Below are 72,089 nucleotides of genomic sequence, written 5' to 3'. Positions count from 1 at the left end.
AGAAGGAAAGAAAAGAAGCCCAGACTTAAGAATATGGACTTTTCACCAAGGAGGCGGTAATGATGAAAATGCCAAAAAAAACCAAACAAAAAACCCAGAAAAGTAATGATTCCAGTTGACTAGGAAAAACTTAGAAATGTTTGGCTAAACTCTTTAGGTGCCAAAGTTTAATTCATGAATTAAGTTCTTCATTTATACCAAGATCAGTTTCAATTCATGGATCAAATTACTAAAGCCACATGCCCACCTAAAAGACAGAAAGAGAGGAAGATATGTGTCCATGGGTGTGTGCATGCATAGATAGTTCAGTTCCCACTCTTGACAAGCTCTGCCTGGCCTCACCCATACCTATCGGCCGGGGGTGGACAGAAAAGCCCCTGCTTCTATCATGGGGCAGAAGACTGCTTCTGTCATTGGCTAACTTGTTGAGAGGTTTGCCAGCTTCACTCCAGAACATGGGCCATTTGTTTTTGTTTGCAAAGAAATTTTGAAAAACAACAACAACAAACAAACAAGCTATGATTCTTTGGTCTTGTTAAAAAATATTGTGTGTGTGGTGGTAGTTAAGCTTGGGAGTCAGGGAGGTTTGAGAATGTTATGTATGTATGGGACAGACACTTGCTGTCAGGTACGCAGTGTTTGCTGAATAGGATTCAATATGTGACAGACACAAGATAATGCTGATAATCTTCAGAAGCTTGTAAAAAGTAGAATAAGTTAGTTTTTGACCCCGGGATACTATTGAGAGTCATGAATACTTGCAGATCCCAAGACACTAGTGTGTTTTAGCCATAAGTAGATCAGCTTCCTAAAAAGCTATGAAGGGACAGTAAAACCAACATATGCATATATATGTGTATATATATCTATATATGTTCTGTATATAAATACATATGTGTCATATATATCTATATGTACGTATATAGACACCTATATACATTCTATGAATTAAGTATTTAAAATACATACTAATTAAAAATGGCAAAATCAAATGCGTAGCTATTGTCTCATTTGTTTTAGATTCCCATTAGCTAACATAGTAAAATTTCCAGCAAGTGCCCTTTTAGAGAGAGAGTTTTATTTATTAAAAATAATTTCACATATCATTTTGTAACTACTCTGCACAGGGAATTTATGTTAAAATGTTTAATATGTCATCTCTGTTTTGAGCTATTCAGAACATTAAAAATACATACAGTAGAGGCCTTTATGCATCAGTTTGTTTTTCTTACATAATTCATCTTAGCATTTAAGTCCTACTAAAATAACTCAAGACTATTTAATTTGCTTGGGAAAACTGAGACACATAACAGATTTTTTGGTCTTAATACCTTAGCACAAAGTATCCATAGTTATTATTACTGCAGAATCAAGCATACTTTCAGAAATATGACAATGTACAATTAGGGAAATTCCAAAATTATCTACTTAGACACTGTTTCAGAGAATATAAATAAATCTTTCCCTCTAACACCAACTATCTATAGTGTTCTTACACTCTAAATAAATAACCAAATTAATCATCCTTGGTCTTAAATTTGTAGAGTTCTCATTTTTTTGCAAGAATAGCTGGCTTTCATTAGCATCTTTCAATTAACTTGCCCATGCTGAGCATAAATATTTGAATCTAATAAACAGTTGGTTAAAATGCATTCCCTTGCACTGGGATAGGATTTGTGTGTGTGTGTGTGTGTGTGGTTATTTAGTTTCATTTTTTAATCAGCAGCTTCATCCTGGGCTGGTTAGGATCAGAGCTCTGACCTACTGCTTTGACCTTAAGACTGCACAATCCTATAATTATGATGCCCTTATATATATGCAGAGGCAAGGAGCTCATTATTGTATTTATTTTTAGAATATATATAATAATCAGGTTTATGAAGGTTGCAATGAATCATTGGCTACCAATAGTTTCATTTATTAGTAAATAATAATTTATCATGATTAAATGGGATTAGGATGTTTTTGTTTCCATAGTTCAAAAAAAAAGTAAAGAAAAAAAATAAAATAAACTGTAATAAATATAATTTACTTAAAACAGCATTTATTTTTTTTTAAAGATTTTATTTATTGGACAGAGAGACACAGCGAGAGAGGGAACACAAGCAGTGGGAGTGGGAGAGGGAGAAGCAGGCTTCCCACTGAGCAGGGAGCCCGATGTGGGGCTGGATCCCAGGGCCCTGGGATCATGACCTGAGCTGAAGGCAGATGCTCAACGACTGAGCCACCCAGGTGCTCCTAAAACAGCATTTAAAATACAATTTTATGTGGAGTTTAAAATTACAAAATCCTTCAATTATTTATACTTTTGGGGGGAATTTTTCCCAAAATAGCAAAATCAATTATTATGGTATCATAGATATTATTGAAAATGTTTTCATATTTGGTAGCATTAAATATACAAATCAAATATTAGCCTTAAATAAAACTAAGCAAAATGACTTTGAGAACAGATGGCTTAGTAAAAACAAAAATAGTTTTTACATTTTTCTCAGAGCTTTTGTTGGTAGCATAATTTCTACCTAAAATGTACTCCACTTCCATATCCCAACCTTTCATGACCATCACAAATGTCAAGTCTTCCTCAAGGCCTTTCCTAATTCTTTCTACTTCATGTAATTTCCTTTTTTGGACCTCTGTTCGTTGTGTACCTAAAAAATACTTCTATTGATTCTTTGTCAGTTACAAAGTTTTTTCAATTTTAAGCAACATAGATTCTGACAGTGGCTTAAAAAGATAAGGTTTTATTTTTTTCACATGACACAAAATTTGGGAGGAGGTGGCTGATGGATATATGTTAGCAGCTTAGAGATATCCGTGCTAGCATCATTGTGATTCTCTTGTTCTTTCCCATTTGATTTCAAGATGGCTGCTCTATCTGATCTTGTTAAGTTTCATCCTTGGTGTTTCCCTCCTTTCGCAAGCCAGGAAAAGAGAAGCAATCATAAGAGGGGATGAAGCATCCATGTCTTTTTTTTTCCTGAATGAGTGTATGTGTAACAAAATTAAAATATTTTAATTCAGCAAAGTGCATTTTAATCAATAATGAGCAACATAAGAAAACATGTATTTCATTTGTAAATAAAAATTACAAATGGCCTGTATTTTGGAATAATTTGTATTTGGGGGAACGTACTAATTCTGATGTATGAGGGGGAAAAGAGAAAGAGGTTGATTTTTATTTTTTGCAATCATGCAACTTTATTTTTTACAACTGTTATGAAATGAAGATCTACATTTAGCTTTTTCAAATTTCCAACAAAAGTCCCTTCCAACTTTTCCTTTTCCAACCAAAGTCTTCATGTTATATGCTTTAAATATAAGGTTTAGTTTTAAGTTTCAAAATGATCATTGTTTTATATTAAATACAGACCCTGGGAAACAATACTAATATACTTCTATGTAAAGGGCCTTGTTAAACACAACCATTTCTTAAAACTATTATTGGCTTCTGCCTTCTTTGTTTTTTTTTCTTGGCATTTTTTTCTTTCTGGCAGGGAAGATAGGTAGGTTTGCACCAGTTGTGAAACTGGACCTCAGTGTACTATCATAACAAATGGCCCTCACAAGGAGGCCTAGAGATGCAGAAGGTACCAGTAGCCAAACCTGGCCTGGATTTAAGCTGCAAAATGGAAGGGGTCTTTGAGGTGCCCTGTTGGTAGCCGCTCTGCCTTCTCAGGTACTAGACTAAGAACTTACTGAGGACTCAAGGATCATTCCTTTCACAGAATGTGGATGTTTCCTGGTGATTCTGGGCTACTTAAATCCCAGAGTTGACTTATGTCTCCAGTGCTGGTGATGGGCCAGAGGTTGTGTCTGGATAATGGCCAAAGATATCTTCAGATTTATCTGAATCTGGCTACAGTGAACAGAGTTAAAGTCATACTGACCTTAAACTTAAGAGTGAGTCTAAGGGCCTACTATATTATTCCTTTTTACCTAGTAGCCCTTTCAATGTAAATATTTCATTAATTCTGAAAAAGTTAAAAGACCAAAGAAAGGCTTTAAAAACTGTTATTACAGTAATAATGCAGAATTATAATAATACAGAAGCCAGCTGGCACTGGGTAAAAATAATCATTACAAATGAAAGCTATAGATATGTTTTTAGTCCTTAAAATGTGTTAAGGTTTTAGAAAAGTATTAGGAGTAATTTGCCATAATTGGAAGTGCTTTCAAGTATTTGGATGAAAGGCACTTTGGGAAATATAAAGGATGAGCTCTTTAGTTAATAATAATAGTAATTATTTGGCACTTTTATATAGGGAGTTCACTGCACATTAGATACATTAAATATCCCAACAGGCAGCCTCTTTCCTAGATGACCAAATAGACAGGAACTGACTCATAAAAGTTCACAGGACAAGTTACCAACATAATTTGAGTTTTAATCTGTGACTTATTCCCAGTCCAGGTAGCTACCTATGGTTTTAAACCTATAAGCTGCACACTTATTAATTAACATTTGTCCAGTAGTGACTATGTACCAAGCACTGTAATATGTGCCAGGTCTAAAGATGAATAATACCTAGTTCTGCCTACAAGAAACTCATAGCCATTCTGTGTTCACCTAATCATGCTGTAGCTGCCCACATGGTTATTCTGGAAGGGGCAGTAGCCTCGTGGGCTTTACCCTGTCTCCAGCCTGGGAATCTGTCATAAAATAAATAATGAGGAATATGTTTTAGAAGTAGAGTTGCTTAGACTCTTTGTGTATCATACACTAAAAATACAAATGTACATGGATATGCGGGGTGGGACCTGTCTTTTTTGATGTGAATGTGTAGAAATATCCTTTTGGGAAGTTTTCAAATATTAAATTATTAACCAATCAAATATACTATCCTTGTTCTTTTAAAATTATTTTCTTCTTTTCATTGAAATAGCAAATGGTGCTTCAATGGGTGTTTCAATTCTGCTCTTGGGTCAGTTGGTTCTAAGCCAGTTGGTTCTTGCCACCTGGTATGCTCCCCAGGTTGTCTTCCTCTCATAAATTTATTTTATGTTTATTTCTGACTTTGAAGATCAAAGGTTCTTAGAAAACTCTTTTCTCCTTTTCTGTGGGATAGATAATCCAGGGATCATCTGTTAACTTCCTTGTCTTCCAGACACAGGTTCTTAAATGTTAGATAAGAAAAACTTATAAATGGATACTTTTCAACTTTCATATTCCCTCAGGCCCTCATTTATTCCTGGAGATGCATGATGACTCTTCAATTTCCATTAACGCTGGGCATAAACTTCTTGAAAGAATGAAATGGCTGTCAACAACAACCCCAAGGTAGTAATTCCTATTGTTTATCAACTTTTCATATTATATGTTGATACAATAGTATATTCATAGCCCATTTAAATGGTTTTTTAAAAATATATTTGGAACAGACTGGTGGTTGCCAGAGGTGAGGGGTGGGCAGTGGGCAAAATGGGTGAAGGAAGTCAAAATGTACAAACTTCCAGTTATAAAATAAGTCAGTCATGGGGAGGTACTGTATAGCATGGTGACTGTAGTTAATAATACTGTATTGCATATTTGAAAGTTGCTAAGAAAGTAGATGTTAAGGGCGGAGCAAGATGGCGGAGGAGTAGGAGACCTAGATTTTGTCTGGTCTCAGGAATTCAGCTGAATAGGGATCAAACAATTCTGAACACCTACGAACTCAACAGGAGATCGAAGAGGAGAGTAGCAACTCTCTGAACAGAGAAGCGACCACTTACTGGAAGGTAGGACGTGCGGAGAAGTGAATCCAAGGTGATATTCGGGAGGATAGACGGCGGGGGAGGGCCTCCGCCGGCCGCTTCTGGCAAGTGATAGAGCCGCGGAGCACAAAATCGGACCTTTTAGAAGTTGGCTCGGCGGAGGGACGTCGCTGCAGTGGCTAAGCGGGGGGTGGAATCCTCCCGGGACAGTCTGGTCTCAGGACCCTTGGGGTCACAGAAAGACCAGGGGTGCCTGAGTGCAGCAGAGCTCCCAGGTATCAGAGCGGGGAAGCCGGCTGCAGAGACAGAGCCGAGGCGCGGGCTCTCAGCTCGGGGTTGCCATAAACTGTGATCCGCGGCCCAGTCGGGCCACTGCTCCTCCAGCAGGGACCCAACAAGCAGCAGATCCGGGGAGACTCCCCTTCTTTCCCAGGGAGGAGCGGCGCGGGAACGCCCTGCAGGGATCTGCTGGGTTTGGAGACTCCACACGGGGTCGGGTGCCAGAGATAGCAACGCTCGGTCACAGGCCCGGTGAGCACTGAGTGCGGCCGGAGACCCTGGAGACCGGGGACACGGAAGTGACTGCTTTTCTCTGGGGGTGCACTGAGGAGCGGGGCCCCAAGTTCTCAGCTCCTCCGGGTGGAGATTGGGAGGCCACCATTTTTGCCCTGGTCCTCCAAAGCTGTACCAAGAGCTTGCAAGGAACAAAAGCTCCTGAGAGCAAACCGGAGCTGCTTCCTTAGCCCGGACTGACAAGGGCGGCGCAATTCAGCCTCCGGCAAAGACATTTGGAAACCACAGCAACAGGCCCCTCCCCCAGAAGATCAGCACGAACAGCCAGCAAGCCAAGACCAAGTTTACCGATCAAGGAGAACGGGAGAACTCCAGCGCTAGGGGAATACTGCACATAGATTCATGGCTTTTTTTTTTTTTTTACCATGATTCATTAGTTCATCATAGTTAATTTTTGTTGACTGTTTTTTTTTTATTTTTCTTTTTCCCTTTTTCAACCAACATCTTATCAATCCCTTTTAAAAAAAAACAACATTTTTTATTTTTCATTTTTAGAGTCATATTTTATCCCTTCATAGTAGTTACCCTTATTTTTGGCATATATATATAAGTTGTTCTCTCTTTAAAATTTTGAGGTACAGTTTCTTCTAACAGATCAAAATATACCCTAAATCACTAGTGTATGGCTTTGTTCTAGTCTCCTGCCTGATCACATTCTCTCCCTTTTTCCTTTTTTTTTCTTAAATCTTCTTTCTTTTTTCAAACAACTTCTTATCTTATCAAGTCCTTTTATAAAATCTTTTATAATTTTCATCTTTACAGTCATCTTCCATCCCTTCATTGTATCAACCCTTATTTTGTACATATATGTCTTTCTTCCTTTAAAATTTTAGGAGGCACTTTTTTCTAACAGACCAAAATACGCCCAAAATCTAGTGTGTGGCATTGATCTATGCACTAGCCTGATCATATTTGATCATATTCTGCTTTTTTTGGATTGTTTTGTTTTTGTTTTTATCTTTTTTATCTTTTTTTTTTTTCTCTTTCTTTTTTCTCTTTTTCCCTTTCTTTTCCCCTGGTTTCAGGTCTTTTCTGATTTGTATACAGTATATTTGCTAGGGACGTTGTAAACCTGTTAGCATTTTGTTCTCTCATTCATCTATTCTCCTCTGGACAAAATGACAAGACGAAAAAAATCACCTCAGCAAAAAGAACAAGAGGTAGTACTGTCAGCCAGGGACCTACTCAATACGGACATTAGTACGATGTCGGACCTAGAGTTCAGAATCATGACTTTAAAGATACTAGCTGGGCTTGAAAAAAGTGTGGAAGTTATTAGAGAAACCCTTTCTGGAGAAATAAAAGAACTAAAATCTAACCAAATCGAAATCAAAAAGGCTATTGATGAGGTGCAATAAAAAATGGGGGCACTAAATGCTAGGATAAATGAGGTAGAAGAGAGAATCAGTGATATAGAAGACCAAATGATGGAAAATAAAGAGGCTGAGAAAAAGAGAGAGAAACAACTACAGGATCACGAGGGCAGAATTCGAGAGATAAGTGATACGATAAGACAAAACAACATTAGAATAATTGGGATCCCAGAAGAAGAAGAGAGAGAGAGAGAGGGGCAGAAGGTATATTGGAGCAAATAATAGCAGAGAACTTCCCTAATGTGAGGAAGGAAACAGGCATCAAAATCCAGGAGGCACAGAGAACCCCTCTCAAAATCAATAATAATAGGTCAACACCCCAACATCTAATAGTAAAACTTACGAGTCTCAGAGACAAAGAGAAAATCCTGAAAGCAGCTCGGGAGAAGAGATATGTAACCTACAATGGTAGAAACATTAGATTGGCAACAGACCTATCCACAGAGACCTGGCAGGTCAGAAAGGACTGGCAAGATATCTTCAGAGCACTAAACGAGAAAAATATGCAGCCAAGAATACTATATCCAGCTAGGCTGTCATTGAAAATAGAAGGAGAGATAAAAAGCTTCCAGAACAAACAAAAACTAAAGGAATTTGCAAACACGAAACCAGCCCTCCAAGAAATATTGAAAGGGGTCCTCTAAGCAAAGAGAGAACCTAAAAGCAGCAAAGATCAGAAAGGAACACAGACAACATACAGTTAACAGTCACCTTACAGGCAATACAATAGCACTAAATTCATACCTTTCAATAGTTACCCTGAATGTAAATGGGCTAAATGCCCCAATCAAAAGACACAGGCTATCAGATTGGATTAAAAAACAAGACCCATCAATATGCTGTCTGCAAGAGACTCATTTTAGACCCAAAGACACCCCCAGATTGAAAGTGAGGGGGTAGAAAACCATTTACCATGCTAATGGACACCAAAAGAAAGCTGGGGTGGCGATCCTTATATCAGACAAACTAGATTTTAAAACAAAGACTGTAATAAGAGATGAGGAAGGACACTATATCCTACTTAAAGGGTCTATCCAACAAGAAGATCTAACAATTGTAAATATCTATGCCCCGAACATGGGAGCAATCAATTATATAAGGCAATTAATAACAAAAGCAAAGAAACACATTGACAACAATACAATAATAGTGGGGGACTTTAACACCCCCCTGACTGAAATGGACAGATCATCTAAGCAAAAGATCAACAGGGAAATAAAGACTTTAAATGACACACTGGACCAAATGGACTTCACAGACATATTCAGAACATTCCATCCCAAAGCAAAGGAATACACATTCTTCTCTAGTGCCCATGGAACATTCTCCAGAATTGATCACATCCTAGGTCACAAATCAGGTCTCAATCGGTACCAAAAGATTGGGATCATTCCCTGCATATTTTCAGACCACAATGCTTTGAAACTAGAACTCAATCACAAGAGGAAAGTTGGAAAGAACTCAAATACATGGAGGCTAAAAAGCATCCTACTAAAGAATGAATGGGTCAACCAGGAAATTAAAGAAGAATTAAAAAAATTCATGGAAACCAATGAAAATGAAAACACAAGTGTTCAAAATCTTTGGGATACAGCAAAGGCAGTCCTGAGAGGAAAGTATATAGCAATACAAGCCTTTCTCAAGAAACAAGAAAGGTCTCAAATACACAACCTAACCCTACACCTAAAGGAGCTGGACAAAGAACAGCAAATAAAGCCTAAACCCAGCAGGAGAAGAGAAATAATAAAGATCAGAGCAGAAATCAATGAACTAGAAACCAAAAGAACAGTAGAACAGATCAACGAAACTAGGAGCTGGTTCTTTGAAAGAATTAACAAGATTGATAAACCCCTGGCCAGACTGATCAAAAAGAAAAGAGAAATGACCCAAATCAACAAAATCATGAATGAAAGAGGAGAGATCACAACCAACACCAAAGAAATACAAACAATTATAAGAACATATTATGAGCAACTCTATGCCAGCAAATTAGATAACCTGGAAGAAATGGGTGCATTCCTAGAGATGTATCAACTACCAAAATTGAACCAGGAAGAAATAGAAAACCTGAACAGACCTATAACCACTAAAGAAATTGAAACAGTCATCAAAAATCTCCCAAGAAACAAAAGCCCAGGGCCAGATGGCTTCCCAGGGGAATTCTATCAGACATTTAAAGAAGAATTAATACCTATTCTCCTGAAACTGTTCCAAAAAATAGAAATGGAAGGGAAACTTCCGAACTCATTTTATGAGGCCAGCGTGACCTTGATCCCAAAACCAGACAAAGACCCCATCAAAAAGGAGAATTACAGACCAATATCCTTGATGAACATGGATGCAAAAATTCTCACCAAAATACTAGCCAATAGGATCCAACAGTACATTAAAAGGATTATTCACCATGACCAAGTGGGATTTATCCCTGGGCTGCAAGGCTGGTTCAACATCCGCAAATCAATCAACGTGATACAATACATTAACAAAAGAAAGAACAAGAATCATATGATCCTCTCAATAGATGCAGAAAAAGCATTTGACAAAGTACAGCATCCTTTCTTGATCAAAACTCTTCAGAGTATAGGGTTAGAGGGTACCTACCTCAATATCATAAAAGCCATCTATGAAAAACCCACAGCGAATATCATTCTCAATGGGGAAAGGCTGAGAGCTTTTCCCCTAAGGTCAGGAACGTGGCAGGGATGTCCACTCTCACCACTGCTATTCAACATAGTATTAGAAGTCCTAGCCACAGCAATCAGAAAACAAAAAGAAATCAAAGGCATCCAAATCGGCAAAGAGGAAGTCAAACTCTCACTCTTTGCAGATGATATGATACTGTATGTGGAAAACCCAAAAGACTCCACCCCAAAACTGCTAGAACTCATACAGGAATTCAGTAAAGTAGCAGGCTATAAAATCAATGCACAGAAATCAGTGGCATTCCTATACACCAACAACAAGACAGAAGAGAGACAAATCAAGGAGTCTATCCCATTTACAATTGCACCCAAAACCATTAGATACCTAGGAATAAATCTAACCAAAGAGGCAAAGGATCTGTACTCAGAAAACTATAAAATACTCATGAAAGAAATTGAAGAAGACACAAAGAAATGGAAAAACGTTCCATGCTCATGGGTTGGGAGAACCAACATTGTGAAGATGTCAATGCTACCTAGAGCAATCTACACATTCATTGCAATCCCCATCAAAATACCATCCACTTTTTTCAAAGAAATGGAACAAATAATCCTAAAATTTGTATGGAACCAGAAGAGACCCCGAATAGCCAAAGGAATGTTGAAAACGAATAGCAAAGCTGGTGGCATCACAATTCTGGACTTCCAGCTCTATTACAAAGCTGTCATCATCAAGACAGTATGGTACTGGCACAAAAACAGACACATAGATCAATGCAACAGAATCGAGAGCCCAGAAATGGACCCTCAACTCTATGGTCAACTTAATTTTGACAAAGCAGGAAAGAATGTCCAATGGAAAAAAGACAGTCTCTTCAACAAATGGTGTTGGGAAAATTGGACAGCCACATGCAGAAGAATGAAACTGGACCATTTCCTTACACCACACACAAAAATAGACTCCAAATGGTTGAAAGACCTAAACGTGAGACAGGAGTCCATCAAAATCCTAAAGGAGAACACAGGTAGCAACGTTTTCGACCTCAGCCGCAGCAACTTCTTCCTAGAAAAATCGCCAAAGGCAAGGGAAGCCAGGGCAAAAATGAACTATTGGGATTTCATCAAGATAAAAAGCTTTTGCACAGCAAAAGAAACAGTCCACAAAACCAAAAGACAATCGACAGAATGGGAGAAAATATTTGCAAATGACATATCAGATAAAGGGCTAGTATCCAAAATCTATAAAGAACTTATCAAACTCAACACCCAAAGAACAAAGAATCCAATCAAGAAATGGGCAGAAGACGTGAACAGACATTTTTCCAAAGAAGACATCCAAATGGCCAACAGGCACATGAAAAAGTGCTCAACATCGCTCGGCATCAGGGAAATCCAAATCAAAACCTCAATGAGATACCACCTCACACCCGTCAGAATGGCTAAAATTAACAAGTCAGGGAACGACAGATGTTGGCGGGGATGTGGAGAAAGGGGAACCCTCCTACACTGTTGGTGGGAATGCAAGCTGGTGCAACCCCTCTGGAAAACAGTATGGAGGTTCCTCAAACAGTTGAAAATAGAGCTACCATACGATCCAGCAATTGCACTACTGGGTATTTACCACAAAGATACAAATGTAGGGACCTGAAGGGGTACGTGTACCCCAATGTTTATAGCAGCAATGTCCACAATAGCCAAACTGTGGAAAGAGCCAAGATGTCCATCGACAGATGAATGGATAAAGAAGAAGTGGTATATATACACAATGGAATATTATGCAGCCATCAAAAGGAATGAGATATTGCCATTTGCAACGACGTGGATGGAACTGGAGGGTGTTATGCTGAGTGAAATAAGTCAATCAGAGAAAGACATGTATCATATGACCTCACTGATATGAGGAATTCTTAATCTCAGGAAACAAACTGAGTGTTACTGGAGTGGTTGGGGGTGGGAGGGATGGGGTGGCTGGGTGATAGACATTGGGGAGGGTATGTGCTACGGTGAGTGCTGTGAATTATGCAAGACTGTTGAATCACAGATCTGTACTTCTGAAACAAATAACGCAACATATTTTAAGAAAAAAGAAAAAGAAGAAGATAGCAGGAGAGGAAGAATGAAGGGGAGTAAGTCAGAGGGGGAGACAAACCAGGAGAGATGATGGACTCTGAAAAACAAACTGAGGTTTCTGGAGGGGAGGAGGGTGGGGGGATGGGTTAGCCTGGTGATGGGTATTGAGGAGGGCACGTTCTGCATGGAGCACTGGGTGTTATGAACAAACAATGAATCATGGAACACTGCATCAAAAACTAATGATGTAATATATGGTGATTAACATAACAATGAAAAAATAAAAAAAAAAAGTAAACCATGCAAACATATTTGGATAACTACAAAGTTTTGACCAAATGTAAGATACTGTTTTTTTAATGACCTGAGGTCCTCTCTTTAAGGATTGATAAGCAAATAAAAATAAAACTAACCATAGTTATTTTCATAAAAAAAAAAAAAAGAAAGTAGATGTTAAAATTTCTCATCACAAGAGGGGCACCTGGCGGCTCAATTGGTTAGGTGTCTGCCTTTGGCTCAGGTCATGATCCTGAGATCCTGGACTCGAGCCCCACATTGGGCTCCCTGCTCAGCAGGGAGTCTGTTTCTCCCTCTACCTCCCCTTCCACTGCTTATGTGCACTCTCTCTCTCTCTCTCACACATTCTCTCTCTCAAATAAATAAATACAATCTTTTTTTTTAAATTTCTCATCACAAAAAAGATAAATTCTGCAACCATGTATGGTGACAGCTGTTAACTAGACTTATTGTGGCAATCATTTCACAATATATACAAATAACAAATCATTATGTTGTATACCTGAAAATATGATACTTATAAATTATACCTCAATAAAAAAATTAAATTTGGAGTGAAGTCATGTCCAAAAAAACCCCACAGATATTGGGGGGTATTTTTACCACTGTTCCCTTTTAGCAGAGATAATTAAGAGATGATTGTAGGTTACACGTGTCTCTGGAATGAGTTTTGCACATATATATATTTTTAAAGCTTTTATTTATTTATTTATTTGAGAGAGAATGAAAGAGAGAGAGCATGAGAGGGGGGAGGGTCAGAGGGAGAAGCAGACTCCCTGCTGAGCAGGGAGCCTGATGTGGGACTCGATCCCGGGACTCCAAGATCATGACCTGAGCTGAAGGCAGTTGTTTAACCAACTGAGCCACCCAGGCGCCCCTGCACATATATTTTAATGTGGGTATGTTGTGCTAGAAATTTACAGTAGTTCTGATTAAAAAAAAAAAAATGAAGCTTTACCATGAAGCTCAGACTCTAAAACACAGAAGCTTTCCATTTTCATGTCCTAGGTTTTGCTTATCTCCTCCTTGCTCTCTACCTCATGTTGGGGATTGACCAGCATCTTCACTTTAAAGAAGCATCAGCTTAAGCAGAGATGATTTCCTCTATTCCCACCCAGATGATTTGCTGTTGGCTTTTCACTTCCATGTTTGTTAGGAAGGTTAATTAAAATTTTTACTCTAAATAGAGGTAATAAAGTCTTTTTCCCTTCAGTTTTTGCTAGGCTATAAGTGGACTACTGAGGAAGAAGTTAAGCAGGAAGATGATATCATGAAGATATTGCACTGCTACCAATAATAGGAACAGTTAACATTTATTCATATTCCTTAACTAGCCAAAAATTTATATTATATTTGAGTATTCTTCATATTTGACAGAGAATTATGCAACTACATTTCTTTCCCTCCATATTGAATTTCTTCCAATGAAATTAGCCAATCAACAAATGGCACACTTAATCCATTTAGAATGCAAATCCACTGGGCAATTTCTCTTGTTTTGACTAAGCAAACTAAATTCTTCCTCTTTACTTCTGCTCCTCAAAGTGTATTTCCTTGAGTTCAGAAAGGAGAACAATCTCCATTGTTTATTTTTTGGGTTCTCAACATCATTCATTTTGAAGATAAGGGTCAGCCAGCCACTCCTGGAATTTATGTTGTGATAATATGGTGCTACTCAGGTGAATGACCTCTTGTAACTTCGGTTGTTTGCTTGTTTATAAAGAATTCTCATGGATATAAGAACCTGGAGTCCTTGCCTACAATAGCTTTTCATCTTATCTTAAGTTCTCTAAGCATTTTCTTTATTTAGGTAATATTCAGATATTGTTCCCTTTAAGAGGATAAGACACTTTTATAGTGTCAAATAACTTCATGTCATACAATAAATGATTAAATAATGAAGCTGAGTTTTGGGCAGTTTTAAAAATTATTGTTAATCATGAATTCATCCTAAAAATACTTATGAAATGTCTTTTATGTGCTCAGACTGTCCCAATTTGAAGATTCTAAGTATTTCAATGATTTCTATTTTTATAGACTACGGATTGTAGTCCATAAGGTAGTCTTGTCTATTTAGGATCCAAAGCAGGGAGGAGATCAGGATATTCCAGTAGCTCTCCAAGTCTTGTATGTTAGGTCCACAAGTCAGTGGGGTGCAACAGGGTCTGAGGGAAAGTGCAGAGCCTCGAACAAAGTGTGTGCCTAGGAAATGTCAGTTCTGTATCCTCCCCTCCATAACTTCTCTTCTCCTGTGGTATAAAGGATTAATATCCCCAACCCTGAGTTTGTCAAAGTGTATGTAAGCCTCACCGGCTAGGGATCTTGTCTGTTCTGTTCACTTATGTATTTCCATTTCTTGCAGAGTGCCTGTTACCTGGTAGGAGCTGCATAAATGAGTGAGGACAGGCAGCCAAGATGCTCCCCCTCCCAGCTCTGCTGAGAACCTGTGGAAGGCAGTGCTCTTCTCCCTGACCCTTCTGTGTAAGTACCACTTCCTCTCCTCCTCTCTTCTCCTGACTTCTCTGGTCATCTCAGGGTTGATAAGGGCAGGAGGAAATTGCACTTCATACAGAGATGGTAAACCATACTTCATGTTTTTCCTCAGTTTACCTCTTCTTTCATTGCTCTCTAATTTGATTATGTCTATTTCTTTAACATTGATCATATAACAGAATACTTGCCCAATTCCATAGTCTTAACTCCTAAAAAATCTTATTCTGAACAGAATAACAAAATTTAAGTAAGTTTTGTTGGTCAAAGGTAAGAGGTAAACAATAGGGAATTGTTCCATGCCTATACTTTATTAGTGTTGATTTCAGTTCATCTAAAGATCTGGAGAATTATTAAAGAAAAGCAGGCACCTCAAACTGAAGCTTTACTCATACATTTTTAGGAATTATAGTGGTTCTGAGGAATGCATGAAGGCTCTTATGACACAGTGGGGTAAGGTTTCGTTACTTGCAGTCTGAATATCTAGTACTTGCAAAAGAAATGCACCCTTACAAAACTGGCCTATGGGATTACAATACTACTTCTAAACCAGCAATGTAATGGTGTCAAGACAAAACTGCCCATAATCTGTATGCCCTAAATGCTCAAGCTATTTCACACTATCTCTACTCTGTGGATGCTAGGTAGATGACTACTGTGGAGAATCCCTCAGCCATGGTTGATCTGAGAAGATAATAGATTTTGTTTGCAGTTCTTTACTTCATTCCCAAGAGGGAGCTGAGCTCTGTACAGAGTTGCTGAGATGGTGCAGGTACTACCTTGTATGGTAACACGATTGATGAAGCTGTCTATTTTAAGGCAAATGTGAGAAGGTTAGAGTCCATTAGGGAATGACTGCTAGTTAAGGTTTTAGTTTCTTACCTCTCAGGTCCAGAAACTCAGTAAAATGCTTCCACAAAGGTCTAAACCTTAATTTCTTTGTCTATAAAAGGGGCATAATAATTAATTAGACTTACTTACTTCACGGGGTTTACTGTGAAAATTAAATGAATTGGTATATATGAAGTGTTTAAAGGAACATCAGGGACATAGCAAATGCTCTGTAGGCATTAGCTATTATTTTTTTATTGTTATAACTAGATCATACTTGCTAAACTCAAGGGATCTGGTTTATACTGCTATTTTAATTTGCAGAGAGCCATATTCCTTTCCAGGGAAAAGAATATTTCTTAATACTCTCTCTGTCCAGCACCATGTGATGTGCAAAACTAAATGAATAAATACTAGATTACTTGGTGAAAATTAAATAGAAGAAAATAAGTTAGATGACTTTAAAGGATTTTTCAAGTAAGTGTGGCAAAGCCAAATGATATATTTACTATGATGAGCTTTCTAGGGCTACCTGTCAGGTAGTTCTGTTTTCCTTGGATCGTGCCGATGACTTTCTTTCTGTCTCTGTCTCTGTCTCGTCTCCCTTCCTCCCTTGGTTCCCCTCTCCTCAGAAGGGACCACCTCTTCCATAGGAGGGTTTAATCTTGCTAGAGAGCCTTAACATACCTTAAGACAGCCACAGATATATGATGGCTTTGGGTCTAGATTTTAGACTATTACTACTTTGGGTTCTCTAGCCACCTGCCAAATGGGCACACAGTGTGCTATATTATATCCAAATCTTTAAACTGGAGGACAGAATTGGAAGTGTGAACTTTGCCCTTATTTGCTTTATGAAGATGGGAAGAAAAATTCATAAAATAATTACTCTTCAACCACTTCTATTTTTTTAATTACTGAAATTTATACCTTTTCTTCTTAGATATAATCTTTCATGTTATTTTTGCATATGAAAAGGTTTAGCTCTCCAGTTGTACTGCTGAAATGTATCTTAATTGTTGGATGTTATAACTTTTCCCTTACTTGTGGGCACACTCTCCATCAATGTCACATAGTGCTCTGTTTCTGCCATATGTGACATTCATATTAGGTATACATAACTGATAACCAAAATTTAACCAGTTTCCAAAGAATTTTTATTATAAAGTATTGCCTGTAAAGGGGGTGGTAGGAATGAGATGAGTGGTTTGTTTCTGTAGTCACAACCACTTTCATCCTGTGGTTGATCCTGAAAAAAATCAATGCCTGGGAAAAGTCAAATGTTGTTTCTTTCTGATGAAAGAAACTTAATTATGATTATTAGTTTGCTAGGGCTGCTGTAACAAAGTACCACAAACTGGGTGGCTTAGAACAACAGAAATTTATTGTCCCACAGTTCTGGAGGCTGGACGTCTGAAATACAGTGTGGCCAGCTTGGTTCCTTCTGGAGGCTGCAAAGGAGTCTGCTCCCTGTCTCCGTCCTAGCTTCTGGTGGTTTGTTAGCAATCTTTGGGGTTCCTTAACTTACAGACCTCTACTTTTATCTTCACATGGCATTCTTCTTGAGTGTGTGTTTGTTCCCAAATTTACCCTTCCCAGTCATATTGGAATAAGGGCCTACCTCTCTCTAGTATGAACTCATCTTAATTAATTGCACCTACAAGAGTCCTATTGCATAAAGGTCACTTTCTGTGGTACAGGGGGTTAGGGGTCAACATGTGAGTTGTGGAGGGACATAATTCAGCCCATTCATAATTATAGTCCTCAAATCCCATTTTTAAATGCTCATGAGCAATGGGACCTGTTCCTTGGGCTTGTGTCTCACTTAAAAAATATAAAGAAAAAATTACCAAACAAAAATAAACAAATGAACCCGCTAGTCAGCAACCCACTGCCAGTCAGGGTTCTTGTTGCTCAGTTGACAAGTTGACCGAGGTAGGCTTTGTTTCATAAGCACCAATTCAGAAATGATACTCTCTTACATCCTGACAATATTTAACACCCAAATAAATTATAATGTGGAAAATAAGTTCTAAAAAAAAAAGAGTAAGCAGACAAAGGAGAAAAAAATCAAATTTGGAAATCTTCAGATTTTATATAATCTTAGTAGGAAACCGTAAGGTGCCGCCCATCCTGCATTCTGTGGAATTGTTCCAATCTTACCAAGAAAATCTTAGACCTTATAAACTTCACTTCATATCTAAATAAATGCTTATTATTTACTAGAGTGATAAAACAAGTTATCAGTGATGACTTATCACATTACCACCTCTTTTTTGCCTGGCATATACTATAAAAAGTATGGAAAACCTATTCATGAATAACTGAAGATATTTTTAGCAGTTACCTTTTAGAGGATACAATATTTAAAAGTAAATGACTTTTAATTTTATGTATTAAATTTAGTTTAATGTATTGGCTATTTTTTATTTTTATTTTATTTTTTTAAAAGATTTTATCTATTTATTTGACAGAGAGATAGAGAGAGTGAGCACAAGTAGGCAGAGAGGCAGGCAGAAGGAGAGGGAGAAGCAGGCTCTCCGCGGAGCAGGGAGCCAGATGGGGGGCTCAATCCCAGGACCCTGGGATCATGACCTGAGCTGAAGGCAGACGCTTAACCGACTGAGCCACCCTAGGACAAGGGTGCCCCTTGGCTATGTTGTTTTTAAAGGTAGAGAGGAGTTGAGTGTTTTGGTTTGATAGCCAGGTTTACTCTGATATGTCTGTCTCTTATAAAATATAAGATACATTTGGAGGCTCAGTTATAATGAGAAATGGACAAATTATATTTTTATCCTTTTACCCAAATTATAATCTTTAATAATCATTTGAAAATTACTGGAAACAGATGTTTTTTTTTTTTTTTGTGGGGACATCTTACTCTGAGATATCTTAGTATGATGTGGACAGTTTTTAGTATTGTTGATGTTTGATGCCTATCACCTAAAAAAGTATATCTGAAAACTATGCAACGTTATTCTTACTATCCTAACAGTCTGGAGAATCTTTCAAAGCAGTAATACCCCATTAAGTCATAGCTACTACAGGGACTACTACTTCCTGAAACCCTGTACTTCCTCATTTAAACTGAAAACAGTTTTTGAGGCCAAGCTAGTGTTTTCATAAACAAATAGTTTAAATTAAATTTCAAAAGGTTAGGTTTCCACTTTTTTCAAAGCTTCTATGATATATAAACTAGATATAGTATCTACAACTTCTGTGATACTCAAAAGCAGTTTGAATTTTTCACTTTTTGATCCATGATTTTGTTCTTGTGGACCAAGTAGTAGGGCAAACATGAACTCTAAATATTCTTATATTCACAATAAAAGACATGTTTTAAAAACAGTCTAGATCACAATCTATTTATATTTGTTTGAATAGATTTTACTCTCTTTATGAAGGCAAAAAGCCATTCAACTACAGTTCTTCAGAAATACTGACAAAATCACAGATACTGACAAAAATTTAGAAGGATTATTAGTTCTTTTCCTTGAATTTTACACACCATATTAATTAAACATTTACTTAGTTCTGCAATCAACCTTAGCAGTGATACCTAAAAGTACCAATGTTGTCTCTAGTTATAGCCAAGGAGTATCAACAGAACACTGACTTCTAGCAGGCTGTCCAGGTGATTCTAGTAACGCAGTAAGTTTGGGGTTAGCAAAGCCATTCTCACCCTACTCCTTTTTCTTCTTTGCTAAGAGATCCCTTTTTAGATATTCGTTGGAAATGTTATGATCTCAGGGAAAATGGTTCTAGTTTTTGGCCTAAGAACAAGCATGTGACCCAGTTATGACCAATGAAGTGTAAGGGAAAATCCTCTAGCGGTCTTCTAGGGAATATTTTCCTTTCTGATAAGAGACAGGGTACTAAGAGAAGCTCTTGGACTGTACCACTAGCTATTTCTGTCTTTGAACCTGGTTACCGAAGGATGTGATGTTTGGGACTCCTGAAATGATCTTGCAACCCAGAAAAGTCCAAGAGACTAACTTCTTTTTTTTTTTTATTTTAATTCCAATATAGTTAACATCCAGTATTATATCAGTTTCAGGTGTACAATATAGTGATTCAACGATTCCATATATTACTCAGTGCTCTTAAGATAAGTATATTCTTAATCCCCTTTGCTTATTTCATCCACCCCACCCCCCACCTTCTCCCGGGTAACCACCAGTTTATTTTCTATAATTAAGAGTCTGGTTTTTGATTTGTCTCTCTTTCTTTTATTCCTTTATTTTTTTTTTCTTATTTTCTTATTTTTCTTTTATTCATTTGTTTTGTTTTTTAAATTACACGAATGAGTGAAATCATATGGACTTTGCCTTTCTCTGACTGGCTTATTTCCCTTAGCATTATACTCTCTAGATCCATCCATGTTGTTGCAAATGGCAAGATTTTATTCCTTTTTATGGCTGAATAATATTCCATTGTATATAGATACCACTTCTTCTTTATCCATTCATTTATTGATGAATACTTGTGCTACTTCCATTATTTAGCTATTGTAAATAATGCTGCAATAAACATAGGGGTGCATATATCTCTTCAAGTTAGTGGTTTCATATATTTTGGGTAAACACCGAGTAGTGCAAATGTTGGGTAATATGGGATTTTTAATTTTTAATTTTTTAATTTCCATTTTTAATTTTTTGTGGAACCCCCATACTGTCTTCCACAGTGGCTACACCAGTTTGCCTTCACACCAACAGTGCAAGAGGGTTCCTGTTTCTCCACATCCTCACCAACACTTGTTATATCTTGTGTTTTTGCTGTTAGCCGTCCTGACAGATATGAGGTGAATCTCATTGTGGTTTTGATTTACATTTCCCTGATGATGAGTGATGTTGAGAATCTTTTCATGTGTCTGTTGGCCATCTGAATATCTTCCTTGGAGAAATGTCTGTTCATGTCTTCTGCCCATTTTTTAAATTGGATTATTGTTTTTCAGGTGTTGAGTTGTATAACTTCTTTATATATTTTGGATACTAACTTTTTATTGGATATGTCACTTGCAAATATCTTCTCCCATACAGTAGGGAATGTCTTTTAGTTTTGTTGATTGTATCCTTTGCTGTGCAGAAGCTTTTTATTTTGATGTAGTCCTAGTAGTTTATTTTTTCTTTTGTTTCCCTTGCCTCAGAAGGCATAGCCAGAAAAATGTTGCTACGACTGATGTCAAAGAAATTACTGCTTGTGCTCTCTTCTAGGATTTTTATGGTTTCAGATCTCACATATAGGTCCTTAATCCATCTTGAGTTTATTTTTGTTTATGGTAGAAGATAGTGGCCCAGTTTCATTCTTTTGAATGTAGCTGTCCAGTTTTCCCAGCACCATTTGTTGAAGAGACATTTTTCCCATTGCATATTCTTGCCTCTTTTCTGGAAGATTAATTGACCATATAATTTTGGGTTTATTTATAGGCTTTCTATTCTGTTCCACTGATCTATGTGTCTCTTCTTCTGCCAGCACCATACTGTTTTGATTACTATAGCTTTGTAATATAACCTGAAGTCCAGAATTGTGATGCCTCCAGTTTTGTTTTTCTTTTTCAAGATTGTTTTGGCTATTTGGGGTCTTTTGTGGTTCCATACAAATTTTAGGATTGTTTGTTTTAGCTCTGTGAAAAATGTTATTGGTCCTCTGGTAGGGATTGCATTAAATGTGTAGATTGCTTTGGGTAGTATAGATGTTTTAAAAATATTTGTTCTTCTAATCCATGAGCATGGAATGTCTTTCCATTTCTTTGTGTTGTCTTCAATTTCTTTTGTCAATGCTTTATAGTTTTCAGACTAGAGGTCTTTAATCTCCCTGGTTAGTCTTATTCCTAGGTATTTTATTATTTTTGGTGCAATTGTGAATGGTATTGTTTTCTTAATTTCTCTTTCTGCTACTTCATTATTAGTGTATAGAAATGCAACAGATTTCTATATATTGATTTTGTATCCTGAGACTTTATGGAATTCATGTATGAGTTCTAATAGTTTTTTTGGTGGTCTTTAGGGTTTTCTATATATAGCGTCATGTCATCTGTAAAAAGTGAAAGTTTTCCTGGGGCACCTAGGTGGCTCAGATGGTTAAGCATCTGCCTTCAGCTCAGGTCATGATCCCAGGGTCCTGGGATCAAGCCCCACTTCAGGCTCCTGGCTCAGCAGGGAGCCTGCTTCTCCCTCTCCCTCTGCCTCTCTCCATGCTCTCTCTCTCTCTCTTTCTCTGTATCTCTGTGTCTCAAAAGAATAAATAAAATCTTTTTTTAAAAAGTGAGAGTTTTCCTTCTTCCTTACCAATTTGGATGCCTTTTATTCCTTTTTGTTTCCTGATTGCTGTGGCTAGGACTTCCAGTACTATGTTGAATAAAAGTGCTGAGAGTGGACATCCTTGTCTTGTTCCTTCCTTTAGGGGAAAAGCTCTCAGTTTTTCACCATTGAGTATGATGTTGGCTGTGGGTTTTTCATATAAGGCCTTTATTATGTTGATGTATGTTCCCTATAAACCTACTTTGTTGAGGGTTTTTATCATGAATGGATGTTGTCCTTTGTCAGATACTTTTTCTGCATCTATTGAAATGATCATATGGTTTTTATAATTTCTCTTATTGAGGTAATGTATCCCATTGATTGATTTGTGAATACTGAACCATCCTTGCATCCTGGGAATAAAACCCACTTTATCGTGGTGAATGATTTTTTTAAATGTATTGTTGCATTCAATTTGCTAGTATTTTGTTGAGTATTTTTGCAGTTATGATGATCAGAGAGATTAGCCTATAGTTCTCCCTTTTTGTGGTTATCTTTGTCTTGTTTTGGTATCAGGGTAATGCTGTACTCATATAATGAATTTGGAAGTTTTCCTTCCTTTTATACTTTTTGGAAAAAATTCAGGAAAAATAGGTGTTGACTCTTCTTTAAATGTCTTCTTTAAGTGATAGAATTCACCCATGAAGCCATCTGGTCCTGGACTTTTGTTTATTGGGATTTTTTGATAACTGATTCAGTTTCATTGCTGGTAAAGGGTGTTCAAATTTTATATTTCCTCCTGTTTTAATTTTGGTAGTTTATATGTTTCTAGGAATTTATCCATTTCTTCTAGGTTGTCTAATTTGTTGGCATATAGTTTTTCATAATATTCTCTGACAATTCTTTGTATTTTTTGTAGTGTCGATTGTTAGATCCCTTCTTTCATTTCTGATTTTGTTTATTTGAGTCCTCTTTTTTTGTTTCAGGAGTCTGGCTAGAGGTCTACCAATTTTGTTGATTTTTTTGCAAAGAACCAGCTCCTGATTTCATTTGTCTGTTCTATTGTTTTTTTTTAGTTCCTGTATAATTTATTTCTGCTCCAGTTTTATTATATCATTTCTTCTGCTGGTTTTGGATTTTGTTTGTTATTGTTTTTTTCTAGCTCCCTTAGGTGTAAGTTTAGGTTGTTTATTTGAGAGTTTTCTTGCTTCTTGGGGTATTCTTGTATTGCTACAAACTTCCCTCTTAGAAGTGTTTTTGCTGAATCCCACAGATTTTGTACCACTATGTTTTCATTTTCATTTGTCTCCATGCATTTTTTTGATTTCTTCTTTGATTTCTTGGTTGATCTATTCATTGTATAGTAGCACGTTATTTAACCTCCATGTACTTTTGCTCTTTCCAGATTTTTTCTTGTGGTTGATTTCTAGTTTCATAATGTTATGGTCAGAAAAGATGCATGATATGATTGCCATCTTTTTGAATTTGTTGAGACTTGTTTTGTGACCTAATATGTGATTGACTCTGGAAAATGTTACGTATGCACTTGAAAAGAATGTGTATTCTGCTGTTTTAGGTTGGAATGTTCTGAATATATCTGTTAAATCCATCTGGTCCAGTGTGTCATTCAAAGCCATTGTTTCCTTGTTGATTTTCTCTTTAATCTTTCCACTGATGTAAGTAGGGTGTTAAAGTCCCTTATTATTATTGTATTTCTATCTATTATTTCCTTTATGTTTGTTATTAACTATTTTGAGTATATGGGTGCTCCTATGTTAGGTGCATAAATATTTGCAATTGTTCTATCTTCTTGTTGTATTGTCCCCTTTATGATGATAAATTGTCCTTCTTTATCTCTTGTTACAGTAAGAGACTAACTTCTTTTTTTTAAATATATTTTTTAAAGATTTTATTTATTTGTTTGACACAGAGAGAGAAAGAGCACAAGCAGGGGGAGCAGCAGAGCCTGCTTTTCTAGCAGGCTCCTCGCTGAGTAAGGAGCCTGATGCAGGACTCAATCCTAGGATGCCAGCCAGGATCATGACCTGAGCTGAAGGCAGACACTTAACCAACTGAGCCACCCAGGCACCCCAAGAGACTATCTTCTTAACAACAGAGCCAGCAAATAAAATTTAAGTTCAAAGATTCTAGACTAAATGTCAGAAGGATCTCCCTACCCTTTTTAATTATTAAAAAAAAAAAGGATTCCAATAGATAAATTTCCTTTCCTCTGAAGGGGCAATAGTTATATAAGGATAATTTGAGCAATATTTATACAATATTTATATCCAGAATTAATCTGGATATATATCAGAAGGATTTTTTTTTTACCAGTAAGCCTTATAAACACCTCAGAAATGCTTATCCACTCCTCTGTTGGTTGAGCCAACAGTTTATATATCTGGATGGACTTTTAGGTTTAGTTGTGTAAGCTTAATGGTCTTTTTACGGATATGTTTGGCAGAGAACTGAAAGTAATTTGAACTGGAAGTATCAAAACAACTGGAAGTTATTTTAGTCTCTTTCTATATGAAGATAGTATCTAGTTAATTTGACTAAAAGGCACGGTTACGGCACTTCTGGGATATTTGTACCATGGAGGCTTTATATACCGTTATGGTTTACAAAGCAGTTTGGAACAAATGGCATTGATGACCTGAGCAATCTCTGAAATATGTGAACAGGAGAAATCAGCAGAATTGTCCTATACTTTTACTTAAAAAAAACGTCAACAGTTTGAAAGACAAAATGTGCCAGATTTTCCCTGGGGCCAGATAGCACCTTCAAATAAATATACATATCAATTTAATGTAACCCCTGAGATTTTAGTGAGGAATTCTTTCCTGAATATCCAAATAGTCAGTTCAGGATAAGCTCACAATAGGTAGATGAATACACTTAGTTTGCTATGATTTAAAGTGTCGTTTGAGCTGGTCAACTGCTTAAAAAAAAGGAGGCTTTTTTAGTAGACAGAAGAGATTCTTGTGACACAAATATGGATCTTTCCTAAACCATTTTATCATCGGTATTCAACATTAGCTTAGAAGGCCCACCCTATGAAGAGCTGACACACAATCATTATTCTGTATCAGTCTACTTTACCTTAAAGGGCAATCAATTGCATATATAAAGAAAAACAAATTAGACATGTCTAAAGTAATTGGTACTAAGGAGAAACAACTAAACTCATTTAATGATACCCTACCTCCTCATAAACTGTTAATTGTAGTCTAGGTGTTGTTCATTTGCAGTTTTAAAGTAGTCAAAACATTAATGTTTTCTAATGTGACTTCCTAGCAATGCATTATTTTTTTTTTCAAAGGATGGAACCATCTTAATGCTGACGAGAACACAAAGTAGATTATACAAAAAGCACACACCTTGTGACCACAAGAAATGGGAGGCTGAGCTTGCTACAGCACCATAATTGGTTAGTGCTGTCTATCAGAAGGAAAGGGTGGGGATGGAAAAGGAAAGACTCACAGTCAGTACAGATGGAGGGTGAGGTAAACCTGAGGTAAACCTAAAGCAACAACATGAAGCCAGCCTGAGGTGGACTTTCAAAATCAGATGAAACCTAGAAGTGCAAAGACACATTCTTTGAGACTGACAGCCTCGAAAACATTTTTGCCAATCAGTTCGAGCAGCATATTTTATATATTTTTGGCAACTACACATATATTGAAAATCAATCTCATGCATAAATGCGGTGTTCTTCAGGAAGCAAAATTTCAAATAGCCATTGTTACATTTCAGATAAAAGATGGACTAAACAATTCAACTCGAACAATAATTTAAGTTCAGAAGCACCAAAATAGTTACCAAACCAATGTCCCTTACTTGGTGATCCTATTTTTCAGGTTATGAAAATTTGGATCCAGTAGATAGTCTAAAAATAAACAAGGATTATATGTTGCCTTAATGAATAACTCAAAATTCCCTAGAGGTATCATAATGGAATCAATTCAACTGCAAAATCAAGTACAGAACATATTTATTGAGCTTTCTTTCAAAACTATTATGGCATCTCAGAATTTTTTTTTTTTTTTAGATTTTATTTATTTATTTGACAGAGAGAGACACAGTGAGAGAGGGAACACAAGCAGGGGGAGTGGGAGAGGGAGAAGCAGGCTTCCCGCCGAGCAGGGAGCCCGACGCAGGGCTCTATCCCAGGACCTGGAATCATGACCTGAGCCGAAGGCAGATGCTTAACGACTGAGCCACTCAGGCGCCCCACATCTCAAATTCTTAAAAAGTTTAGTTTACTTTGTATTTTAGGGATCCATGCTCTTGAAGAGAATTTGCAGTTAGCAAATACCGAGTCTCAGTCTTTTTATATGCACTATAGGGATAATAACACTATTACTTCATAAGGGTGTTGTGAAAATAAAATGAGATATCTGATAAGCACCTTCTTGAACATCTGCCACTTCTATTGTGCTCCAAATATATGGTGCCTTTTGTTATATACATGGCTCAATGCAGATAACAGTGTAGTAAAACATTTCTGACAGACAACCTTGGGAGGGGCCTTTTTACTGGATTTTTAACTATCCTTAAATGTTGAAATAATCACTCCAATCACTATTTTCTAACTGCATCAGAGAGGAAGGCTTTGTCCAGGACACATGATAAGGGATCTTCTTTATTGTATCAGGATCTTTCTTATTCCACAAATTGAGCACAAATTCAGGGACCCAAGATGAGGAATATCGTCTAATCAGGACTTTATGTCTGTGAGATGCAATTATCTTCTACTATGCTGCACTCATAATTGACATATTAATTAGGTAATTTATGAGATATGAGGGACAAGTCAGCAGAATGGAAGTAGTATTTCTAAAAACAAACAAAATAGAAGAGCAGACACAATGACCACATCACTAATAGTTTGGGGTCAGGAGGGAGCTGGAAAACAGGGACTCTTGCCCTGGACAGGTCAACAATGTCCCAAAGGGAACATTAAGGAACTCTGAAATTTTTATCAAGAGCCCAGAAGGCAAACATCATGCATAAGTGCATGGCCAGCTTAGTGGGAATCAACTTCAAGGTGCTGCTTAGAAACAGGTATGCAGTGTGGAGTGTCTGAGACAGAAGATTGAGGCTATCAGAGTAAATAACACAGGAGCCCTTTGCTTAGATGGGGGAGGCCCTCTGTGCTGTCTTCTGTGAGGGGCTTGCAGGTAAACCGTGCTATTGAAAACGGTGCCAAGAAGATCAGCTAAAATGACTGAATGCCGAGAAAGCCATCCCTGTTTATGTAGCCTGTGAAAGGTAAGGCCAAGAAAGGTCTTGAAAATGTGAAGGGATTATTGTGGTGATGTTGTGTGTGTCTTCTGTTACTTTAAAATACGAGAGAGTGTATGTTAAGTTGTAACAGGAGAGAGTTAGGTTAGGCAGCTAAAGAAATGACTTGTGGCCAAAGTTACGTGACTGAAACAGTTATTAAGTGAAATTTGTATGTGTTTTCTGACTGCACATGGAGAAAACGAACCAGTGAACCCAGTTCCATGTTTTAGTTTCCAGTGAGTATGATGGGCAAGAAGTCTCTTTTCCTCTTTCCAAATCCTTTCTAAGATCACCTAACACAACATTTGGCCTACATTTATACCAATGAACACTATTACAGAAAAATGGCAAACTTGCTATATAGGAATAGATTTTTTTTTTTTTTGAGGTAAACTTCACATAACATTCATTTCACCATTTTATCCATTTTAAAGTACACATTTCAGTGACTTTTAGTACATTCTCAGTGTTGTGCAACCAGCACAATTTGCTTGTTCCGGAACATTTTCATCATCCCAAAAGGAAACCTCGTACATATTAAGCAGTGGCTACCCACTCTTCCCTCCTCTCAGTCCCAGCCCCTGACAACAACTAACATGTTTTCTGTCTGTATGGATTTGCTGTAGGAATGTATTTCTTTTGGTATCTTCTGAATTCTGCATTTAATTTTCCAACTGGAAACTGTAGACTACAGAGTGTGTGTGTGTGTGAGAGAGAGAGAGAGAGCGAGAGAGAGAGGAATAAGAGTCAGTATTCATGAGAAACTTTGCAAGGTCAAGTCTATTTAAAATATCCAAACAAAATGAAAACCTGAGAGGATATGTATTTTTCAGTTAGATGTCTGTAACTTAAATTAGGTGTCAACTTAAATTTCTCAAGGGTTCAGTCAGTTATAGGTTATAGAAACATCAAATAATTCTTGAAATATGTAACACTGAAAAGGGTTTTTGAATGCAATGTGGCTTTATAGCTCCTAAGTTAGGTTAAAAAGTTTCACATGCATCAGAAGCTCTGTTCTGGATCTGAGCTCTTCCTGTAATAGTTGATGATAACCCTATTACTTTTCTTTAGAGCAGTGTAGGGGTGACCATTCTTTATTCTGCATTTGTCTTGGTAAACACATCAGATACAGCGGAGGAAACAGGATGCTGGCGGTAAGTGAAAAAGCAACTTAAAAATAATAAACCCCCTTTTTTCTCCAACCATAAATACTTATCAACTTTAAATTAGAATACACATTTCATTCTGGCTGGAATTTATAAAAAGTTAACCTATTCACAAACTTAAAAACTTTGAAAATGAACTAGAAAATGGTTCTTAGGGCATCTATTTCTTTGTAAACTGATTTAAAATTTGCATGGCTTTCTTAGTTATGATTACATTGATAGAGAAATTATGTTTTCTGAGTTCTGGAAAAAATACGTATTTCTGAGAGAAATTTTAATTGTCAGCCAAATAATTCCTTGGAAGGAAGAATAGCCAGTTGGGTCTTGTGATTTAAGCTGTGCTTTATAATCTTGAATGTCAAGGCCAGGAGATTACTGTCATTTTGCATTTTGTACATATTTTGAGGACTTTTATTCCATTTTCATTTTCAATTCCTTTTCATTTCATGAGCCTTAACTAATATATCCTGACTATTTCCATTAATAAGGACTTAGGATTCCCCTGCCAAAGCTCAAACACCTCACTGGTTTTAATGTTATAGATCTTGCCTGTTTTTCTTTCCAGACTATCTTTTGTATGTGCTTCACTGTAGTCTCCCATCTGTTTGTTCTTCTTTTCGTTCTCTCAGTTTGGGCTTCTGGGGACTCCTTGATGACAACAGTCTCCATGTCACATTTTGAGGTATACATTGACTTAGCTACTGTTCCCACATATACCTCTCAGTCAGTGTCAACCGGAAGCATTTTTTTTTTTTTAAAGCAACTGAACCTCCTTTAAGCCACCTGGAAGTCGGGGACAGCACAACACTTCTCTTATGGCACGTTAAAATTAATGTAATGCACTTGGAGGTCCTTGTTGCTGAGAGACGCTATGGCAAATGCGCAAAGTGTCATTATCTTTTTTGCCTTGCTTGAGTACCTATCAACAAAAATTCATCTCCAGTAAGCACTGGCCATAAGGTGGAGGGGTTTAACTGGCCAGTTCCCTCCTTCTTCAGATCCCTCTTATTGTGTGGCTACATGAACCTACTCTCCAACTTAAGAAGACAAACCAAAACCTCTCTTGGAGTAAAGACAAAGGGCTTGAAAGTCCTGTGGAAAGAAAAGGGGGAAAAGGGCTTGAAAAGGGAAAAAAAAAAGCAGTTACCAGCAGAAGCTAAACTGTAAATCCCCTATCTCTGCCCTCCAGACCACATCCCAACTGAATCCAGCTGTGCCCCGCCCGCTGGTGGACCTGTGAGGCTTCTGATTGATAGTCCAGATACTGGGCATATATTTATCCGAGTCTCCCTTCACTGCTGGGTGTCAGTCCGGCCTGTGCTCAGGGTGTGGAATCTGGTTGGAGTTTCACTGTGTAGGATCCACTCCTGGGGGTTTGGCAAGATTGAGAAGGGTAAGGTAATTGGCTGGCAATAGGGGCTGGTATGTCCAGGGGTTTCGGCACTGAGGGGGAAAACAGTGTAAAATTCATGGAAGGCTTAAGCCTGATGATGTTCTTTAGAGTCATTCACCTGCCACTTCAGGAGGCCACCGAATGGCTTTATCTGGACAGGTACAGACCCAGGGACACAACTGGGACAACCGGTATTCCTGGTAACTGCCTGTCAGATACTGGGGCATTTGGAGAGGTGGGGAAGGGACGCAGGGGTGGGGGTGGGAGTGAAAGGTGATGAGGAAGAAGGAAGGATGGTGAAGGGAAATGCTTGCACAGGTTCGTCCTCGCTGCACCTCCAGGAAGAATTTGGAGACCCAGGTTCTGGGCTGGGGGTGGGTCCCTAACACCCTGCGGGCCTTGACCTTTCCACGCCTACCTTTACTTCTCAGGAGAGGGCTCAACTCTGATCTTTGCGCCCTTTCTTGCCTTTTGATTCTTGTTCTTTGAGAGAAGCCCCGCCATGCAATCTTGGGAAGAAATGATTCTCTCTGCCGCAGGTGGGCCGCAATGGGAAAGCCGGCCCCTGTAATATGGATTATATTTATTTAGATTCCTATGTTAAAAACGACTGCCGTTTAAAAAAGTAATAATCCCCCAGTCCCAAGCCCGGGTAGGAGCTCTGCACAGTGACCATCCGGCGGCCTCCCTCTCCCCCAAAACTGCAGGTAGGCGGTGCGAAGCGCTTTCCTTCCGCACCTGCCGGTTCGCTTGGCTCTGGGCCTCTCCCCTCCGGCCCTGCGGGGTCCACGCTCCGTCTTTCCCTTCCCGGCCTCCCCGCGCCCTTCCCGACGCCCTCCCGCGGCGAACACCCCGGCCATTGCGGTCCGCCGGGCCAGAGTCCTCGCAGGCCGCGTAGGTTGTTTGTGGGCAGGTAGCCGCTTGCGCCCGCGGCGAAAGACTCCTCCTGGGAAGGGCGTGGAGGGCGGCACGGCGCGTAAGGCCGGCGGGCGCCTGGCCTCGCGCCGCGGGGACGCCCGGCTGGCCCTGAAAGGGAGGGGGCGGCCCCGAGCCGGCGGCCAGAGGGAGCTCCGCCCCGGCCCCGTATAAGTGTGCTGGGCTGAGCCGCGCAGGCTGTGGCGGCGGCGGCGGCGGCGGCGGCGGCAGCGGCGGCGGCGGCGGCAGCGGCGCAGGGTTCCCGATCCGGCTCGGACGGCCTGTGGAGCCTCCCACCCGCTTCCATAAGGCTTTGCCTTTCCAACTTCAGCTACAGTGTTAGCTAAGTTTGGAAAGAAGACTACAAGAAGACCCCCGGGCCGTTTCTCTTTTGTTCTTTGCCTTAGCAGTCGTTGGGGTCTTTTTGCACACGGCTGTTGTGTTTTTAGCGGTGCTCTCCTCGGTTCTTTGCACTCCTGTGAACAAGCACCTCCCCAAGAGCAGCGGCAGTAACAGTAGCAGCAGAAGAGCAAGCGGGGGGCGCCTGGTGTCATGACCAAGGCAAGAGAGCAAAACCACCAGGGAGGATGCTGCGGTGAGTAGACCTAATGCATGTGGTGGGCGGTGGAGACGAGCGCGGAGGTTGGGGAGGAATGCGGCTCTGCTGTTAACCAGAGTGCTTTGTAGCTCCTTTGACTCATTTTGGTGAGGGTCGGGGAAGAAAGGAATTTCAAATTCTGGGGAAAGGGCTTGCACGCAGACAAAGAGTAGACTGGGAGGTTTGGATTGTCTTTTTTTTTCCTTATAAAAGGGGAGTTAAAGAATGTTGAAACAAGAGCTTTCTTAACTGTATGTGAGGTTTTGCAGTTATTGACCAATGGGGCGTGGTGAATTTAAGTGAGTGGTGTTAAGTAAACTGGACACATTTATTCCTGGGTGACTTGATAAAAATGTATATGGTTTACCCCACAAATTAATTTTTAATAATCGTGTTTAATAAGAGAAAATGAAGTAGCATTCCAACCTCAGCTCACTTAAGTGACAAATACGCTTTTTATCCACTGCCCCTCCTGTGTGTCTTTGCAGGATCCATAGCAAACTACCTGACCTCTGCAAAATTCCTTCTCTACCTTGGTCATTCTCTATCTACTTGGGTAAGTGACTATGTACAGTAATTCTTACAACATTCTTGCATAATTTTTTGTTTCATTTGGGCCAATTTTATTAAACCATCTTCCAGGTTTGTCATTCAGTTAAGAAATAAATCATCCGAATGCACATGTTCTAATGAAAAAGTTATTTTCATCAAAGATATTTTCCCATAGGTGTTAGTAAATGCTATTTAAGTATCATACTTTATGTAAATGAAGAACTATCCAAAGATAAAATGAACAAGGACAGGAATATTTGCAATTCTTGTCAATTGTATTTTGCATTACTAGGCTTAGTAAATGGTAACATTTGCTACTAAGAATGGATGAATGTCTCATGTATCTTCTATTTCACTTTTTGAGCTATTTCTCCATTTTCTTCTTCTGTTAAAATGATAAGTTCCATCATATTGCACTATGAAAATACAGTAGAAGAGCGGAGTGACTGACTTAGGCTAAAAATAGCATTCTAAGATTAATTTAAATATAACTGGCCCCAAGAACAAATACCCGAGTGATTAAAAATTCTCAACGGGGCATCTTGGACTATCTTAAAAACCATCATCCACAGAAAATTTGCAAATGATTCATAATTCTCCCTCTGATTTCCTATGTGGTCCCAGAAGAGTGCCAGTGTTTCTGTGGGCCTGGGTTCCTTCATCAACACCCCAAAAAAGAATAATCCCAAAAGGATGCTGGATGTGTTTCATTAATGATTAGAATCTTTCAACCATTGTTCTTATTGTTGAAAAGCAGTATCTGAATAAATTCTATTTATGCCTCATATGTGATATCTAATCTTTAAAAAAATTATAAATAAGGAGAGAGAATTTTTAGGGTAAATTTTGTGAATGTTATTTTCTTTTTAAATTGGAAACTTCTATTGGATCATCCTTAAGACTTGAATGCAAACTGTTGCCTGAGGAAATCTGTACCCATGCCCTTGGGAAATTATTAAGCTTGGTTATCAGCTCTTTAAGAAATAGCAGTTCAAAGATGGCTTTGGCTTTTTTAGAAAGGCCAGCTCCTATCTCCCCAGAGGCTTAGACGGGGATGACTCTGCAAATACATGTAAACAAATTGAGTTTGTTTTGTTTCCAGTAGCTGATGATTCTAAGTAGAAATCTAGTGAAACTACTCTTAATTATATCTAAATCAATAGATTGTTCTTCCATTTAATTTAGTAAGTATTAAATATTTTAAAAAACCAATAACAGGTGGTGAAGATAGTATCTGAAATTGTCATCCTGTGATCTGGACCTATGAGGAGAATGAGGTGCCTCACTTCCAAATACTCATTACCTTGTTTAATGTTTATGTGACCTTTTGTTATTAGGTTGGGAGGTCAGATTCACCAGAAGGGTGGAACTCTAGGTGTTTGTCATGTTTGTCTGTTTGTCATGTTAATTAAGAGTCCCACAAGAAAAAGGACAGACACCCCAATCTTACAGTAAGTTGAGCAAAGGGAATTCTTGTGGAAAGTTGGATTAAAAAATTAAAAAAAAACAGCAACTATTTTTATTAAAAAATAAAAAAAAAAAAAAACCCATATAAGGTTTAGTGGAGTTTTACTTCTTGTTGGAAAAGAGTGCTAAAGAGGAATGCTCACTAACTCTAGATCTGAATTCTGCCTTTCGAGTTTTGTCTCCTGTTTGACACTGGCTGATTTTACTAGAACAAAATATATGTGCTTATGTATATGTATATACATATATATACATATCTATCCATGTCCCTGCAAACTCTGCCAGATCATGGTTTCCTATACACCGAAAATAGAAGTGTTAGCTTAAAAGGTTGTATTTGTGTGGGGTTGAATGCTTTTTATTTCTGTCTGCCAGTAGATCAATGTATTTTACTCTATATACTATGAAAATACAAACTACTGTAAGAAGTGGATCTTGTTAAGGAGCTTATAATGTGATTTAGTATGGGCTTTAAAAAATGTATCTGGTCATAAAAAGATAACCAACAGTGTAAGGCAGTGGGAAAAGGTGGCCAGTTGCTTATATCTTACGTCATTATGATGGGGTTTTGAAATATAGGTGCGGTTCAGTGGGGTGGAGTCCGGAGCGGACGACCAAGAAAGAATTCTTGAGACGTCTTTGGTGCAAAATGGTGGTTTATTAAAGCTTGGGGACAGGACCTGTGGGCAGAAAGAGCTCCTGCACTGGGGTTGTGAGGGGTGGCTGATTATATACTTGGGAGTTGGGGGAGGTAAGGAAAAGGGAGGTTTTAAAAGAACTTTCACATGCTAAAGAGGACCCACAAAAGGTACCAGAGGCCTTGGCATTTTCAAGTTAAGGTTGTTTTTCCCTCTAGGAAGGCATTAACAGTAAGATAGTTGGGAGCTTTCTGGAGGAACATTACACGGTGCCCACTTCAAGTATCTGTCAGTGGGCTGCAGGTTATAGGGACGTTTAATTGTATCTACATTTCCTTCTGGAAGCTAGGCCATTGATAGAAATGCTTTGTTCTTGTAGATTGGTAAGACATTTGTAAACTGAGGGAGATTCATGCCTTGCAGGATAGTGATCCCTACAAGTTGACTATTTGTTTTTCCTTTCCTTCGCTTTAGGGCAACCAGGAGTGCCTGAGGAATGTCACATATATCCCATGGGGGTGGGGTTGGGGTGTCAGCTTCTGCATTGTCCTCAGCTTGCCCTTCTGCTCCCTCATCATTTATCCTATGGACTGTCTCTATTCATATCCTGGATGTCTGCATGGCTCCAGCCTTCATTTCCTTCAGGTCTCTGCTCAGAGAGGTCTCTGACTATTTAATGCAAAATGCCACTTTCCTGCTCACGCTACTTTGTATTTCCTCATGGCATTTATACCACCTGAACTGTTCTAGGTTTGCTTTTGGTCTCTGTTCCCTGAGATGCCAGTTACGTGAAAGTACGGACCTTGGCTTTTATGTACCACCGTTTCTAGTGCTTGCCATAGTATTGGGTATATAGTGGCCTCTCAATAAGTAGTGAGTGGGTTAATGACTGATCATTCATTCACAGGTATTCAGTTGGCCCTCAGCCCTCAATCCGCTGGGGGTAGATGGATATGTAAACAAATCATCAAAGTACAGGGAGAGCACAGAGGAGGGCAGGAAATGGATGTAAGGAAGGAATGGGTGGGCTCGAAATTGCACTTGGTCAACATTTACTTAGACTTTGCCTGATTCTTGGGCTTTATGAGCATGGAATCTGTTACCACTTAAAGCCTAAACCCTTAGGAATTGGGGCAACTGGGGCAATTTTATGCCTCTCCATCAAGGAGGTGTCATGTCACACAAGGATAAAGAAGAAAGAAAATTTTCACTTAGTAGTACTTGTTTTGAGGCTGGCTGTACATCTAAAACAAATCTTTTGGGTAAAAAATAGGAGTCCAAAAACAAAGAAAGAAAGAAAAAAGCAATAGAAATAGAGTAATATCTTTTATTCTTTATGTTGAGAAAGAGGAAATTCACTCATGGAGGCGACCTGTCATTAAGGGCATTTATATGTTTTTTGTCTTTTCCTTGGAAGCTGTTCAGAGGAATGGAGATTACGATAAAGTAGGGGAGGTACTTTACTTACTCTTTATTCTTTTCTTATGGTAGGTACTTAACACTCCCCGTGCCACTGTGTTCTAACTCAGTCTAGATTTGCTTCTCCTGTTAAAGATTAAGAGAAGTTTGTTATTCTTATTGACATCCTTATCTTAATATAAATTTGTCTTTTTATTGGTTTGAAACAAATTGTATGTGTATCATACATTTTTAATCATTTAGTACAATGGTATTTGAAACTTAAATAAATCCTCCTTAATTTAAGTGGAAAAGCTTTCTATTATCAAAGCAAACACACAAGCTGTGTTAGAAATGTTAATTATGGTACGGATTAATCCTCAAACTTTTGAACATTCATGGAACAAATCTAATGTATCAGAACAATGTGATTGATAAATCAGTCTAGGTTTTTGCCACTTATATAATATTTACTCATTCACAACTGGGATTCACGGCATATCCACTCCTTTGTTGATTACGCAGTATCTAATCTGGGCTCCATGTGCTCGCGGAGGTTTGAGAGTGCAGAATGTTCTAGAGCTCACATTAGTTTCCTGTAGTGATTTCCAGGGATAGGTTATAATAGAACATCGTTGTCCTGTTTTATGTTAACTCAGAGGTCAAAGATGGAGCCAAAAATCTCATAATAAAGTCCATTATAGATTTCTTACACATTCCAGGCCATCAAGTTAGAATCAGTCTTTGAGACATGGTGCTTCCAGTGTTTGTTTTAACATTTACTTGACCATATCCACCCCATCTACCAAGGCCCTACTATGTTAATTTTGAATTGCATTTCCTTTTTTTTAAATTATTTTATTTATTTATTTGACAGACAGAAAGAGAGAGAGATAGTGAGAGAGATAGAGAGCTCACAGCAGGGGGTGCAGCAGGCAGAGGGAGAAGCAGGGGGAGAGATGGAGAAGCAGGCTCCCCACTGGGCAGGGAGCCCAATGCGGGGCTCGATGCAGGGCTCCATCCCAGGACCCTGGGATAATGACCTGAGCTGAAGGCAGATGCTTAACCTGACACAGCCACCCAGGTACCCCTTGAATTGCATTTCTAAATTATGTTCATAATCCCCTACATCAAGTTTTCTTTACCTTGGTACTATTGCCATTTTGGGCTGAATAATTCCTTGTTGTGGGAGACTGCCGTAGCTATTGTAGATGCCAGAAGTACCCCCACTCCCTGTCTCCAGAACTGTGACAACCTGAAACAGTTTCAGATATTGCCAAGTGATCCCTGGAGGTAAAATCATCCCTGCAGAGAAATACTGGTCTACATGAAGTTTATTGTACATGATTGCTATTGTATAATGTGCATCAGTTTTAAATTTTGAATGCATAGGATTGTTGTCTTGGCTTTATTAAATTGTTTAAATCATTTGATAGACCAAGATAATACTTTGCTCCTGATACATTAAATTTATCAGACAGATTTTAAGAGACTTTGGAAAGAACCAGGACTCAGTACTTCCACATAGGGTCAAATCCATAAGGAGCCTAGCCTGGGAATTTCATTTCCTGTAGTGATTTCCAGGGATAGGTTATAATAGAACATTGTTGTCCTGTTTTATGTTAACTCAGAGGTCAAAGATGCAGCCAAAAATCTCATAATAAGGTCCATTATAGATTTCTTACACATTAATTTCCCTGACTCATTTAAAAGTTTTTGTTTTTTCTATATTTTCCAGTGTTGAATTCCAAAATTTCCTATATAGTCTGGAGTGAAGAAATAAGTAGTTTTTTTTTTTTTTCCTTTCAAAACCCATCTGTATTAAAATGTTCAAATGAAAAGCTGCTTATGCATTTATTTCTGACATTTTTGTAAATATGGTGCCAGAATTTGCCCATAGTAATTTCACCTTTCTGAGCCCTGCTGTTTTTTGACTTTGAAATTTATTTGTGAAATAGAGCATAGATTTTAGAATGTTAGAGGTAAAAGAAACTTTAAAGATCATATGGTTCATTCTTAACAGTTTACATATTGTGACTCTGGCTTTTTCTTGACATTCAAGGCATATGAATATTTGTGAACTAGACTGTAGTTTCATTCTGGTTCGGTAGCAAACTACTCTATGCCTCTTAAATCAGAATAGGTCAATTCCAGACCCGGGTAGAAACCTGACATGAAAGGGAACAAGTTTTGTCTCCAAAAGCCTTCTTTGGAGACATCCAAATGGCCAACAGACACATGAAAAAGTCCTCAACATCACTTGGCATCAGGGAGATACAAATCAAAACCTCAATGAGATACCACCTCACACCAGTCAGAATGGCTAAAATTAACAAGTCAGGAAGCGACAGATGTTGGCGAGGATGTGGAAAAGGGGAACCCTTCTACACTGTTGGTGGGAATGCAAGCTGGTGCAGCCACTCTGGAAAAACAGTATGGAGGTTCCTCAAAAAGTTGAAAATAGAGCTACCCTATGACCCAGCAATTGCACTACTGGGTATTTCCCCCAAAGATACAAATGTAGTGATCCGAAGGGGTGCATGCACCCCAATGTTTATAGCAGCAATGTCCACAATAGCCAAACTATGGAAAGAGCCCTGATGTCCATCAACAGATGAATGGATAAGGGAGATGTGGTATATATATACAATGGAATATTATGCAGCTGGCAAAAAACCAAAATCTTGCTACTTGCAATGACGTGGATGGAACTAGAGGGTATTATGCTAAGCGAAATAAGTCAATCAGAGAAAGACAATTAGCATATGATCTCACTGATATGAGGAATTTGAGAAACAAGACAGAGGATCATAGGGGAAGGGAGGGAAAAATGAAACAAGATGAAACCAGAGAGGGAGACAAACCATAAGAGACTCTTAATCTCAGGAAACAAGTTGCTGGAGTGTAGGGGGGTGGGAGGGATGGGGTGGCTGGGTGATAGACATTGGGGAGGGTATGTGCTATGGTGAGCGCTGTGAATTGTGTAAATAATACATTATATGTTAATTTTAAAAAAAGCCGCCTTTGGTATGGAAACTACATTTTTTCTAGAGTGATAAGGAGTGTGTGTGTTTCATTAATATCATGGCTTTTTGGGTTTACTTAGTAAATGGACAAGAATATTTTCCACTGGGCCATGATGGATGGTTTTTTAACACCTGACCCATATTCAATTCATAGAGGAGTTGTTGACTTTGAAAATCTCATGGCATAGCCAAAAAGTACCTTTTTGATAAGGAAGCAACTTCCTGAGTATACTTGACTAGAAAGTAAAAATAATTTCATCAAAACATTTTCTCTTTTCTCATTCAAGGGAGATCGGATGTGGCACTTTGCTGTGTCTGTGTTCTTGGTAGAGCTCTATGGAAACAGCCTCCTCTTGACTGCAGTCTACGGGCTGGTGGTGGCAGGGTCTGTTCTGGTCCTAGGAGCCATCATTGGTGATTGGGTGGATAAGAATGCCAGACTTAGAGGTGAGTAAACTAAGGCTTTGTATTTGTGGGACCCATGCCTGAGCTTAAGAGAAATCTCTGCCTAGAGGGTCCTGAGGCCCCTGCACAAAATTGGAATGCCAAGATACTAAGCTTATAGATTTTTTTTTTTTTTTTGGATCTTTGGCTGTTCATAAATTCCAGATGTTAATAATTAACACCATAGCTCTTTTCTGGGAACGATGTTAAACATTAAAAGTTTGCTTAACTCTGGCATTCTTTCTTACCATGATCTGCACTGAAGTTTGCTAGTGTGATGTTGCTGGGGCAGCTCTAACATCTGTCCTCTGGGTTACAGTGTTTCACATAGAGGCATGTGTAGGGGAATCGAAAACTATAAATTTAAGAGAGTATCTGAGTCTGGATCATGGAGAGCTGAATTATAAATTTTTGAGGGAAAAAGAAGAAATGATAATATAAAGACATTTATTCTAGCACATTAGTGCTGAAATATTCAGTTTTATACAACAAAGATAGAAAGTGATTGAACAATTCAGTTGTGCAGAATATAAGGGCAATGTAAATAATAAGTCAGGGCAACATTTTCCTGAATTACGCAGTTGGTAATGCCGAGACCTGGCCATATCCATCTTAGACATTGGAGAAAGATTGAGGTATCAGTTTCTTTCAGTGCAGGATGACTGCCCCTGGATAGAGAGCAATTCGAATCATCAAATTCTAGGACTTGATGCTATTAGTGAAATGGTCAAGATGACATTTGTTTGTCTTGAGAATGGATAGACCAAAACACATATAAAGTGAAGTTTTGTATACTAGAAAAACATTCCTAGTTGTTTACATCGTTATTTATAGGAACATAGGAATATTATACATTGAGACCTTTTAACCTTAACGATTGTCGAGGTTGGGAATGTTAAGTTGGATGAAAAAGTGTGTGGTGGGCTAGCAATCTCCCATTTATCTCATGAAATCAGCTCCTATGTTACCTTCCATGAAAATCTCTGATGTTTCTAGGCTGAGTTAATCATTTCTTCCTCTGTGCTCCCAGAAGGCTTTGTCAATACCTCTGCTGTTGTACTTATACTCTTAAAATTATCTGTTCACATATCTTTCCTTCCTCTGGTCTGTGGGCTCCTAAAAACTAAAAGGACCTCATGCAGTTGATATTTAATCCTTGTGCAATGAAAGAATGAGTTCCATGTTGGGATTTCATTCCAAATTAATTTCAGAAAGCAGTTTGTTTGAGGCTTTTATATGACCTTCCAAGCCAGAATGAGCTTTGCTGCTCTTGAAGACAAGAGCTATGATTATAGCTTACATATACAACTCTATATTTTTCAAAGTACCTTCATGAGTATTTTATTTGAGCATCATAATGACCTTGTAAAGTAAAGAAGGCAGGAATGGGTTATCGTCCTCACCTCATGGACACGGACGTATGAGACATTATATATCTTGTCCTAGATCACCCTCCTCTGGGCGTGGCAGAGAAGAGACTGCAAATAAGACTGTGGGTGTCCTTACTTGGTATAGAGACTGCCCTTACTCCAAGACTTAGTCCACATGGGTGCCTCACTCCAAGGAAGTTAGCATTTTTTGTGAAGAAAGGTGTACCTTAGAATTTCATAGCATGGCATATAGCATTAGAATGCCCAGAGGAACAGAATGCTGCTCTTTATTCTTGGTGAATTTTTATATCTTTCCTCTTTATCCAGACCATCTGATCTTACCAGATTCCGCTTACCTGGAGGGAGGTTATGGATGCCATGACTTCTTCCTTAACCTCTTCTTTCACTTCTTAATTATTCTTATTTTAGCTTAAGCAACAAAGAGCTGAAAGATGGAGCTTGTCTATGTAATATAGTTCTGTTTATGACAGTAAACCTTCAAGAGAATACACTAAATGAAAATGTGGTCATTATGAACGGCATCAACTAGTAGGAAAAAATGGTGAATACTTCATTCTTTCTGCAAGTTTTACTGGTCTGGTGTGATATGGTGGGTCCTACTGGAAATAGTTCGTTCAAGGTTTACTTCAGGAATTTTTTTTTTCTTATAATAATTTTCATATGCATGAATGTAGTAGAACAGGGATGTGTGGACAAAAACGGGTCCATTGAGATGTTCTGGTACAGTGAATACTTTGTTTCTCCCTCTGTGCAGTGGCTCAGACTTCGCTGGTGGTACAGAATGTTTCGGTCATCCTGTGTGGGATCATTCTGATGATGGTTTTCTTACATAAAAACGAGCTTCTGGCCATGTACCATGGATGGGTTCTTGTAAGTTCCCAGTGGGATTCCTAATGACAGAAAATAGAACATCTGGTATTGGTAAAAAATGAAAACCCTTTGAGACTAGGGAATATCTTTTCACAAAGACACTATTGATCTCTGTGTCCACTTTAACATCCCCTACAGTTATTATGTTTTGTTTTTGATTGTTTTTTTGTCCATAGTAGGCACTCATTAAGTATTGTTTGAATTTTAACTTTGCTCAGTTGTTTTTTTCTTACTTGTTTTTAATGGCATTTCTAAGAGTTTATTATATAATTCAGTTTTTAGTTTTCAGCTCACAGGTATTAGCCTGTAATTTGTTCACATTATATAAGAAATGTTATCCATATATTTATCAATGTGTCATGATTGTGTTCCTCCAGTAATAATTGGTATTTATGTTTGGGGTCATGGACTAGGTAACTTCTTATACTAGGGTCTCATGATAGCTTGATGAAAAAAGGAGAAAGATTTGGGGAGGGGGTGGAAAACAACAGATTTGATGTCACTCTTGGATCTTCTTAAAAATTTAGACTGATATTATAGAGCTTCAAGGCCAGGTGGGACATTAGAAATTTTCTAGAGTGTTCCCTTTATTTTGTTAATGAAAAAATTAAGGCAAAGTGATGTTAGTTGATTACCCATTGCCATGCAACTAGAAAGTGTCAGAACTCTGATTTAAGTACAGGTCTTCTCACTTCCCCTTCAGTGGTTTTTTCCAAAAGAGATATTCTGGGGAGAAATTACAAACTTACCCCCATGTTAACACTTATTATGATAACTATGTCACATGAAAGTACATATGATTTTTACAATTTTTGTATGATGTGTATTATAGATGATACAGATTAGGACCCCTTTAACTTGACCACTGGTACCTTAACGTGTACCTTCATGTGTACAATGTAAAATGATTTCTTATGATTTTATGAAATGAAGTTAAAATTTTATTATTATGCCATCAAATACCATTTTAAACTACATTGTACAGTGAAGTAGGTACCGTGTGATCAAACTGACATTTTAACTCCGCTTTTTCTTGTAATTCCTTAGACTTCCTGTTATATCTTGATCATCACTATTGCCAATATTGCAAATTTGGCCAGTACTGCCACTGCCATCACGATCCAAAGGGACTGGATTGTTGTCGTTGCAGGAGGAGACAGAAGCAAATTAGCAGGTAATTTGGTGTTCTCTTTGAACTAAATGGGTTATATAAGGATTCACTTTAAGTCAGAGGTAGTAAATGAAGCTTAAGCCTTTTTTTCTGGGTATTTAAAAAAATATTTTATTTATTTATTTATTTGTTGCGGGGGGAGGAGCACAGGGAGAGGGGAAGAATCTCAAGCAGACTCCATGCTGAGTGAAGAGCCTGATGTCCCACGACCCTGAGATCATGACCTGAGCCGAAATCAAGAGTTGGCCACTTAACCAACTGAGCCACCCAGGCGCCCCTTTTCTAAGTATTTTTAAAGAATGATAAATTGAAAACAGTCTTTGTCTTATCATCACATTATCGGTCTCAGTGCAATGATTTATCTCACTGTTAGGAAGTTGATTTATGAGATAGTGAAGTTATCTTTTATTTATGCAAACCTGGCAAGTAGAAGAACATTCCTTTTGAGCTCTTTGTTTTAAATTCTGCTCATGGTCTCTAAATGTTTGCTTAATACTTAGAACAGTGAAAATCTGACATGAGAATATATTGTCATACTATGGATATTATTACCAGTACTAACTGGTCATACTATGGATTTTATTTTTCTCCAAAACAAATGGAAACATCTTAGTCCTAAAAGAGAATCTAATAGTTAATTCCTTCAACTTTAAAATTACAATCTATAACTTTTATTACATTATATACGATGCAGTGTAATTGCTGTTACAAATAAAGAAAATTGAGGCCAGAATAATGGTTTTCAAGAAGCTTACAATCTTAGTTGTCCATTGGAAACATATAAGAGGCCAGAGAAAGATGAAAAAATGCTTATAAAGCATCATGTCCTATCACATCGATATTACTTGGGTGCAGAATAACTCACTTCAATCTTCCCTACCTGCCCCCTGACACAGACATACATTGGATTGATAATTACACAGGGTGAAGGAGGAAGGGTACACCTATCTACTGAACAGATCAGCTGAATCAGTTCTGCTAGTCATTGAGATAATGGGCATCACAAAGCTGTTGCCCAGTCCTGACAGACAAGAAAGCCATTGCTGATGATTTAAATGGCTTATCCTAGGACACAGAAGGCAAGATTAGGTGCTGGGGATAGCAAGCAACTTTGGGCCATGTGGCTGAAAAAAGGCAAGGAGGTGGTGACAGAAAGGAAGCGAAATCTATGGAAGGTCCAAATGAGGAAAGAGGGGAATTTGCTTAAATCATCACTTTGTGGGGCGCCTGGGTGGCTCAGATGGTTAAACGGCTGCCTTCGGCTCAGGTCATTATTCCAGGGTCCTGGGATCGAGCCCCATCTCGGGCTCCCTGCTCAGCGGCTCCCTCTCCCTCTACTGTTCCCCCTGCTTGTGCTCTCTCTCTCTGTCAAATAAATAAATAAAATCTTTTAAAAAAAATCATCATTTTGTTATAGTAACGTTATAATCGAGACAGAAATACCACAGTGATTTTAGAGGCTGATGTTTGAATAGGATGAATTTAGCACGTGTGAGTATACCATATGACATTCTTTCTAGAGGTGAAGTAGGATTCTCATTGATTTTTTTTTTCTTTTTTTCTTCCTGTAGTCATTTACTAATGGGAAATAATTCCATGTCTCTTTTTGTCGCACTGAACTTAAGATAAGGCTGTGTCCTTTTTTGTTTGTTTTTTTCCTTGTTATTTACTTTCTATATTTAACCTACTATTTTAAGTATGTAATACATGTCCATGGTTTAAAATTCAAAGGGTATAAAAAGATGTGTTTTGAAAAGAGATCACATACGTATCTGTTAGAATATACTTGGGAGAAAAAGTTGGCTTTGAAAGTGATTTTATTTCTCTTAATCTGAATTTCTTAACTCATTTTGACTCTGTGAAGTCTCTACACTCTGGGGGAAAAAAATCCGGAGTAAAGTGAAAGTTACTCAGAATCTTTAATTTGTTCTAAATTTGTACATAAATAAATAACAAAAAACAAAGATTCCTATAACTTTGTGGGCTTTTTGATTCCCCGAACAACAACAAAAACAGGGCCATTTCTCAACTGTCCTTTATTATTAGGAATAATTGCAGAGTGGGAGAATCTAGGCCAACCAGCCTGTTTTCTAACCTGGAATTTCTCAAGTTTAAGAAAGGAAGTAAGCTGCCTATCGAACTTCGGTTCACTGTGAATTAGCTTTTAGTAAGCGGTGCTTTTTTGCATCCAGCTAGTAGTGCAGGTTAGTAGCCTAGTGAAGGGAAACCTCCGTGTTGTCTTTCTTCAAGTTTTAACATCAGCATTTGTTAAAAAAATTAATTAAAAACCATGCTTCAAAGTAAGAAACTTTTTTAGTTCAGAAGGTCAGGAAGGGTCTAACCATGGATTTTTGGTGCCAGTTCTGCTATAAGGGAGAGTTATAGAAGAGACAGAAAGGAGGAGAAGAGAGGAAAAACAGAGAAGGGGAAATGTACACGTTGAGGGGACTCAAACTGCCACCTCGGGTACTTCTTCTGAGGTTGAGTCTCTGGACACAGACACACCTGCTCCAGTCAGGAATCATGGATGTTTCTGCAGGCCGAGTTTTGCGGTTCCCCAGCCAAAACTGTGAGGAACCTCAGCAGGGGACTAGGCAGGGATGCTGAACCTGGGTGCGCCCTGTGTGTGCCCGTCTGTGAAGGGAAAGGGCTGTGAGCACAAAGAGGGGAGGTTGTGAGCTGGATGCTAACTGTTCCCATTCCCTTACCCCAGTGTTTCTTGATTTCAGAGTAGGTTTTTAAGTTGGAAGTTATATCACCGAGGGTAAAAAAATAAACGCAGGAGAAATTTTCCCTGGAAGGTGAAAAAATTTTAGAATTTCAGTGGCATCCAGCCAAACTGTAGCTGTTAACATCTAGTTTGGACAGTTCCAGAAAATGAATTGTTTTGTACCTAAATACCATTAATTAACGAGTTAACTAATGTGCCTCGGTACTTGCTTTAGTATTTTATTAAAACATTCTCTTGTGCCATGACCCTTAGCCTGTCAAACCTGTTTGAAATTCACTTCCTTTTCCCAGACTTTTTCCTCTGTTTTATTTCCCTGCCTGTTTTCTTTGTTAACCACTCTTTGTTAATAGCTTCTGAGGTTTTTTTTTTTTTTTTTTGTCCTCCGTCCTGAAGAAACATCTGGTTAGCTTGTTCACGTATAGCAGATACATTTCTTATTTGAACTCTATTGACCAAAAATTAATCTCATATTTAAGATAGACAGACGTCCTAGCTGCTACTTGTTCAGCGGGTCTTTTTATTATTATTTTTTTTTATCCTATGAGATTGAATATATACCTTATAATAGCAAGTAGCTATTTAATGTCATGTTCTGTGCCTCAGCTGTAGCTGAAAACAGTTAAGTTGGAGTTAAATGAGCACACATTGTGTGTTTGCATAGGAATAAAAAGAAATTTGTGAAAAGGACGTGTTTGCATATTCAGAGGGCTGATTCTTCTCTAGCCTGCTACCAGTAAAATGATTTAGGTCTTTTTCAAAAATCATTATATAATTCATTCTGCTTTAGAGAGATAAAAGCTGCTTCCTGATGCTACATTACACTTAAACATTATCAGCCTCCTAAGCATAATATAGAAGACAGAATTTGGTGGCATTAGGAAGCTTCCAGAGCACTTGAAACCTGAGGTAGTGCAAGAATAGCAAATCATTATAATTAAATTAATTTTGCTATTGTTGTTCTGTGGTTTTCAGAACATGCATACACTTTCAGTAGTCCTCAATTTTTGGAATCAAAATATTGAGTTATTTGAATCAGTTCTGCATTTGTCTGTTAGCGTAGGAGTTGGAAACTTATTGGTGGGGGGCAGATGGAAGTTAGCAAGGCCTCTGCAAAAAATGGTCACATGTAAGATCAATGCAAACTGCCTTTGCCTCTCAAGTGAAAGGTGAACCGTGTCAAAGTTCTCCTGTTATCATGTAATCTTATACACTCATGGGACTAATTGGAAGGCAGTTGAGGACCAGGAAGAATTACAGAAGGAATAAAGGCAATTTTCTGTTAATGCACTTATTAGTCACGCATTGCTTTTCCCTTAAGGTGCCCGACATGATTGATAAGGATTTGTCTCGTTAATTCCACTCTACTCTGTGAGATAGAGAATAAGAAAATAGGTCGTTTTCGGGACTCTTTCATTCATCTTGTCTTCCACTCTGACCTAGCTATATGTTCCCGTGGTCATACCCTAGCCTTTGTCGTCACCACTAGAGCCTCCCCTCTGATGATCCTGATCTTAGGCATTCGTGTCTTAAATTGCCACCTCCTGTCTTTCCAGCTCCTTCCTTCTGGGACCCCTACCCCACAGTCTTCCAACCTGGTTGTCACCTACAGGTGATTAAATCCACTTCCTTTTCACTATCTGTGACCCCTCTTGTCTTCCCTCCTTACCCAGCTGAAATTCCAAGGTCAGGCCTTCCGACCACCTATGATCACCTCCTAGCAGAGAGGTCGGTTCAGTTGGCCACTCTTCCTTCTGTCACTTTTCTTTTGTAAGATGCTGGTTAAATCCAACTCTACAGTAGAGCATGGCTGGAGAAAAATGCACAGTTGTGCTCACTTAAAGTTTGTGACCATTGGGTTCAAGTTGGCCCTTTCATGCTGCCCGGTGATCAGACCACTTTCTGTGGTCCCTTTTCCTAAAGGACTAGGTCTCACTTTCTCCTTTTCCCTCATACAGCTCATCCATTCCATACCTCCTCTCCCATCCTCACTTTCAGTGATGATCTCGCTTTGTGTTTTACTGAGAAAATAGGAGAAATGAGAAGTTAAATGTGCTTTCAGTGTCACATCTGCCTGAAGCCGTGTATGTGGTCCGCACTCTTGCTCATAGTGATGGGTTTGCTCCCATCTAAGAATAAGCCTTTTACTCTTCTACTTGTGGTTCCGGGATGGTTCAGAGTCCATCCCTTCTCATCTGCCCATTCCCAGCAGCATAGGAATGTGCAATAAATTTGCTCTTAAACATTTTTACCTCTCTCTACACCTCTGCCAGCCCATTTCTTTGTTCTTTCAACAAAACTTAAGAAAAAGATGTCTATGCTCACTCTTTCCAATTCCTCTCCTTGGTCAGGGCTTTGCTTTCCATAATGCCGGGGGGCAGCATTCATGTTGTGAATCCAGGGAGTGCCACTCACTTAAAATGTAACATAAATGGTATCTCCTGGAGTTGGCTCCAGTCTCTTAAACCAACTTCAGTCAGGTATTTGTCCTTACTGCTATACCAGAACCACTCTTTTTTGAAGTCCCCAGTACCTGCCATGTGACCAGTCTAGAGCTGCTTCTCTGTGCTCGTCTTCCTTGACCTATCCGCAGCACTTGCAAGTTGATGACCCCCTCCTCTTAGAAACAGTGGTGCCCATGGCTTCTAGGATACCACCTCTCCTGGTTTTTCTCCTCTTTCACTAGTTCCTCTTCATTTTCCTGACCTCTAAACATTGACATGTCTAAGACTCGGTCCTCAGATCTTATCTCTTCTGGATCAACACTCAGTTCCTTGGTTGACCTCATCCAGTCTCACTGCTTTAAAACTCAGCCACCTGGTTTGCCGGGGTGGCTCAGTCGGTTAAGCATCTGACTTTTGGTTTTGGCTCAGGTCGTGATCTCAGGGTCATGCATGGAGTCGTCTTGTCCTTCTCCCTCTGTTCCTCCCCTCGCTCATGCGCATGCGCTCCCTCTCTCTCTCTCTCAAATAAATAAATAAAATCTTAAAAAAAACAAAACTCAACCAGGTGATGACTACCGAATCTGGCACATACTTCTTCCTTAAAGTCCAGACATATCTAACTGCCACTTGATGTGGCCTCTTGACTGTCAGTAGGCCTATGAAAATCAGCTTCTCTAAACTAAATGCTTGTTCTTTTGCCCCAAACCTGATCCTTTTGAAGTCTTTCCTTTCTCAGTAAGTGGCAACTCTATCCTTCTAATAGTTGCTCAGGAAAAAAACAATAACAACAAAACTTTAGAGTCCTCCTTAATTCTTCTCTTTCTCTCACACCCCATATCTAATCAATTTGCAAGTCTTTCTGATTCTGTCTTTGAGGTATATCCAGCACCTGTCTCCATCTCCATTACTGTCCTGGTGTATGCCACATCATTTTCTACCTCTCTTCTTGCCTTTGCTCTTGACTGCAAATCTCTCCCTCTCGTGCCCCAGTCTTTTCACACCACAGAAGCCAAAATGAACCTTTAAAAATATAAGTCAGACTGTGCCACCTCTCTGTTCATTAGCTTCCAGAGGCTTCCTGATGCATTCATTGTCAAAGTCAACATCCATATAATGTTCACAAGACCCTACATGATTGGGCCAGTCTGCCCTCCCTCTCTGACCTCATCTCTTCCTCACTGTTCTCCAGCCCTACCAGCCTCCTTGTTGTTCCTCTAACACTGTAGGCAGCTCCTCCTGCCCCAGATCTTTTGTACCCTCCTTGGTCTGGAATCCTCTTTTTACTAATATCCACATGACTGGCTCTTTTTCCTCCTCCTGCTTCATGTCTTTGCTATGATGCTCTTTTCTTCAGTGAGTCCTCTCCTGACCTTGCCATATTTAAAACTGAAATTTCACTTTTCCCCTGAGCACTTTCTATGCCCTTTTTGTGCTTTATTGTTCACCCTGATATTTAATTAACATCTGACATGCTGTATATGTATATGCTTGTTGATTTACTCTTTCTTTTCCCATGGGAAGGTAAACTCAGTGAAGACAGGGCAGAATACTCTTCATGTTCCTTATAGTGACAGAATTGGTGCCCTGCTCATAATGGGCATTTAATAAATTTTTGTTGAAAAAATGAATAAAGAATCACTATTCATTTTAAAAGCTGATGTTAGACTAATTCATGCAATCCCAAGGGATTCATGATTTTTGAGGCAAATTTAATATGACTTGTTCCAAACAATAGATTATTTGCAAACAAAATGGTTTGCTTGGAATTCTTTTGGAAATTTGCATTTTAGGAATCTATATACTTGGATTATGAGTTTGTATTATATAAGTGGGCAGTCTCTCTTTGATAGGTTTGCACACTTATCTACCTCTTTTACCTACCTCTGTAGATATGAATGCTACAATACGAAGAATTGACCAGTTAACCAACATCTTGGCCCCCATGGCTGTTGGCCAGATTATGACGTTTGGCTCTGCAGTCATTGGCTGTGGCTTCATTTCGGGGTGGAATTTGGTGTCCATGTGTGTGGAATATTTTCTGCTCTGGAAGGTTTATCAGAAAACACCTGCTCTAGCTGTGAAAGCTGCTCTTAAAGTAGAGGAAGCTGAATTGAAACAGCTGAATTTACATAAAGGTAAGCTCAACACAATGGTCAGTTCCTTTTATTCTGATGTTCAGACCTTAAATGTTGATGAAGACAAAAACTACTTTGAATTTATGTCCGGATTATTACTGCTGAAGGAGTTAAATATATGAATCAAACCCAGGCTTTTCACGGCCTGAGGAGCAACTCTGGGTTGAATCTCAGGGAGTTGGAATGGGACCCCTGACCCTTTTCCTTAATGTGAGCAGTAGACATGGAAAGGAAATTAATTGGATGGCTGGGAAAAATTGAGCCATAGGAATAGGAAGAACAATGGGGGGAAAAGGGAATAAGAGAATTCATAAGAGTCTGTGAAGAGGAGTTACATAACTATTTGTAGAACAGTAGAAGGGAGTGCGGACATGAAGGTGGGCATTTCCCACAAAGAGAGAGGAAATTGGGCTTCTGGGCAAATAGAATCTTAACAGGGCCCCAGAAAATAAGATGCTGTGGTTTTCCAGACAATTACTATATTTTTATTTGATGGGTTTTCCTGTTACTTACTTTGGTGGGAGTATAATTTCTTTCTTTTTTTTTTTTTTTTTAGGTGGGAGTATAATTTCTAAGGGGGTCAGTGGGGAAAGGGAGGCAGACCATAGGAGAGAGGGCTATCAATAGTATGTTTATTTAACATAAATGCTACTTGGAGATTGTTCCTTGGTTGAAATTCTTAGATTAGTAAAAGAAAATACATATTATATTGATATATATAATGATGTCTTTTATTAATAGAAACTGAGCCAAAATCCCTGGAGGGAACTCATCTAATGGGTGAGAAAGGCCCTAATGTCCATGAGCTTGAAGTTGAGCAAGAGCTGAGCTGCGCCTCCCAGATGGCTGAGCCCTTCCGCACCTTCCGAGATGGATGGGTCTCCTATTACAACCAGCCGGTGTTTCTGGCGGGCATGGGTCTTGCTTTCCTCTATATGACTGTCCTGGGCTTTGATTGTATCACCACAGGGTACGCCTACACTCAGGGGCTGAGCGGGTCTATCCTCAGTATTTTGATGGGAGCATCAGCTGTCACTGGAATAATGGGAACCGTGGCTTTTACTTGGCTCAGGAGAAAATGTGGCCTGGTTCGGACCGGTCTGATCTCAGGATTTGCACAGCTTTCCTGTCTGATCTTGTGTGTCATCTCTGTGTTCATGCCTGGAAGCCCCTTGGACTTGTCTGTTTCTCCCTTTGAAGATATCCGTTCTAGGTTCATTCAAGCAGAACCACTGTCCACGATGACCCCTACAAAAATACCTGAAGTCACCTTGACAACTGAAATGTACATGTCAAATGGGTCTGACCCTGCTAATATTGTCCCAGAGATGAATCCTAAATCTGTGCCCATAATCTCTGTCAGTCTGCTGTTTGCAGGTGTCATTGCTGCTAGAATCGGTAAGTCCTCTCTCTGTGTGTTGAAGAGCTAAAGTGTCTTTCTGCAATGCAGGTTCAGAAAATCCTACAATAAATGACCTGGAATATTCCCTGAGTGTTAATTTAAGCAAAATCCATTATTTATCCTTAGGTATGATCCAGTCTTTAATTATGAAATTTTTATTTTATAGTTTAAAATATAGTGTGTATATAGGTACTTGTTAGGGCTTGAAATTTTTTTTTAATAAATGAACATCTTAAGTATTACTCCTATTGTAATTTAATTTTCAAAAAGATAGGAGCTATAATAATTATAATGCCATTTAGTCATTTGGAATCTTTATATTGCTATAACTCTGCCAAAAGGACTATTATAATTAGGGATTATTTGTATAGGACAAAGTAAAAAAGATAGTGTTTTGGTTTCAAAAAAAGGACACAGTAGCTGGAAAAAAAAATCCCTCAAAAAGTCTCTCTAGCTTGTGTGTGTTTATAGTATACTTTGCCAAACAAATGGATTTTATAGCTCTGGAAGGAAACACATTATAAAGACTTCTTACAAGGCAAAATTTAAGTAATTATTAATAGAGTACTGATGAATTATCTCTACCTGAATTTGTTCTTGGAATGAAACCGTATTTATCTTGTGATACAAAGCAATTCATTAATTTATCAAAGACAATTAATATTCAAGCAAGACAGCTTTATTGTAGCAGCTTTAGAACCCAAGCAGTAAATGTAATAATGGTTTAAAGTTTCCTTAAACTTTAACCATAAGAATATATTAATACATTCACTTTAAGCCTTCTAAACTTGAGATTTATTGTCTCTGATTTCAGAGTTTTGCTTTTGTACAAATAATCACAGAAAAATAGAATTAAGAAGTTTGTAGATTAGGGCGCCTGGGTGGCTCAGTTGGTTAAGCCACTGCCTTCGGCTCAGGTCATGATCCTGGAGTCCCGGGATCGAGTCCCGCATCGGGCTCCCCCTTCTCTGTGGGGAGCCTGCTTCTCCCTCTGCCTCTGCCTGCCACTCCCCCTGCTTGTGCTCACTCTGTCTCTCTCTCTATGTCAAATAAATAATAAAATATTTAAAAAAAAAAAAAAAAGAGAAGTTTGTAGATTAGACTTATTTTTGGATGGTGTGGTAGCTATAAAAATCATTTCTTGCAGCCATTAGTAAACCAGTATTCTGCATCTTATTTTATTTTTTATTTTTCAAGTTTTTATTTAAATTCCAGTTAACTAACATACAGTGTAATAGTAGTTTCAGGTATAGAATTTAGTGATTCAATACTTCCTTCACACACCAGTATTTACTGATGAAAAAGAATTCTCAAAGACAAGGCTATGAGGAATATATATATACACAGTGACTTTAAGGTACTAGGGATAAATGTATATTTTGCACATGTCAACATTTTTAAACTGTAAATCTGAAATGTAAAGCTATAAATTAAAATTCAGTCTTTACCAATTATCTTTTATTAATAGGTCTTTGGTCCTTTGATTTAACTGTGACACAGTTGCTGCAAGAAAATGTAATTGAATCTGAACGAGGCATTATAAATGGTGTACAGAACTCCATGAACTATCTTCTTGATCTTCTGCATTTCATCATGGTCATCCTGGCTCCGAATCCTGAAGCATTTGGCTTGCTTGTATTGATTTCAGTCTCCTTTGTGGCGATGGGCCACATCATGTATTTTCGATTTGCCCAGAAGACTCTGGGCAGCAAGCTTTTTGCCTGTGGTACTGATGAAGAAGAAATCGCGAATGAAAATCAAACGAATACATCTGTGGTGTGAGAGAGTTGAGCTGTTGCTGCCCTTGTTACTAGGTTATATAGAGCACGTATGCTTATTTTGTACTTCAGCATCCCAAGAAATGGCTAGGTGTTTCTCTCTGGTTTTACCCCAGTTGTATTGTGAGGGCTAAAAGCTATTTAGGAAACTTAGGTCAGAGGAAGTGAGCTGGTTAATTTCCCTTACATTTAAGGATGGAAAAAAAAATTCGGAAAAGAAAAACTCAGTTTAACCGTAGAGAGTAGAATGGTAGCACTGATTTTCCCTATTTCTCATGAGTAGATAAAATTTTACATGAAGAGCGGTTAGTCATGGGATTTAACTTATTCTTTGGCAGATATTTATTATCTGTGCAAGAATTCAGATACATCATTTTTCCCTAAAACTCATTCATGTCCCGGTCTAGCTAATTTACTTTCTTTTAGCATCTTATTCACATTATAAAAAACAAATTCTGCTTCACGTATGAAGATGAGAGTTTGAGAACCAGTATTATTCTTATGGATCCTATTGACTATAAGGAATTTACATTTATATGGAAAAATGAAATCCTTAACTAGAATTCCCAAATAGGATTTATGGTTGTAACTTTAGAGAGCACCTTTGTATTTTTATTATCATGGTGAAATATTGTATTAAGCATATGTAGCACTTCATCAATGGCTATCACATAAGCTGCAGGTAGAAGCAAAGCTGTAGATTTATAACACAGTAAACGCATAAGAACTTCAAATACACTGATAGTTTGGCCATAGAAACTAGAAGCTAAAAGTCACACAGAAGGGCAAGATCTGAACTGAACTCACACCACTGTCATTTATGATCTCTGTCTTAGAATATGAGGGAGTAAGCTTCCAGCCTGGTAAATGAAATGTAGAAAGCAAGCTCACATGTGGGAAGGTTTTGTTTTTTAAAATCATCTGATTTACTTAAAAATGTGCTCGGGTAGAGCATTTTTACTTTCACTGTTTTGTACCCTGGAGTTATTTTTACACAGTTGTAGAGCAAGACTGTTCATCAGTGTATCCCTTTCAAATGTCTTTGAGAAGAATGGAGAAAAAGAAACACTTTTGTATGTATTTAAAAAAAAAACTGTTTTACAAGTCATTTTGCGACATGCCAGTACCAACACGGTACTTTGCCTTAACCGTTTATGCACTTTCATGGAGACTGCAATACGTTGCTATGAGCACTTTCTTTATCCTTGAGGTTTAATCTTCTTCCTTCTATCTATGACATAATGATTTCCGGTTGTAAAATCTTTGTAAAATATTTCTACATAAAAACATTTTTAAAATCTTGATTCCTTTTTCCTGAGTTGCGCTCCCCAATTCTTTAATACTGTTTTTGTTACAGAACATCGGTTTTGGATAAGGTATTTTTTTCCTCTCTATAACTATAAAGGATATAACACTATAATTTGTAGTGTTACCCTACTGTTCGTATGTACAGTTTATGGTAGCTTTGATGAAAATACAGTAATCGTGAAGCCCAGCCCTCATTCCTTGCCCTTGAAGTTCCATTGAACTGAGTTCTATTATTTCTTTTTTTTTAAAGATTTTATTTATTTGAGAGAGAAAGCACATGAGAGGGGGGAGGGTCAGAGGGAGAAGCAGACTCCCTGCTGAGCAGGGAGCCCGATGCGGGGCTCGATCCTGGGACTCCAGGATCATGACCTGAACTGAAGGCAGTCGCTTAACCAACTGAGCCACCCAGGCGCCCTGAGTTCTATTATTTGTTCTATCAAGTGGAGATGCTACTATAAAGCCAACTCTACCCTCCTCACAGCTTTCCTGACCAAGTCAAATCAGAGAAGTCGCGTGGAAGCACTTTGTGCCTCTCAGACCAGGTGGTGTTAGGACCAGGAGCTGGGCCTAACTGATGACAGTTAAAGCTAGATTCCTGCTGTAGTCCCCAGAGGAGAGCCACATCCTATACTCAGCCAATGTGTACTGAAGACTCTCTCTACCCCAGACTGAGGCGTCCTGGGGTGCAGATTGGACTCAGACATGGTTGATGAGAGGCTCCTTTCCTTTCCCCTGACACTGGGAACTTGAGAACTTTTGATGTCACCCCCGAGCTATGATCTGCTCGTGACCTTTAAACAGAGAGTCGATGTGTCTGTAAGGTTTGGCGGCTGTGTTGAACACTTCCTCTGCTCCCTCCCCCAGGGGGTGGGTTGAGCTGGGGTTGGAGTTCTGGCCCTAGTGTTTGCTGCTGTAATGCAAGGCCTGTGACCTTGTAAAATGAAATAGAAGCATGTTAGCAAAGGAAGGTCAAGGCTCGTCATGTGGGCATTTTGCCACATTGCGGGTCTGGGGTGAGAGAGGCCTGTGTAGGAGGAAGGAGCATGGAGTTGGAGGATCGATAGGAATTTTTACAGCGGCCTCCCTTATCTTTGCCGAGTGCTGTTGAGAGCAGGAAGAGGAGGGGAGGGGCGTCACTGCGGGCCTGGCAACCTCTACTGTTTACCACCCCAGGCATCCGAAGTAGGGCCCCGGGGGCGGATGACAAGTCCTGCGTCTGGGTGTGTTTCTAAGTAGGGGGACAAACTCAAACACTTGAGCGGTCACTTAGGTCACACAAATGAGTGAATTGGCCTGGATAGAGGAAATTGTCTTTCACTTAACTTGTAATTACATTTCACAAAAGAATCATTTTGTTCCCAGTCAAAAACAAATTTCATGCTTTGTTCCATAAGGGCTTCATATGTGGTTATTCAGTTCGTTCTTTCAACGTAGGCATTCTTTGCGGACTAAAAGCAGAAAGCCGTCCATCTTCCTTCCCGTAAAGAAATAATGCCTTCTTCCATTTATTTCCTGAAACATCTGGCTTGCTTGATATTCCTTGCATTACTCCCCACCTCCCTCCGCCCCGGAAAAGAAAGATAGGGTATAAGAAATTTCTTTCCTTTTTACCATAAGACAAAAGCAATGCAAGAGGCGCACTAAATGGAACATAGCCCCGGAAGTGCTGTTGGGAGGCAATGGTGTGGTGAGGCTCTGGTGAGCTAAAGGGGCAGCTGGGAGCAATTCCTGTTGTCGGGCAGGTACGTGGGCCCTGTGTTAACATCTTTGCATCCTTCCAGAGAAGCTGGGAATCTGGAATTTTGTGTGAAATCTCCAAATTCGTAAATAGTGGCAAATAATTTAAAAGTGCTAAAACATCTTTCTTGCCGAACAATCTTTACCTATGGGCTACCCATGAGCCACCATGGGCTGCCATGTTTTGAGTTTTTCTCTAAGAGGATGGTTTGTGAACAAGAGAATGGTATTTGAATAAAGTGTAAGGAGAGCAGGTATATATACAAAAATTGTGGAGTACAGAGGACAAGAAAGAACTGGGCAGAAGACATCCTTTATTGGAGATCATTTAAGGTCAGATAATCTATGCATTTATTACCTGCCATATTGATGTCAGTGACCATTGTGCCCCAAAGTTCTTTGTTCTATGTGTTGTTTTTTACACTGTTGGATTAAAGGATAATGATGATTAAAAAAAAAAAAACTTTTAAAGTTTTTCTGAATTATATATTGTGCTCCTGTTTTGAAAAAGAAAAAGTAAGCACAGAATTTTATATTGACAAAAGGTACCTTTTCCCATCGCACTCCCTAAGTCCTCAGGATGCTCACTGTGAACAGTTTAGGGTATATCCTTACAGATAATTTCTTTGTAAGGTAGTTTAAAAAATAACTCTTTATATCATCATTTGGTTGCTTCACTAAGATTATGTTGATCTCTATCTATATCCCTTCATTGATTTATAAGTGTATCTGTTTCCCCCAAATTGAATTAAAGTCATGTTTGCATTAAGGCTGTTGATATAGCAATTAAAAAATTTTTAAAACATAAAACAAATTAAAAACTTTAAAAACATAGAAGTAGGTATACAAATCTCTAGTCAAATATATTTATAATGCCTGAGAAATAAATTCAGTCTGAGATTCCTTTCAGCCAAGACAAAAGGCCACAGAGTTTTACCTTTTCCCCCCCAAATGACACTTACTTGAAACTCTTTATTACTTCAGTTAAACATTACTGCTCTCCCGTCTCCTTTTCCCCCGTCTCGATCCACCTTTCAGAGTAATCTTTGCTATCAGAACCTTTTTTTTTACAACATAGCAATTCAAGAGTAGAGTTGAAATGTTAGAAGAACCTTGTGACAACACATACACATTCATCTCAAACAAGTTTGAACCGGCTACATATAAGTCACACTTTAAAAGTTAAGTGACTTTTTTCCTTATATGGAGACTTGTTTACATTTTCCAAGTCCAAAAGGGAGCAAATATTTTATCTAAAGGATGGACAAATGAGAGATCAAAGTACAAGTAAGTGTTTTTTTCCACATTCTTCACCCTGGCCTTGATGCGAATTAGTATATATTTTTCTATTTGAACATTTTCCTTATTGCGTTTTACTGGGAGAAAAGTACACTGAAGTAGTTATGTTCTAAACTGTCTCAGAAAGAGGTGGTCCTCAACTCATGTAGGCAGTTGTAGTGGCGATTACAAATTCTAATCTAATTAAATTGATTGACAATGTGAGAGGATAAATGTTTTATGGTAATTAAAACACTTCAGGATAAATATATGTTTGAAGAACTGATTTTCTTACAAGATAATCCCTAATAAGCAAGACACAGTCACATAACAACTCATACCGAAAGGAATATTTGAACCTAACATATACATATATAGTCTAGAAAGAATGGTTATCCATGGATAGGTTTGTTTTTTATTTGCTACTATGTATTTGACCAAGTACAGACAGATATCTTATCTGCTAATTATAAAGTGTTTAAACAAAAGTACAATGGAAAGGAACTAACATTTTAACATCTGTTATTTGTCAGTACTTTGTTTATTTAATCCTCACCATAACTCAGTGAAGAAGATATTATTATCTGTGTTTTATAGATGAGGAAACTGAGTCTTAGAATTAAGTGTCATATGCTTGCACAGCAAGAAGTGGTAGAATCTAAAACCATTTCTGTCTATAACAAAAGCTATCATCTTTTCTCCATGCCATACAACACTAGCATGGGCTTTTTCTAGTGGGAAGTGCCAGAAAATCCTTAATGTCCCTCAGGGGTCTATTTCTTTATGGCAAACATATTTTAATTTACACAGGGAAATGGGTATAACTTTATTAACTGACTCACTGAACAAGAGGATTTCTAATTGGAATTGCATTTCCAGGAAGCTAAAGTTTTTCCAATTCATAGCCACCACACCCATTTAAAACGTCTTGGTTGGTCCTTGTGCGGTATTTACAATACTGTGGGATGTATGACTAAGGTATATTAGGTATATAAGGTATATTTCTTATATATAAGCTATATTTCCTAACAAGTCTATGAGGTGGAATAGGAAAATGATTAGGAGCAGCACAGAGCTCTGAGTTTAAATTCTGGCCTTGTCATTTACCAGCTTCTGTGCTCCTAGGTAAATTGTTTAGCTTCCCTGAACCTTTGTTTGCACAATGGGAATATTAATACCTATCTCATAGGGGATCAGCATTTTTAGCCCAATACCTGATATAGAGCCCCCAGTAAAGTGTTTCCCAAATTCACGTGAGAAAGAATTAAGGATATTCTTTGTTTCAATATCATTTATTTTTACCTGAATTACTCTTAAGTAAGTGTGTCATGTTGGATGGACTATTCAGTCAAATATACCAGTTAATTTTACCTGTTCATTTTTTTTCTTCAAATGTAGCATATTCCCTTTGACAGCGGAAGTCTATAAGCAGATCTGTCTAGAAGAAAAGTACACTGAATTTACATTTAGTTTTAGATCTTTGGAAAACAATTGGCTGAGATTTCTTTTGTGGACATCAGAAAGAACATCTATTTTTAAAAACAGGAAAATTCTCATCACAGTTTTTAATTATAATATTTCCTAAACTTCTAGGCACTTCTCTGTGGCTAGAAGGAGAGGGGGACAGAAGACTAGCAGGATGAAGAGAAGACAGATGAAAGGAAAGAGGGTAAGATACTGGGGAGAATGGGAAGGGAATTCACAACGCAAGTTCTTAGTCAGGGACAGTCAACAGAGTCTGTATGTTTATCTACTCTTCTTCCTCAGATGTCACTGAAATGACAGGAAATGAGTTCTAAAAACCTTCAGCTTCTTTCCTTGGCTTGTTCTCAACCTAGAGTAGAATCTCCAGCGGATAAAAGGTACATTTCTGGTATAAAGAACTAAGCAGGTGAGAACATATTGACATCTAAACCCTGGTGCAAAAGGCTGTAGCGCAGGTGTGAGCTACCTTTCCTGGAGTAGCTTGTCTTGACAGGTATAGGGAGCCAGTGAGGAAAGTGGGCAGAAGGACTGAATACAAAACAGCTGCTCCTTTCCACATATGGAGAGCATGTATGCAGTGCTAATGACATGAGCACATTTGCAAAGTGAACAATTAGTTCTGGAGAGGGTTATTGCTTCTAGTGAAGGTGTGGACCCCGTAGAGAAGCCCACCTGTTCTGATACTGGAAGTGAAACCCTGATTGTCTTTGTGCTCTCTGCCTGTGTCTTAAAGAAGCCTAGCCCTTGACATGACTTGCCCACTTACTCAGAAATCTTCCCAGAGTGGCATCTATTGAGAAAAAACAACCTACTCAACAGTAGAGGAAATCTACATAAGTTACTTCAATACATCGACCTAGCCTGCCTTTCATGTGTATGAACAGATAATCAATGATGACAAGACACCTGGGAAAAACCAACAACTCCAAATAATGGGACTAAGATGAATAAAAAAAGTGATGAACCAAGAAAACCCAGAGATAATTTAGGAAAGAAAACAGCTTTTTTCAATTCTAGTTAATAGCCTCAGAGAGATTAAAAAAGGAATGCTATCTATAAAGTAAGTACAAAGTTTTATGCAAAAAGAGAACAGGAGGAAATTACTGGAAATTAAAAATATGACTCTCCCCAAAATTCAATAAAAAGATGAATTTAAAAGTAGAGCAAAGAGACAAAAATAAAGTATAAGAGAAAAATAAGTGACCTTAAAGATGGATGTCAGGGATGTCAAATATCTTTCTACTGACAAACCAAGCAAAAAAATGGAGGAGATGAATGGGGAGGGAGGAAAGAGAAGGAGTTGGATTACTTAATGATATGATGAGGGTTCATATGTTTCTTGTCCAAGAGAAAAAAAAAGGTAACTAGAAAATTCAAAAAAAAGCCCCAAAAACTTGTACAAGAGAGTCATTTCCATATGTGACACAAAGTCAACTGTGGCAAGATTCTGAGGAATTGTTGGAGTAAAAGAAAGGATAATTAATTTTAGGGGTGCCTGGGTGGCTCAGTTGGTTAAGCATCTGCCTTCAGTTCAGGTCATGATCCCAGGGCCCTAGGATGGAGTCCCATGTCGGGCTCCCTGCTCAGCGGGGAGCCTGCTTCTCCCTCTGCTTCTTCCCCTCCCCCCTGCTCCTGCTTATGCATGCTCTTTCTCTCTCTCAAATAAATGAATAAGATAATTAATTTCACTTTGATTCTTAGATCATTTTCTTCGAGTGGTGATGTAATAATATGTCATTTGCTTTTAATTTTTAGAATTAACCCCTAAGCAAAACTCAGAAGCTTTTTAATAAAGCTTTAAGACAAGGACAGTGTGGCTGTAAATGTAAATGTTATAAATTCTTATAAGTTAAAAGTCTTGGTGTAGTTGACAAAAGCTAGGAGTTGGTGGTAGAAAAGAGGTGAAAGATAGTGTAGGGTTCTTATGTCCTCATTTTATAGAGAGGGAATTAAGACACTATCTAAAAATGATGACAATAAAGTAACATTAAGCATGTTATATGAAATTATATAAATTGCATCATTTGAAAGCAAGAGAAAGCAGGACATAATGTGAAATTAATTCCTTATCTGTTATAATACATCACTGAGAGATAATGTCTCAGATTATTAAATCAAGAAATAGGTATCAGTAGTATTGAAAATTTGATGTAGCTGGCTTACGTGAGCCACTCTAGCAGATTCTAACAGTTACCTAAGTCTCTTATCTATATTATCAACTCATTCTTCTCAAATACAATTCTTAATTAAGGAGCCCAGTGATTGAATTATCAAAAAAAACAAAACAAAACAAAACAAACTTATCCTGCTCATTTGGAAATTCAGGTTTAGGAGGGCATGAGCAGAGTTTTTCAAAAAAGTCTCAGTGGTCATTGATTTGATTAAATGTATAACAGATTGCCTTACTTTGAAAGTGAAAACTATATTTGCGTAAAGTGGGAGGAAAAGACTGTGTGGTCTCGGAACTATATCTAAGTTAATTACAGTATTTATCAAATAGTTATCACATGTCATAATGGTTTATGTTTTACTATTTACATCATATGCAATTGTTTTGACTATAGCTTATAGGTTATTTGCATCTGGTACTTCTTTTTTCATTCTTCTAATTCCTAATCATCTTTTAATTCTCCCCCATCCTTCTTTTTCCTGACAGTATTTCATTCATATTCACCAGTGTTTTACATTTCTTAAAACTTTTGGTCCACTGATTTTAAGTAAATAAATGCTTAGCCAGGCATACATGTCTTATAAACAGTGTTATGTAATATGTTAAATTCAAAACGATGACACAAGCTTAAAGTAACACGTTGTAGAAACTCTAAGCTTAATTGACAAAAAATTAATAAACACTCAGAAAGACACTGACTGACCTAGAAGTGTCAATATTTATAAAATAAGAGTCACAGATTTCACATGATCATTAAAAGCTGGTGCTTTCATTGGCTGGAGGAGCGTGTGAAAATCACACCCGCCTCAACACAGTGAAACAAGCCTAATGATGAGGTAACTACCTGAAAACCTAAGAATAATGAGAAGGCATTCTCTCTAGTTGGTGTAATGAGGGGTAAAGCTGTAACTTTTCATTTACTACCATTCTGTCCTGTTTGAATTTAAGTAGCAACAGCACCATTAACATCACAAAACCGACACCGTCCTCTAGCATAGGTTTAAAAATACATTAACAGGGAAGAATGAAGGGGGGGAAATCGGAGGGGGAGACCAACCATGAGAGACGATGGACTCTGAAAAACAAACTGAGGGTTCTAGAGGGGAGGGGGGTGGGAGGATGGGTTAGCCTGGTGAAGGGTATTAAAGAGGGCACGTTCTGCGTGGAGCACTGGGTGTTATGCACAAACAATGAATCATGGAACACTACATCCAAAACTAATGATGTAATGTATGGTGATTAACATAACAATAAAAAATTTAAAAAAATACATTAATAGTTTGGATATGAAGTATAGGTCTTTCAATTTTTAACTAATTTCAGTTAGAGGGCTCCTTTTTACTCTTGGGCTTATCTGATTTGTTACCTACTCCCCTTTTCATGTATTTTATATTTCATGGGAATATCTAATAATATCTACTAGAGACCGTTTTCTACTTTCAATTCATATCTGTGGTTATAGTTCAAAAGCACTAACCCTGGAATATAATTCGTGATCTGGCTAAGGGAAAACCTCACATGATGAAGTCAACAAACAGATAAGAGGAGTTTATTGTGAAACATTTTTGAGTGTCCCTCAGTGCTGAAACATTGTTTTCAATGTCAAAATAGAGACAGAGTTCACTGGAAAATTTGGAGCTGAAATAAAGCAGGCCAAAAGCAGAGCCCTCGAGCAAATACTCTTAGCTATTCCTCATCACCCCTCATTGGAGGTTAGATGCCTGTTGCTGGGTGAAATCCTCCCATTTCAAGTTTGCAGATGCAGAAACTGAGAGTTTCAGAAAAGTAGACATGTTCCCAGTCATAAATCAATGTTGGCCATTGTCAAGACTTAAACAGAAGTACCCAAAATATTCTGAAGAATGTTAATTTACTGAGACCCTGAATCTTGCTCAAAGGGAGAGAGAGCCATTAAAAAAAAAAAAAAGCCATTAGTTTGCATTTTTCCCACAATTTATTTATCTCATTAAAACTGTTGAAAAAATCACATCTTAATCAAATAAAACTGACACCTACATTTCTTACGATCTATCACAGTTATAGGATGTTTTTGAGTTCCCAGATAGTTTGAGTCATGGAATGCCGGTATGTGCTAAGTCTCTGATCTTCACACAAGAAAAACAAAACACATAGGATATCAGGGATATTCAAAAGCTGACGATTTCATGGGAAATGATATCTTTACATTGTAATATGGTTTTGCTGTGGTTGAGATGTGCATAGGGTGCTATGGGAGTTCAGAGAACAGCTCTTAGTGCAGCCTGGAGTTATGGAAGTCTTCCTAAAAAGGCAACGCTTCAGTTCTATCTTTTCTGTTCCTTTGTCCAGTGGTATTTGTTTGCTTATTTAAAAATTCCAAATAATACATGAAACTATAAACAAAAGAGTAAAATTCACCCCAAATCTCTTCATGCAGAGATGGTCACAGTTTGCTATTTTGGTGAATACCCCTCTAGGCAAGTGCATGTATGTGTGTGAATAGATGAAATTTTATATAAATGCGGCTATGCTCCACATATTATTCTGTATCTTGATTTTTTTTTTTACACTCAAGAATATATCCTGGATTGTTCCATATCAATGAATTAGAAATTCCATCGCTTTTCACAGCTATAGAATATTACCCTATATTTTGTACCTTTATTTAGCTAGTCTCATATCAAAGTACAGTTAGGTTGTTTTCCCTCTTATTGCTGTGTTAAATAATTCTGTACTTACTATCATTGTATATATATCTTTGGTTACTCAGGCAGCGATCTCTATAGATAAGTCTCTGGAAGAATTGCTACACTATAAATGACACACATCTGAAATTTTGATTTACAAATGCCAAACTTCTCTCCAGAAAAGCACCAATTCAAGTTCCCATGTTTTCCTGTGCTTTTGTCAACATGGGATTTTATGTCATGTCTTTGCCAGTCTGATACATGAAAATTTTCTTTATTCCAGTGTGCATTTCTTTAACCATTAGTAAGTTTAAACATCTTTTCACGTTTTTGTCTCTTTTTAAGACTTTTCTGAATTATTTATGTTTTCGTTGGATGTCTATCACCATCTGGTTGATTTGTAAAAGATCTTCTGATACTAGGGATGTTAATGTTTGCTTGTCATATGTACTACGATTATTATTTCACCTCTTCACCTGACTTTATGTTTTTAAAATGTTTGAATCAGGCCTATCAGTCTTTTTTATTTTGATTTTGACTTTTGTGTGGGCGGTAAAAAGGCCTCTCCACATCAAGATTTCTAAAAGCCCATATTTTCTTCAGTAACTCTTATGGTTTTATTTTTATATTTAAATATTTAAGCCATCTAAAATAAGCTGGATATAAAAACTGAGGTACGGCTTCAGTTAGCCACCTGTCTCGAGTGATATTTTTTCCTTGTTGATTTAAAATACTATGTAGAGTAGTGATTAAGAGAATGGGTCTTGGAGGTAGGCTGTCTGGGTCCAACTTCCACTGCTTACAAACTGGGCATGATTTCTCATACATAAAATGGGGTTAAATATCTATCTCTTAGAGTTGTCAGGACTACATACATTAGTACATGTACAGGGATTAGGAGACTACATGGCACATTATGAGAGCGCACAAAATAGTAACTATTATTGGGTGCCAAATTCATATGTCATGTGGGATTGTTTCTAGACCCTATTCTGTTACACTCACTGGAGTCTAGAAGTTCATTGGTCAGTACCAATTCTAACTATAACATACCTGTGGACAAGTTCTCTCATTCTTTTTCAGAATTTTCCTAATTCTTCTAGCATTTTTATTTTTCTAGAAAAACTTTAGAGTCATTCTGTCAATTCCTAACAAGTTCATTGAGATTTTGATTGTCATTTTAGAGAATATATACTATTAGGAAAAATTGATTTCTTCATAATTTTGATTTTTTCTTTCTGTTAAATAGGTATGTCTTTCCATTTATTTGAGTGTTTCCTTCAAGTGTTTCCTTCTATCACATAATAAATGTTTATGGTTTTATTTTTTAGGTTCTTCTCATTTCTTGATACTGAATATTTTGAGCTAATTCTTGGAGGATGAATAGGAGTAAGCCAGACCGAGAAAGAGAAAGATGGTCGTGTCTCTTTAGCTTCCAGGAGTCATAATTATGCTTGGAACACTCCTAGTTCTAGAAATAATGTTCTTTAGTCAATCCACATAAGATACAAGTAGTAAACTGATTTGCCAAAAAAAAGATCTTTTTGCAAAGGTCTTTCCCACAAAGAAATGGAGTAAGGCAGGCAGCCAATGTAAGAAATATTTATGCAGCTGTTGCCTGGACTAATCCAGGAAACTTCTGGGGACTGGCAGTGATATACATGTTCAGCTTTTTCTGAGCCTACTGACTTGTTTAAAAAAATCCAAAGTCCAATATGTGTGTATGAACCAAGGCATCTGAATACAGACTGATGTGTGTTTGTGGGTGTTTTGAACTGAGCTGGACCAAGGCAAGTTTGTGAAGTGATTCCAGTTTTTCTTCATTTGCCATTTGAACCTCATTTTCAGTCCATCTCACCCCAATTTCAGAACCATGACTCTGGAATACCATCGCTAGAGTTTAATTTCTTGCCCAGGTATACTCACAGTCTGTGCCCTGTGCAAGCTAATACTAAACAGAGCTCTGTCCCTCAGATGTCCAGTCATGAGTAGCTGGTCCTAGTCCATCTGGGCTTTGCCAAGTGATGAAATAAACAATATTGCCTCTCCCCCTCAGAAGGTACTTTATCTAGCATTGTCCTTCAGATCTCAGAATTTTAAAGACATTTATGATCCCCCATCATGTGACACTTTATTACTACTCTCTCTGCCACTTAAAAGTGCAGGTTTGCAATGTCCCCTTCCCCAAGCCCTTTAAAAATACAATGTATACTTGGGTAAGGGAATTCATTTCATTCTCAGGGCACAAGTCCAGCTTACAAGCCAACTATTGAAAAAGGTAATTAGGCCATTGCTTTTCTCTTTCCTACCAGCCTAATCTTAGGATCTTAGGTCTTTTGTGACACAGCCAGGAAGACAGAATTCATCCAGTACTGTCCTCACATTAATTAAAGTGTGTGTACCTCGCCAACTCAAAAAAATACAAGTGGTTCCATTAATAAAGTGGTTTCTTCTATTGGTCAACATAACCTTTATAGGGACTGTAGGAAGAATTCTAAAAAGGCAATTAGAATGTAATAATTGAAAAAAAAAAGAGTTGATAATTTATTATGCAAAAACATAGATCAAAAATGTCCTAAAGTTAGGTTGTGGTGATGTTACACAATTCTGTGACTATAGCAAAAACCATTTTATTGTATACTTTACATGGGTGAAATGTATGGTATGTGAATTATATCTCAATAAAGCCATTTTTAAAAGGCCGTTGATATCCAAATGTCTTAGAGTGACATTAGAAAGAAAGAAAGAAAAAAGAAAGAAAGAAAGAAAGAAAGAAAGAAAGAAAGAAAGAAAGAAAGAAAGAAAGAAAGAAAGAAAGAAAGAAAGGAAGGAAGGAAGAAAGAAAGAAAAAGAAAGAAAGAAAGAAAGAAAGAAAGAAAGAAAGAAAGAAAGAAAGAAAGAAAGAAAGAAAGAAAGAAAGAAATCAGTGAAATTTGATATAGTAAGTGCTCTAAACAATAATAGTAGCTAAAGTAGCTGGAGTGGCTTCTTTGAAGTAGGCAGTTTATGTAAACTCTCATTTAATGTTCACAATAAACTTATGAGGAAGGAAACATTATTATCATCCTTATTTCACAACAAGAATGTGCTGCTGACAGAGGTTGAATACATTGGCTACAGCTATGTGGTTAGTGCCATGCAGTTAGCAGGTTGTAGAGTAGGCATCTGTCTCCGGAGCTCAGCCTCTGAAACACTGAACTAATCCAGGCACCCAAGACTGCCTTGCTTTTCACTGTACTTTGCTGTAAACAGCAATTAATCTTGACTGTTCTTATCATCTCCAGAAGACTTAGACAAATTCTTCCATCTAAGTGGTTCTAGTGGCTTGATCTTATGCAATAGACTATATAAAAGGGTTATTTACATATAGTAAATTCTCTATAATCTTTAATTTAGTAGACATTTTCTGAAAAAAAACATCTATCATAGTTTGCCATTCAAATTGTGTTTTAAAGGATTCAGGGCCAGAGCAGTTTTCTGTGGAGAGGGATCTATATTCCTCCTATGTAATTAAACAAAAATGGCGAATATTTTCCATATCTGTACACCTGTATTTTTAGACTGCATTTGTTTCATTGTGGTGTCAAATTTCTCTGCGTTTTCAGAAATTCCAGCATCATTATCACTCCATATGTATCTACTAGCTCAGGGGAAACCAACGTTATCATGTTGGAGGAGAAAGGAGTCTCCCATTCTTCTGTAGGAGAACTCAGCTTCTAAGATAAATCAAAAATAGACTTGGATGGTTTACTTGGAGCTTGTGAGAAAGTACAAGGAGGAATGACTTTTATTATTATTGAATGTTCATTTAAGTAATTAGGAGGTCTTTTGCGGGAAATCTTGTACTAAAGAACAATAAGAACAGCTACATATGAAAATGTCATGAGGACATTCTTAAAGTTGATGTTGAGATTTGGGATCATTTCTTCCCCATCACTCTTAATAGGGCTCATGGATGCGTGAAGTTTCCTCGTGCTGTTCTTCACCCCTCTCTTCCAAGTATCCAGCCATGAGCAGCCCATGGTTCATAAGAGGATTGTTATGATTTTTGAAGATAAGGTTACATAATCTAGTGGTTAATGTATGTTTAATGAACTATTTGGATTAAATAATTATTTTGACCTTCTGCTCATCCACTAGCTGTGAAGTTTATAACAATCTTTTGGTGTGTCATGTTGATTTTCCAATATCGTTTTTAGTTTAAATCAATAGTCTTTAATTAGGGGTCTATTGAGGGCCCAGAAAGAATCACTGGAAGAGTATATGGGAGTTCACAATCTAGTAGACTGGGTAAGCCAAGCATGCCAGTAACTCTAAAGCAGGGCATCCTGGGAAAGGCAGTCAGTTAAGACATTTGTTGAGCATATATCATGAGCCTATCATTGGGGCTTGGGTTAAGTGGAATGATGCACAAACAAAATGCTAAGGATCAGAGATATTTGGTTATCAGAAATGGCTTCATGGAGAACATGGAATAAGTAAGCCTTTAGCCTTAAAGAATACACTGTTTGGAAGAATCCGTTTCTGTGAAATCCATTAAAACAAAAAAACAAAAAAACAAAAAAAAAAACAAGCAAGCAAGTAGTATACTCTGGCCAAAGAAGCAGGTACGTGTATAGAACTGGCAGGAGATAAGGGAAATCAGAAGAGTATATCCATATCATAGAGGTCATAAATGCCAGTTTATTATTTTTTGAAGATTTATTTATTTATTTTAGAGATAGAGAGAGAGTGAGTGAGAGGAGGAACAGAGGGAGAGGGAGAAGCAGACCCCACTCTGAGCACAGAGCTTGATGTGGGGCTCAATCCCAGGACCCTGAGATCATGACCTGAGCTGAAATCAAGTCCGACACTTAATGGACTTTGCCACCCAGGGACCCCACAAATGCTAGTTTAAAACTGATGTCTCAGTTTAAAATTTACAGAAAATGGGAAATCACTTATGTTTTCCAGCTGAACTCTTGGAAGTGGAAGACGCAGGGTATAGTTGAGAATGGAGCAGAGAGAGGCTGAGGTAACAGGAAGCAATTTAAACTCTGGTGAGAAATAATACGGGGTTTGGATCAGGACAACTTAGAGAAAGATCACGTACATAGCAGAGGTAGAGACAACAGAATTTCTAGAATGCCTGCATGTATGGGAACATGAAGAAAGACATGCATGATGATTGCAAGGTTCTGAGCCTGTTTGAGTGGAAGAATAATAAATTAGCAGAAACAATGTAATAAAGAGGAGAGAACAGCTCAGGGAATTGGAGGATATGATGCTCTCCATTTTAGTTTTCTTGAGTTTCAGGTGCAAACAACTGGAAATGCAAGTCTGCAGCTAGAGAAGCTAAGGCTAGAAATATCAACTTAGGAATCAGGTGCCTGAAAATGATCATTGGATCCAAGGAGTAAATGTAGTTACAGGAATAGAGTAGGGAAAGAGGACAGGATTGGAGTATAATATGGAGAAAATTCTACATTTAGCCACTGGAAGGAGAAGTGTGAAACCCCAAAGATGGTAAAGAGTAAGACTAAGACAGGAAAAGAATAAAAAATGGAGGGCCCCTGGGTGGTTCAGTCACTTAAGGGTCTGCCTTCGGCTCAGGTCATGATCCCAGAGTCCTGAGATCGAGTCCCACGTCGGGCTCCCTGCTCCTTGGGAGCCTGCTTCTCCCTCTGCCTCTCTCTCTCTCTGTCTCTCATGAATAAATAAAAATAAAATCTTTAAAAAAAAAGAATAAAAAATGGAGAGCTAGGCATGGGAGCCAAAGAGGTTTAAGGAGGAAGGCCAACAATGGCAAAGGTTGCACAGTGATGGACAGTGATGGGGAGAAGGTCTCTTGGGTTGTTGTAAAAAAAGCCTACTCTTGAGCCAAGTTATCTCCATTTTAAGAAATAAATTCAGCTATCATATTCGAAATGCTCTCATTCTTTCATTTTTAGCTCTTAAAATAAAGCTTAACAATATTACTTTACCCATTGCTAGTCTTGGAAATTATTCTCCGGTAAAATTTAATTACAATGTCTAAATGCTGATCAAAACTTTCCATAGCTTTTACCATGATAAAGGCCTATCATTCATAAATATGTATCCTTTCTCCAAATGCCAAGAACAGAGAGGATGGCGTATAAGAGAAAAATGAGAGAAAACACTAGTTTACAATTTCTCTCTTTTTCTTTTAGCATGATTTTGTAAGAGTTTGGTCTAATTGATATAGAACATCAATTTGGAAGCACCTGGGTTGTTCAGTCAGTGAAGCATCTGACTTTTGGTTTTGATCTCAGGATCCTGGGATTGAGTCCTGCATTTGGCTCCATGTTCAGCACTGAGTCTGCTTGAGATTCTCTCTCCCTCTCTCTCTGCCCCTTCCACTCATGCTCTCCCTCTCTAAGATAAATAAATAAATCCTAAAAAAACCCATGGATTTGGTCCTGTTATGAGTTGAATTGTGTCCCCTCAAAATTCATATGTTGAAGTCTTAGCACCAGTAGCTCAGAATGTGAACTTATTTAGAAATAGGGTTGTTGCATGTAATTAGTTAAGATGTGGTCCCATTGGAATAAAGTGGGATTCTAATCCTTATGAAAAGGGGAGATTGGGATACAGACACTTGCAGGAAGAAGACCATGTGAAGATGAAGGCAGAAATTGGGGTGATTAGCCAAACCCAATGAATGACAAAGATTGCCAGCAAGCCACCAGAAACTAAGAGAGAGGCATGGAATGGATTCTCTGACAGCCTTCAGAAGGAACCAACCATGCCAACAACTTGATCTAGAACTTCTCACTTCTAGAACTGTGAGGCAATACATTTCTGTTGTTTAAGCCACCTAGTTTTTGGTACTTTGTCATACCAGGCCTAGTGAGCGACAGGTCCATAAACAAGTAAGTCACCAATGTGTTTGCCCAGTGGCACAGTGAAGTCTCTTGTGCCACAGAGAGAACAGTGACTTAGTTCACTCTGAAAAAAAATGTATTCGCATAAGCAGTTTGAAACTGCCTTACTTTCCAAATCCACTTCATTTCCCAGAGACAGCAGTTCTCTGACTAGAGTTTACATTGAGAGGGAAGAGCCAATTTTGGAGAATAAATCTCTTCCACTCGGTGGGACTGAGACTCTTCTAAACCAATCTAATAATAGAACTGGCCATTGCACAGTTGAACCATCAGAAGTGTTATAAAAATAAAGCCTGATGAAGTTGCCCGTCAAAAGAGAAGGCTCTGAATAGGTGTTTTTAATGGAGGAAGTGATTATGATTTCTGGAAATGTACTGTTGGTGCTACCTTTTGATATTCAGTGTTATTGGAAAAATAGACCAACCACTATTTTATAAAGTAGCCTTTTGTACAACTTTAGACATTTACAGTTTGTCATGGTTGCACCTGGCTTGGCACAAGATTCTCTTTATACAATGGAAATATTTTGTGAGGCTCAAATTGCTGAGTAGGTGGCTTTCGTGGCAGAACTACTTTACTTTGGGTACCCTTTATGAACATAGAGCATTAGACATTTCTATTTACAAGACCTTTAGAAGCTGTTCTGTGGCCAAAGTTTTTCTTCCCAGACCAAACAACCCAGATTCTGGCTAACATTTACTGGATTTAAAACATGATTTTATAAAACATGATATAAATCCACCACTGGCCAAATATTGCTATAATCTAATTTAGGCTCCTCTTCTCTCCACCCACCCCCCGAAAAGGCAGAGCTTTCAAGTGATCACAATCTGAAGAATTTATGTGTGGATGTGATTACTACATATCACCCAGGAAAGAAAATTATCCAAATGAACCTCTCTGAACCCAAGGGGATATGGTGCCTGATTGGCGATACTTACCATGATGATCCAGTCCCTCCTTTCAGCTCACCCGTGGATACGTTATCTTCTTTCCTCGGTTCATTGCAATTCTCTATCCAGTACTTTTCAAAGAAGAGTAGCTTTCCATTGGAAGTTTTTAAAACTTCAAATGGCTGTCCATTTAGGCAGTTGTTTAAGTCAGTAAAAGGGTAGGGGAACGGTGGTATGATCCCTGTGCTGCCTGAGCATTGATTGAAGAACCCAGCCATAAATCACAGTAGCCAACCTGATAACAGTAATCCACATGTGGCTTTTAGCCTCAGCATTTGGGAACACAGGGAATGGTAGAAAACTGTACCCTTGTCCTCTAAAAGAGACAGCTGCTACACAGCTGATTTCTGCCATGGAAAGTAGGCCAAGTGTGGACAGACTTCCTGATTTTCCAAGAGAGGCCCAAAAGATAGATTTTCTTTTTCATGTCACAGCTTCTGGTGTTTAAATGTTAGAAACTGGATTAGCTTCCTATTGCCATTATAACAAATTACCACAAACAGTGGCTTAAACAATGTGAATTTATGATCTTACAGTTCTGAATGTCAGAAGTTCGAAATGGATTTCGTTGGGTCAGAATCAGGGTGTTGG

General features: G+C 38.2%; 1 protein-coding gene and 1 long non-coding RNA gene across 3 annotated transcripts; one reads left to right on the top strand and one right to left on the bottom strand.

The window, feature by feature from the left end:
• Positions 1-28,232: 28,232 nt before the first annotated feature.
• On the bottom strand, positions 28,233-30,973 carry LOC113920518. Of its 2 annotated transcripts, none has more exons than XR_003519297.2 (3): positions 30,799-30,973; positions 30,479-30,625; positions 28,233-29,785 (listed from the first exon to the last, which is right to left on the bottom strand). It is a non-coding gene; the product is annotated as an uncharacterized LOC113920518 (long non-coding RNA). The 2 variants fall into 2 exon arrangements; XR_003519298.2 differs by having other exon boundaries at positions 28,233-29,759.
• Positions 30,974-31,171: 198 nt separating this feature from the next.
• On the top strand, positions 31,172-54,321 carry SLC40A1 (solute carrier family 40 member 1). Its single transcript, XM_027590899.2, has 8 exons — positions 31,172-31,570; positions 32,062-32,129; positions 38,942-39,101; positions 41,244-41,359; positions 42,407-42,533; positions 49,592-49,837; positions 50,579-51,235; positions 52,708-54,321. The coding sequence occupies exons 1-8, from the start codon at positions 31,528-31,530 to the stop codon at positions 53,019-53,021; spliced, it is 1,731 nt and encodes a 576-aa protein (XP_027446700.1). The 5' UTR covers positions 31,172-31,527; the 3' UTR covers positions 53,022-54,321.
• Positions 54,322-72,089: the final 17,768 nt, after the last annotated feature.

Source organism: Zalophus californianus, chromosome 3, assembly GCF_009762305.2.
Source record: "Zalophus californianus isolate mZalCal1 chromosome 3, mZalCal1.pri.v2, whole genome shotgun sequence".
In the NCBI taxonomy this organism is placed as follows: Eukaryota; Metazoa; Chordata; class Mammalia; order Carnivora; family Otariidae; genus Zalophus; species Zalophus californianus.
Note: the sequence above shows the minus strand (reverse complement) of the source record. Positions and strands in the feature narration are given on the sequence as shown.

Coding starts and splice junctions, on each gene's coding strand:
- SLC40A1 (XM_027590899.2), top strand. CDS start 31,528: ATGACCAAGGCAAGAGAGCAAAACCACCAGGGAGGATGCTGCG. Junction 32,130..38,941: donor GTCATTCTCTATCTACTTGG/GTAAGTGACTAT, acceptor TTCTCATTCAAG/GGAGATCGGATGTGGCACTT. Junction 41,360..42,406: donor TGTACCATGGATGGGTTCTT/GTAAGTTCCCAG, acceptor GTAATTCCTTAG/ACTTCCTGTTATATCTTGAT.